Source organism: Ictalurus furcatus, chromosome 26, assembly GCF_023375685.1.
Source record: "Ictalurus furcatus strain D&B chromosome 26, Billie_1.0, whole genome shotgun sequence".
Taxonomy (NCBI): domain Eukaryota; kingdom Metazoa; phylum Chordata; class Actinopteri; order Siluriformes; family Ictaluridae; genus Ictalurus; species Ictalurus furcatus.
The window spans coordinates 1,304,292-1,374,176 of record NC_071280.1 but is presented as its reverse complement, the minus strand read 5'-3'; the positions used below and the strand labels follow the sequence as shown (position 1 = coordinate 1,374,176).

The window sequence follows — 69,885 nt, the reverse complement described above, 5'->3', positions numbered from 1 at the left end:
CTACAAATGTCCCTTTAATAATATACTAACAAACTAATTTTCAGTTATGTTTCTTTTTTGTTTAATTAAAGCCCGAGCACCAATGGTGTGAGGCCCTACTGGAACTGCTCCGTCTCTTCTTTTCTCAAATGAATCACATTTTAGAAGGCCTAAATATAACCAAAAACTCCCTAAACTTTGCAGACGCTTCAGAACCAGTGAAAATTTACATCTTATAGGGGTTCCAGAATCGAGTGTGGCAAAATAGCTCAAAAGCACCACCTACAAAATTTCAACAATGTGCACCTCAGACTATGTTTTACCAACATTTACAAAATTCAGTAAACATGAGTAATGTGCCATTACATTAAAAAAAATAATAATACTAAAAAAAAACTTTTTGATGTTTCTCTTAACTATTTTAGGCTAGATTTTGCCTTTTCCAGGCCTCGTACTTTAACAAACTCCTCCTAGAGATTTTATCGGATCAACATCATATTCGGTCCGTCTAATCTAAAGGCCTTGACAATGCTAAATTGCGAAGCTGTTTTTTGTTTGTTTCTGCTGCATGGCGTGGACATGGTTTGATATTTTGTTATAAAGTTTTTATAACTCAAACATACAATGTCCAATCTGCTCCAAACTACAAACTTTTGATAAACGTCTCAGCCTGAAGACATCTACATGCAAATGTTCAGTTATAGTCATAGCGCCACCTGCTGGCAACAGGAAGTGACATGTTTTACACTGATGTATTCCTAACAACATATAAAAATATGGCAGCAAATTCTAAACATGCCATCAATATGCATGAAACGTGGTAAAACATGCTAGCAACACTTATGATTTTGATTCACATAAACACAACTAATATAAAACATTTTAATATGTTTTGCTGCAGCAGGTAATCAAGGTCAGTGAGCATGATAAGTTCCTTGGTATCACTTAGCAGCTATTAACAGTCAATACCTTTTTTTATGTTAGTAAGACAAAAATAAAGCACATTGTCATGTTACCCATGTCACTGTCTTCATATCAGTCTTCAGTTAAAATCACACTGACTGTTAAAAAGTGCTGACCCTGGAGATTCCTTGCTTAAAGAAAACTTTGTCATGCGAACATTTTAACATTTTTAACAACTGAGGTGTAAAATACCAAAACTCTATACAAGACCAGAGTCAGGTAACTTGCCTCTGGTAGGATATCTTTGCACCTTGCCTGAGGGGTGTTTTCACCGGAAGCAGTATGCCATCCGGGTATTTCTTTCCTACTGTTTGTTACTATAGAAAAGGTGACGTATTAGAATGAGCATATTAATATAAACCTGTGATTTATCTACTAATGCTACTGTAAGAGCTCCTAGTATAGAAAATGAATTAATACCTTCTGACCAATCAGAAACAAGCATTCAGTACCACTGTGGTATAAATACTATTAACATTAAATTCTACAAACTGAATTGTTGATCATGGTACATCTCGTAGTATTTTTTTTTAATTGCAAATACTTTTTTTTTTTAAATAAAAGCTTATTTGCTGTATTTCTGCAAGAGAAATGTGAAATAAATCAGTAATTAATACTTGGCTAATTGTAAACTACTCCAATAACGGAAGGGATAGTTCACCATGGCCCCGGCCCACCACCAGAGGGAAACAGAGAGCTGCTCCTCAGTGATTAGTGAAAACCAGCACCACCTGTGACTCCCCTATTTAAGGGCTTCTTATAGGTTGCTTGAGCACTTAGTCTTGAGTTCTCCTTGTTGAGTGCTGTAGTCAGGATAAGCGGGTAATTTTTGTAAACACTCTTGAGTTTATCTCTCAGATTTCCCAATTTCTCTCAAACTTTGTCGCTGTGTCAGACCAAACTTCTTGGACCTTGTCTCTTGGGGTTTCTCTGGCTTTCTCCAGTTCCTTGCTTAAAAAAAAACTTGTTTACTTATTTCCTTTGTAAGTCGGTCCTCTCTGACCTTTTATTTTCCGTTTACTCCTCGTGAGCGTTTGGCTAGTCTCCATGGTCTGTTTGTGCAGGGTTGGTAGTTCACTGCGCTGCACGTTGGTCTCTCCATCCTCCAACCTCAGGTTCAAGTCCAGTGTGGCGTACCCCTTTGTTTCCCCCTCTTTGGAGGTGTTCTTCCTTAAGTTTATTTCCCGAGGCCTAGCCCTAATTACTGAGAGAGTAGTTAGTCAGAGTTCCTTGGTAGTTAATGAAAGAGGTTTCGTTCTTTGGATGTTTTAGTCCTGCATATTTATGTATGAACTATGAAACAGTATTGTACATTACTCGTGTTTGTGTGATTTGTATCTGTCAAAACATGTTTAGTGTAAAGGTAAAAATCTTAAAAATAAGTAGGTCCAAGCATCATTATAATACACTTTTATTTAATACAACATTTAATAAAACTTTTCAGTTGATTTATATTTATTAATTTAATAGCATAGAAGTTACTTAAGTCCAAAGTGCCGTAGGCAATACTTTGGTGACAATTCCAATAATCAAACACAAACCAGAAGAAAGAGATTTATAATAATAATAATAATAATAATAATAATATATACATTACACATGTTACAGACTAGCTATGACACAATGTTTCATGCTGTTTTATTCTTTCCACAAGCCGGACACTGCACTAGTGTACTGTAGGAGTGGGGAAAAAAGCCTTCATTCAGAGTTCTCACTAGGGTTTTGGTCTTGAGAGCATCATTGGCGAGATTCACGATCTGCTCGAGCGCCTTGAGGATCAGAACATCCACGTCATCATCCGTGTCCATCTCCTCGTGGTAGTTCTTCACAGGGAAGATGTGGCACAGTGGAATACCCAGCAGATTACTACACTCCTGCATCTAAATAAATAGATGTATCAAACCATTTATTTAACTGATGAATTAATAAGTTTACCACTACGCACCAGAAGCACTATTTTTAAAAAAAGAAAGAAAGAAAACACCAGGGCTGTTAGGAAAAAAGAAATCATTTTCATTCACAAACCATAAAAATAGCAGGTTGCAGACCAGAACTTTAACACCTCAACCAGATGCCCTGTGGAACTTTCTGTTGTGTTTTGCTGTTTATAGTTGATGGCATATAATACAGTAATAGTTTATTATTAGATTTCCTTTTTTTTTTTGGGGCGTGGGGGGGGTGTTAATTTCAAGAAATATCAGAAAATTCAACTGGACCTGCTATCAGAACCTACTACAAAGCGGAGAAACAGTGCTGCTGCGAGACAAACTGGGGTCCATTTTGTTTTAATACCTTTATGATTTCCAGGAAGGTTTCCTTTTAAAATGATTGAGCATGTTTATTTAGGAATGACCAAAAAAACCCATTTGCAATATACAAGGTAATATTCTTAAAATTGATTACATATGATAAAAAATCTATTTGATAAAAAGAGCCAAACACAGTAAATAAAGGTGCCTTCTATTCATATCAGTATTTACATTCATTGAGAACATATCTGTTCAATCCCAATATTGTAATCAGTTACAATCCTAATATACACCATTTTATTACACAATTACCTTTTCTTTGATCTTCTTGCTGGTGTAGACCTTTCTTGGGTCATCTTTAACCAGTGGACAGGCTTCATCCACTTTTGTCACGATGATAACTTGAGGCAAATCTGTACAATAGGATGAACAGTTTATTATCTACAATAAGACTAAAACAGGAATTCTAATATGATATGAAGATGATTTTCCTATAACAGCACGTCCTGCAGTGTTTAATTCTTATCACAGTCATTTATCACTGATTACAATTTTTATTAATTAAAGTTTTAAATTTAATTAATCAATTAACAGTTTCTCTTACGAGTCTCTCTCTTTATTTTCTCCCCTGATGTTAATAAGATAAAAATCACAGCTTGTCGTGTTCCTGAGAAACCACTAATCATAATCTCCTCTGTCCTGAAGATCAGAAAACTCTGTTGCAGCTTTACCTCTGACTGTTACAAAGTGTTGAAACTGGAGACTCCTTCCATAGAACAAATAAAAGTCCCTGTGTGAGTTGTTACTATAGAAACTATTAGAATGAACGGATTAATCTAAACTTGTGATTTGTTTTGCAGTCAGAACTACAGTCAGGGCTGCTGTTATAGAAAAACAATCAACACCTTCGGACCAAATCAAACACAGTGGTATGTTTTTGGGGAATAATTGTGCCAATATAAAAAAAATAAAATAAAAAAAAACATTTCGAGATGATTCTAAACTATAATAACAGTACTTACTATACTCTGAAGCCACCTCACAGATCGCTTTCATCTTTTGAATAAGCTTTTGGTCCATGAGTGACACTTTGTTTGCAGCTAGAATGTTGACCAGGCAGAAGGTTTGATCAGAAACTTTGGGATTTGTTTTGTACTTGGAGTTATTCTCAGATAATAGCAGGATTAAACTGCAAATTGGTGAAAGAATAAATATTACAGATGTTTTACTGTGCAAAAATCAGTGTAGGTTACTACAGAACTACAGCTGTACTATAAAGACTGACTACATGAACAGTATTCTAACGTCATATATATTAACATTATATACCGTAACAATGCTAAAAATAACTGTTTTGTCTCATACTGTGAGAGTAAAATGTTCCCCTCACTTTATATCCTTCCTCAAGAAACCCCTTTAAGGCTGTGATGATGTCCTTTACATGTGCTCCTTGTCCATCGGCAGGTTCAAGTAGCATGACGTCACTGAACACAAAAGGTAAACGGGTGATGACCTTCCCCTTGATATAATGGGTTTTGTACTGTAAAAAGACACAAATTGTATATGATTCTGACTCAGGATCAAATTCCATATTAAACACAATATTGAACTGTACAGTGCTGTGCCTCGTTAAAGGCATGGCACATGGCATTTAAAGGCATGTCATTGGAATACTCCAATATTCGGCTGAAGCGAGCCATAGACCGACTTTTTCAAGAGGACCAGGGATTGTATCTCTGAGACCAGTCCTGAGCTTGAAAACTTTTGTCTGGAAGTGTGAAAATGACCTTAGTTTAAATCAAACTGGTTTATCTGTCTGCATTAAGAAATCAAACCAGTGAATATGTTGAAGTTGTACTTACATTTTTTGTGAAACTGGTTCCAGATGTTGTATCAACAAGAGCCCCACTGGTGATTCGCTCTTGGAAAGCATTATTGACTGAATTTATAAATCTGGACTTTCCTGCTCCAACTTGACCAATGATCAGAAGCCTGACAAACTTTACATCAGAACTGCAGAGCTTAAAGTTCTTCAGTTTCTCTTCTAAACTGTCTTTGTTCCTATCAAAAACGCTCTCTGAATGCGGCCTCTGCAAGTTCCATCTCATTGTCAGTCGGACTTTGGAACTGTCAATCTGCTGTCAACAAGGCAGATTTCATTTCTGCATTTGCAAACCACTCCAATCTCAGCGTGCTGGCTCTGACTGAGACCTGGATCCATGCTGAGAACACTGCCACACCCGCTGCCCTGGCCTCCAACTTCAACTTCTCCCATACCTCACGCCCCAACAGACGAGGGGGTGGTACAGGTTTGCTTCTCTCCAAAACATGGAAATTTACCTGCCTTTCTCCCTCTTGCTCATACACGTCCTTTGAATTTCATGCTTTTACAGTCACTGACCCTGCCAAAATGCACTTTCTTGTTGTTTACCGTCCTCCAGGTCAACTGGGGAAGTTCATCGATGAATTTGACACGCTACTGTCCACCATCCCAGATGATGGAACTCCTCTTCTGGTCCTTGGTGATTTCAACATTCATCTAGACAAGCCACATGCAGCTGACTTTCTTGCTCTCCTTCCCACATTCGACCTCAAGCAGTTCACCACACCAGCACCCCACAAAGCCGGTAAACAGCTTGACCTCATCCTCACACGTAATTGCACCACACATAATCTTCTCATTACTCCTCTCCACACCTCTGACCATTTCTTTATCCAGTTCTCTATTTCTCTCCCCTCACCACCATCAATGTCTCCTCCCTCTATCTCTTTTCGTCGCAATCTTCGCTCCCTTTCCCCTTCACATTTCTCCTCCGTTGTCACAACCTTACTTCCCTCCGAAAGCCACCTTTCCTCACTTGACTTAAACACCGCAACCGACATGCTATATTCCACTCTAACATCTTCTCTTGACAGCATATGCCCCCTAACCTCCAGACCTGCTCGCACATCACCCTCTAGTCCTTGGCTCTCAGAAGCTCTGCGTAACAACCGGGCCAAACTAAGAGCATCTGAAAGGAAATGGCGCAAATCAAACAACCCAATTGACCTAACCAATTACCAGACACTTCTCTCTTCTTTTTCCAATAGCATCTCCATTGCTAAAGCCACATTCTACCAAGAGAAGATTCTTAGTTCTCCCAACACCCACATTCTTTTCAAAACCTTTTCCTCTCTACTTTGTCCCCCTCCTCCCCCTTCCCCTACTTCTCTCACTGCAGATGACTTTGCCACTTTCTTTACCAACAAGGTTACATCAATCAGGAACCTGTTCTCAGCCCCAGACATGCATAGACTGACTCCTCCTCCGGGTAACTCCCAACTGGCTTCCTTCTCTACCCTCTCAGAGACTGATGTCTCTAAACTCCTCCTCTCTAGCCACCCCACAACCTGTCCTCTTGACCCTATCCCTTCTCACCTTCTTCAGTCCATCTCTCCCACACTATTACCTGCACTCACACACATCTTTAACACATCGCTCTCTACTGGCACATACCCTACCTCATTTAAGCAAGCCCGGGTTACCCCACTGCTTAAAAAACCATCACTCAGCCCTGCTATAGTTGACAACTACAGACCTGTTTCCCTACTCCCCTTTCTTTCGAAAACACTTGAAAGAGCCGTTTTTAATCAACTCTCAAATTTTCTCACACAGAACAACCTCCTGGACACCAAGCAGTCTGGCTTCAAGAGCAACCACTCCACGGAGACTGCTCTGCTTTCCGTCACTGAAGCCTTACGACTAGCAAGAGCAACCTCTAGATCATCTGTCCTCATCCTACTTGACCTCTCTGCTGCTTTCGACACTGTGAACCATCAGATCCTCCTATCGACTCTCTCCAGCCTGAGCATCACTGGAACGGTTCTGCGCTGGGTGGAATCGTATCTCTCTGACAGATCCTTCAAGGTATCATGGAGGGGAGGTATTTCTGAAACTCAGCAACTCACAACTGGCGTTCCACAGGGGTCAGTTCTGGGTCCACTCCTCTTTTATATCTACAATACATCTCTAGGGCAGGTAATTGAGTCTCATGGCTTCTCATATCATTGCTATGCTGATGACACCCAGCTCCATTTGTCCTTCCAGCCTGACGATCCATCCGTCTCTGCACGCATCTCTGCTTGCCTTTCGGACATCTTGGTCTGGATGAAGGAAAACCATCTTAAGCTTAACCTGGCAAAATCTGAGCTTCTCGTGATCCCAGCCTGTCCCTCAATCAACCACAACCTCACTGTACAGCTCAGCTCACTCACACTCATGCCAACCAGGACGGCCAGGAACCTTGGGGTGATTCTTGATGACGGCTTGACCTTTACAGACCATATCTCAGCAACTGCAAGGTCCTGTAGGTTCATCCTTTACAACATCAAGAAAATCCGACCCTACATCACCAAACAGGCTACACAGATACTAGTCCAGGCTCTTGTAATCTCTAAAATGGACTACTGCAACTCACTGCTTTCAGGCCTCCCAGCCAGCTCCATCAAACCCCTTGAGATGATTCAGAATGCTGCAGCGTGCCTCGCCTTCAACCATTCCAAGAGAACCCATGTGACACCCCTCTTCATCTCCCTCCACTGGCTTCCTGTAGCTGCCCGCATCAAGTTCACGGCCTTGATGCTCACCTACAAGACCTTGTCAGGAACAGCACCCTTCTACCTCAACTCTCTCCTGAAGGCCTACGTTCCCTCTCGCAATCTGCGAATCGATTAACGACCGACGTTTAGCAGTTCCAACTCAGCGTGGCGCAAGGTCCCTTTCCAGAACCTTCACACTAACTGTTCCTCAGTGGTGGAATGCACTTCCAATCTCAATCCGGACCGCAGAATCTCTCACCGATATATTTCCATGTTTTAAAAAAATGGACCTGATTGCTAGACACATACACTTTTGTCTTTATACAAGGATTTTTACGACAGAGTAAGATAATAATGTGATTAAGGTGTTTACATGAGTCGCTTTTAGAATACTCCTGTCATGTTCCTGTTTTACATGTTATAGAAAATAGATCGATTAACGGCACACGTCATTACGTCCCCGCGCCACGCGGTCCGATGTTCCTTCCAGAATTTCACGTATCAACATACAGTTGGTCTTCGTTATGGGACCGTATACCATTTTGGGTGTTTTTAATTAAAATTTTTACTAACGCTTCAAGTGCAGTTAAATATTTGTCGTGCTATACGTGCAAATAGACGACTGGTTGAAACCGTGAGCTGCATCCAAAACCGTGTACTTTCCTTCTATATAGTAGCCGAGATACATGTATTTCACCTACTACAGGCCTGTAGTAGGTAAGTATGCGGTTTGGGACGTAGCCGTGCTCTGTTGTTTGCTGTAAAACAGTTGAGCACTGCCGTGTGTATGTGTCCTGTCACACAATGTGGTGAAAACTCTCACACGACGTTAATAGTGTGATTAAGGTGTGTACATGTCTGTAACACACGCCGATAATGCGACTAAAACAGGAGTACTCCACATGTCTTAATTCCATTTGTGTTACTTCGAGTATGACCTTAATCGGATTAAGGTAAGTAAAAATTGCTGTTTACATGCTAGTTTCTTAATCAGAGTTTCGTCTTAATCGGGTTAATATCGGATTATTGTTGTCCATGTAAACATACTGAATGAGGCGATGGAACTTTCATGAAATATTGTTTATAAAATGCGAACAAGTCAGTATTAGAACTCCTCCATATATTACCATCAAATTAACTCACCCCTTAGTTGGTTTAATCAACATTTTATTGGCTACCAGCTGCTATAAGAAACCATGGTCACGCTAACGTACTTCTCTGTTTTCCTCTGAAAGCAGGTAGCCAACTGGTTAGCACGTTATTCATTTTCAGTTTAAACCTAAAGCACCTGTTTCGTATTATCACCTGAGGAGTCCACCATCTGGACTTTGTCAGCATAAAATTTTACAGCAGCCTAAACTAAGTGTTTACGTATTTACAAATTCAATCATTTATCTCTCAAACACAGATCAGACAATTTGAGAAATTGTCTGTGAAATATCGCAATTAATTTTTTTTTGGTGTGTGTATAAATATCATCACGAAGAGGTTTAAAATGAAAGACAGAGAAGCGCACATGTGGGCAAACAATTGCCGTTAGTGACTGAACACAGTAGATTTTCTTTTCTCTTATTTAATGTTAAACCATTCTCTTTTAACCTCACTTTATCCATCCAGCCATCCATTTTCTATACGGCTTAAGCTACTGGGTCATGGGGAACCTGGAGCCTATCCCTGGATGGGGTGCCAATCCATTGCAGGGCACGATCACATTCACACCTACGGACATGTCAATACAGCCTACAATGCATGTCTTTGGGCTGGGAGATTAAACCCCAGCCTGGAGGGTTTCCCATTCTCCAGTATCTGGAGGAAACCCTCACAGCACAGGGAGAACATGGAAACGCTGCACACACAGGGCCGTGGCGGATATCGAACCCCGAACCCTGTAGGCGTGAGACGAACATGCTCTGGATTTTGTCCTTTTCAGCTACTTTGATGTTGTTATAGAAAGGCATGAGTCAAAATAACTTTTACTCCCTCTGAGATCTCTATTATTGCCATTTGCTCATCATTTTAACAGTGAGCTTGGCCTTTTATGGAGTTTCGTAGGCGTTACCAAATGCAAATTGGCGAGTAGGAAGAAAACCAGTGTTTCTGAAAGTGAAATATTGACTCGTCATGAGGCTTAAGCTTACCGTATCGTACGAGCCTATATGCCACAATGTACTGGGATGCCGGAGTTCCTGTCCTTCTGGATTGATCATTCATCTACATCACTACTCCATCTCTTTAAATGGTGCACAGATACCCATTGATAATCTTAAAGGTTACAACTGGCTGTTAAAGGTTACAACTGGCTTCAACAAAAGAAACAATAACTTCTAAATCATCACTTTCCTTTTATTTAACACATGAATGTTATATATAACATTTTTTCATAGTAATATTATCTTATAGTATTATTCTAAAATTTTAGACAGAATATTTGTATTTCTTTTTCAAACAATGGCCTTAAAACGCCAGCGTAGTCGGCAGAACAAACAAGACGACCAAGATTTCTTTGGAAATCTCACAATTGGTCAGTCTGGGCCTGCCCCTATACACTATATAAGAAATATGAGAAAGCGAAACTTTATTTAGCAGATGTGGGCATACTCTATACAGATTTGAAATCATCACGACCAGCTATAGTTAAACACAACGCTCAAGAGCAGCACGACCTTCCAAGGTAATTGAGTCTTTTTATTTTTTCCACAATATCAATATTGAACGAAAGGAACATATAATTATACATATAATTCACAAGTACACTTTCTGAGTAAAAGGTTGCTAAAATCTTGAACAATGTATTCTCAGTAGATGTGATTTACTTCAAACGGTCACATATTGATTGTTTTTCTTTTTATTTCGCCTATGTAGCCTTCCCATTACACAGAAATGGGAAATCGACAATCCACTCCATCTCCTTCCTCACAAGGTGAGTTTTATCTTTCAAATAAGATTGGGTTTTTAATTGTTTTTTGTTGTGACAAAGAATTTGAGTTCAAAAATAAAACTAAATACTAACACGGGGGATATGAGAGCAGAACGAAGTAGATCAATGTTTCACAAAACTGGTCCTGGAGCATGTTTCTGAAATCATACAAATCAAATCAAAATAAATTATGTTAACCATTTTTTAATTTTTTGTACAATTTTGACATTTAGTGCACTGGTACACAGTTTGGGATGTAGCCAGTTAGGGGAAATAAAGTGACCATTATTTCTGGTTTTCTGGTTTCAGATCTGTTTTTGCCAGTTCCTGAACCAACCGGTAAGACTCGCCAGGCGTGTTGTGTTGTGATGAGAAACACTTAGATTGGCAGAAGGGTTCATATTTAGCAATATACTTTTTTTTTTTTACAACATATCATTTATATACAATATATTGCAATATAGTTATCACAAGGGCTGGGAATCATTGTAGAAATCATAGAGCGTCATGTCTTTGTAGGTTATGAGCAGAGAAACCACCAAAAATTGCAGAAAGGGCGGTTGTACTTTAGGACCAGGATTGAGAAACACTGAAGTGCTTTTCTTCCCTTTTTTGTGTGTAATAATTTAATAATAAATTAAATAATAAGAAAAAAATGAGTCTATACTGTAAGCTATATAACTGGTCATAATGGGGTTTTTTTGTATGTTTTATGTGGGGTAATAATGAGTCATGAAGCTAATACTAATAAACATATCATCTCCGTATTATTATTAGTAATATTTTTCCTCGCATATTTGTATTCCCAAACGTTGCGCCCAGTGCCCCTGAATTAGGCTTGGGATACGATCCGGTGCAGAATGAATGAATGAATGTTTTTATTTATAATTCACCTTTCATTTAAATGTAAATCCTGTGCTTTAAAATATCATATTTAAAACAAAGGGTAAGCTCCATATTGTTTTAGCCAGGAGGATGAGGATACTGATCAAATCTATCATTCTGTGATCAAAAAAATATCTAACATTTATTACTGTTCTTGCTTTAAGTGCTCCCGGAGCCTTGGAGAAAAATGGACTGGTAAGAATCTGTGTTCAATTCGTTTCATTACATAAGCAATTACTTGGCCAGCCTATTATGTAAATATATATTTGAATGACTTTAGTCTTCTTACAAAACTCTTTCTGCTGACAGTGAAAGAGAGGAAATACTGCACGAAGTGAAAGAATTCAAGCCCAGCACCGAGGTCCTCAGAATTGTGCTGTATGGACCGACTGGAGTTGGGAAATCATCCTTCATCAACTCAGTCCAGAGGGTCCTCTCAGGCCGGAACGCCATGATTGCTCTGGAAAACTCCACACTTACAGGAAAAAGCTTCACAAAAAAAGTAAGTAACAACCAATTACGAGGTACAGAGATGTACACATGATACTAATATTTATAATAACCGTTGAATTAAGAATAATAGTTTGTTTCATTGTGGACACTGAAAAATGGCCAAGTCACTAGAATAAATAAGTTCCATCATTTCCACAGCTGCAAAACAGGGTTAAATTATTAAAAGTATATCCTATAAATGTCCTTCCACTTCAGCAGAGCTCATTCTGCTGAACAGATGGTTCTCCTGGGTCTCCCTCAACAGATCTTTCCTAGTCTGCATCATGTTCAGCCTTGTCCTCCATTTCAGACACCTCCTCTCCCACTCCTTCATGTCCGGTTATGTCTGGGCACATTTTTTCTTTATCAGAGTCCTAATCAGTATGTAAACAAAATCCGCAAAGGATTGTATTCAGAGCTGGGGACTTGAGTCTAAAAGGTGACCTACACCAGAGGTTGCCAGATTCTGTTGAGTAGAGATCTATCTATCTATCTAGTACACCGCCTTTAAACACAAGCTCTTGCTTTCAAGCAAAACATAAAATAAAATCAGAGATAATGTGAAAACCTTGTGGTTTTCATTGTTTTTTTGGTTGCTAGAACTCATTATTATGTTCTCATTATTCCTCATTATTATGTTCTCATTATTCTTGAGCATGCGTTAACTTAATATGAATTTGTCATTGTATATAGGTATAATGCTGACAAGTGTTTGCAGTAGGTTAGAATTTCACACACCTGCATCCTCCTCCTCACTCCTATAGTAATTGTTATGGCAATTAAAGGTTAAAGACGATTTGTCTAACCATGTTTAAACGTAATTTAGATGAACATACACAAGCTGAAGAAGGGCCGAGGTGAGCGTTATCCTCTGGAGATCGTTGACATCATGGGGATTGAATCGACAGATGGAGGAATAAAACATGAAGACATCATCAAGGCATTTTTGGGACACATTTCAGATGAGTACATCGTAAGTACGTATAGAGTACTGTGCAAAGAAATGCTGTAAAGTAAAGATGACTTAAAAAATAAGTAAATGAAATCTTTCTACTGCTCGCCTTGTGCCCGATGCTCCCTGGGATTGAATCCAGGATCCCCGCGACCTTGAGAAAGGAGTAAGCGGTAGAAGATGGATGGATGGATGGATCTTTCTACTGAGCACAACGTGCAAAATCTCGCTTGTGGTTAAACTGGTTTTAATTTAATCTTTATAATTCAAAATTAACTTTTTTTTTCATGTTGTAGTTTAATCCTGGGGCAGCCATAACCGATCACGACCCAAAATACAAAAAGAACCCAACTTTGCGTGATAAGGTTCACTGTCTGGTGTGCATTCTGTCTGCGGACTCTGTTTCAAGAATGGACGGCAAGGTCTTTGATGAATTGAGGCTCGTTCGAGAGAGTGCTAGCCTGTTGGGTAAAATATATGATTCATTATGATTTCAGTTTTTTTTCTGCTCTAGCTTTGCCCCGAACCCGTTACTGATTATTATTTTAACCCATATGTGTTACTAAAGCCAGCTGGAAATCTGTGTAGGGTAGTGGTCAACAGATATGGGTTTTTCATGGGCAATGGTGCCAATAAGACATTGATACCCCCCAGATAAAATAGAACATTATAACAATTAAAAACACCATATATATATATATATATATATATATATATATATATATATATATATATATATATATATATATAAAATTGTGTATATATATATTTACATTATGAAATACAATATCCAATATCAAAAAATGAAAGAACACATTAAACTTAAAAAAATAAAAACTGTTTAGAGAACATACATGAAACAAGTTAGTTCCTATTTTCACTTACATCATGGGAGCTATAAATAACCTGTTTTTCTTCTTCTTCTTTTTTTTTTTTAAGTCTTTTTCAATTAAATCGAGAGGAAAAATTAGAGGTTTTTCATGCTACCAAAAAATCTTAAATGTCAAATTTCTACCTACAACTTTATCTCTGGCTGTTGCAAAGTACTGAAACTGGACACTCCTTCCATAAAAGTCGACTAAACATCTGTAATGTTGCCACTCTAAGGAGCGAAGTTTGGTAGCAACATTCTCCTCGGAGGCAGAAGGGGAGCGACTTCCATCACAAGGCCAGAGGGGGGAGCGACGTTCTCCACAAAGCAAGAGAGGGTTGAGGCATCCTCTGAATAGCAAGAGATAATAGTAGTAATACATTTTAAATGAATAAATAATTAATCATGATAATTTAATAAGTAATAATAATAATTGCTTACATTTATATAGCACTTTTCTAGGCACTCAAAGCGCTTTACATAGTATGCAGGAATCTTCTCAGTAATCACCAGTGTGTAGCATCCACCTGGATGATGCAACGGCAGGCATAGTGTGCCAGAACGCCCACCACACACCAGCTATTAGTGGAGAGGAGAGTGATGTAGCCAATTCAGGGATGGAGATTAGTAGGGGGCCATGATAGATAAGGGCCAGTGGGGGAATGTGGGATTTTTAATGACCACAGAGAATCAGGACCTCAGTTTAACGTCTCATCCATCACTATACTGGGGCATTAGGCCCCACAAAGACCATCTGGCTCTGGGAGTAAAATACACTGCTAAGCAGAGAGGAGGAGCGATGTCCGCAGTGGAGCAGGGAAGCAGAGAGATGTCCTCAGTGGAGTAGGAAGGAGGAATGACATCTGAAGTGGAGTCAGGCATAGTGACGTCCGAGGCGGTGCAGGGAGATGGAGTGACATCCATAGCAAGACTGTGTTCTGTAGTGGTGTTTACTGCGGGACAGGGAGGCAGAGCGACGTCCTCAGCGGAGCAATGTCCTGTAACAGCCCTTAAATAAGGTGGAGGCAGTTGTCAGTAAATACAGAGAAGCAGCTGGCCAGGGCCGGTGTGGCCTGACCCTTACATTCTCCTTACAGGAAACTTCACCATATCAACAATTCCACAAATGTATCAATCCATTTATAAGTGGCTGTGAATTAGCACTTATTATTGAGACAATAACATTTTACAGTAACAATATGTCACTGTCTTTACCTATTTATAGTTACGTTTAATACTGTGGACCCTCTACAAATGAAGTTAGGTTATAGAAAAAAAAAACACTTGTTTCCTCGCCAGTGTCTGTTTTCCCAACTACAATTATCTTGGTAAGTGTTCAGGGTTTAGCTAGAGCAGAAAATAAAAGAAACCAAGCATGAACATTGTTTGAGTATTCAAGAATTTAATTTCGATTTTGTAGGAATCCCTCAAGTCATCGTCATGACCAAGGTGGATAAAGCCTGTGAGACGGTTAGCCAGGATTTAAATGAAATATACTACAGCAAGAAGATCAAAGAGAAGGTAATTAGTGTGTGTGTGTGTGTGTGTGTGTGTGTGTGTCTTGGCATGTTTTAGCACAAGCAATAGACCCCCATTTACAGCAACATTTCACACTTTGAACCCTTTGCCAGGTCCCCACAAGGTTCATGTTAGATTTAAGTGGTCATGACTTTATCTCATTCCCATATCTTAATGATCTCATTCCCATTCCTTACTAAATCATGTCTCCAGCAGTCTTCTGTATTTCTCCATATAATGCATGCTGATCTTTATTTCCTCAGGTGGATAAATGCAATGATAACATGGGCATCCCATTAAACGCCATCTACCCTGTGAAGAACTACTCTGAATCCATCACCCAAGATCTAGTAATCGACATGCTCCTCCTCACGGCATTGAGAGATATTCTAAATTTTGCCAATGACTATGTGGAATGTGAGATGGAAAAAGATGAGTAGTAATGAGCGATATAAAAATATACATTGAAATGTGGATTGAGGTCAACCTTAGTTTAGGTGTGTGCTGTACTTTATTCTTTAACTTCTCCCTTCTTCATACTCGTCTCGTTTGCATCATTCAAGTTGATCAAGTTGTACAAGTTGATCTTCATCTCATCTGTTCGTAGTATGTTGTTCTAGATGTGTTTTTAAAAAAGTTTTTGGCAAACCAGTGTTTAACATCTTGTGGTAAAACCTCGGTATTTAGTCTGGTGAAGTCTTCTCTTGATTGTTGACTTTGACACAGATATGCCTACATCCTTGAGGATATTCTTGATCTGGCCAACTGTTGTGAAGGAGTTTGTCTCCTTCACAAGGAGGGAAACTCCTTCTTTCAGCAGGGGAAGAATTCTTCTGTTATCCACCACAGTTGTTTTCCATGGTCTTTTGTGTTCCTGAGCTCACCAGTGCATTCTTCATTTTTAAGAAACTACCAAGTAATTGATTTGGCCACACCTACTGTTTCTGCTATCTCTCTGTTGGGTTTGTTTTCATTGTTTGTTTGTTTGTTTGTTTCAGCCTAATGATGTTATATTTCACTGCCAGTGACAACATTTTGGACTTCCCATTGAGAGCTAACAGCAACAGATTCCAAATGCGAATGCCACACTTGAAAGCAACAGTGTACTGTATTTAACAGCAATTTGCCGTTATTACAATTTCTTATGAATAAAAACCCAACATCATATTTTATCCATTTGTAGTTACGTTGAATTGTTTAATCGTGAGATGTCCACAAAACAAGTTATCATTCACATTATAGCAGTTGTAAACACTTGTTCCCATATTGGCCTCTCTTTTAATCTAAATAAATAACACATTTAAATGGGTTTGTTGTATAAATATGTAACTACCAGTGATACTGTATCTTGATAATTTAATATATGTAAACATTTTTTTCAGAATCACGAACACGCAGATATGTGGAAATGCTGACAAGACCAAGCACAATAAAGTTGAAATGTACAGCACATCTAGTCGAGGTATACGGAACATATATAGATAGGATATATAGATAGTATATATAGATATATAGATAAGATATATAGATAGGATACTGAATACTGGTCATAATAAGGTATTTGGACACTTAAGATTAACCTGGTTGACACAGTTAATCCATAGTTAATTTAATGAACTACTGCACACATTGTGGTTACCCTGCCAGGGGACCTGAATGAAATTGAAGGTAACTGACTACATATAGCCACTATAAATAACATTGGGACCAGCTGGTTAAAAGGAATTGCAAAAATGACTAAGAAGAAGAAAGTAAGTTTTGCGAAAGTTTCTAGCATCATCTGTGTGCACAAAGAAAGCCTCTCTATTTGGCAGATAAGGAAAACTTGTAAAGACAAAACAAAACAAAACAAAAAAAACCTAGCACTAACCCAAGGACTTGTGTAAAAAAGTAAGAAAGCTAGCATTTCATTTGAAAAAGAACACACACAAGACAGCAGTCCCTGGAGAACTGATTCATCTGATTATTTTCAGATGAATCAAAATCCAATACAAGTGACTTCCTGACTTTCTGTTGAGGCACAACCACACACAACCACACACACACACACACACACACACACACCCGCACACCCATACACACACACACACACACACACAAAGGATAAAATGATCATAAACATGATCTTGATTTTCTTAGTCTGTGTTAAAACATTTAAATAGCTAATTTAGCTAGTATGCTAATAAAATTACATTGATAAATGATGTTAGCTACCACTTTGTAGCCTAATCAATTAGATTTACGGGCAACCACAACATGGTACTGGACAGCATATTGGACCCTTCACTTGCTAAGAAGGCTAGATAAAAAAAAAAGATCTGTTCACACTTGATGTTTATACTAGTTGTTTAATTTGCGCAAGCTAAATATGAGCAAATAGCTGTTTGTACACACACAGTTTGAGGAGTACTGAGGTCTTTGTGGTCAGTACTGCTAGTAATGTGGTTAAGGATGTAAGTTAGCTATGAATAGCCTAGCCACAGGTCCGGTTAATTAGGAAGCAGTGAGATTGCAGACCTTAGCTAAAATACGGTGCGAGTCCCCTCTCATTGTGGATACAGATTAAAGACGCCTAATAATGATGATACTTAATCACTTCTATGAGCAGTTCCTGAAATTATCTTAAACATGTACTGGTTTCCCTAGCATGTTACCACGTTACATTATGGGATATTTATTATAAGCAAAAAGAACAATTACAGCAGTTTGTCCCAGATCGGTTTGAGGTTTGGTTTTTCAGGGCATCAATAGCAAGGCTCACAATCTGTTCAAGTGCCTTGAGGATCAGGACATCTATGTCATCATTCGTGTCCATCTCCTCGTGGTAGAGCTTCACAGGAAAGATGTGGTTAACTGGAATACCCAGCAGCTTACTACACTCTTGCATCTGAAAAAATGACCAAATAGACAATTTATTATAGTGATAAGTAATATTAAAATTGTGTGAGGGCTGTCAAACGTATTGCAGTCAAATGTTCACACAGAAGATGGCCTTGATAAGTGAAACAAGCATATGAATAATTTTTTGCTAATTAACCGGTTGTTAAATTAAAGTGTACTGCACCCTCGAATGATTCACGCTTGTGCTATAAAGATAAATAGCTTTATTTTTATTTTTCATTTTAATATTTAATTCAGAATGTACTGACTAGCATGTTCGCCTCACACCTCCAGGGTCAGGGGTTCCATTCCCACCGCTGCCCTGTGTGTGCACAGTTTGCATGTTTTCTCCCCGTGCTGTGAGGGTTCCTCCAGGTACTCCGGTTTCCTCCCCCCTTCCAAAGACATGCATAGCAGGCTGATTAGCATGTCCAAGGTGTCCATAGTGTATGAACGTGTGTGTGGGATTGTGCCCTGCAATGGATTGGCACCCTTTCCTTTCCCTTACACTTTGGGACTGTTGCTACTCTACCATGAATTGGACGCCCAGTCAAAATGACACCAAGAGCACATCGAAGATTGTTGATTCAGGATAAGAGGTAATCCTTTGCTATTGGCCGGGCATGCACTGCAATTTAAGCCGGTGAATCGTGTGTCCACCCCTTCCATTGATCAAGGTCTTCCTCAAAAGAATTGGTACCGACCTTGTCAGGCCATTATAATGCAGGAGGGCATCGCTTTCTGTTACTTCCAGCGGGTTAAGCAAATTGTGTCACCTACACTTTGTACGAATTATTAGAGATGCTCGGATTTGGGATAAGTGGTTTGCATTCAGAGAGGTCCCACAAGCCTCGATGGGGTACTTCCCATTTGAAAGACTATATATCCGCAAGCCTCATAATGTCATACGTCATTCAGACACGACCTTCACAGAGTAAAAATGACACTCAAGACACTCCTTATCTGACAGCTAAACTCCACACATTGGGTCAAATAACACAGGAGAATTTGCTACAGGATCTAGAACCTCAATCCTGGCTGTATATCAGGGATGCTTGTCTAAGTGAGTTATCACTGAGAGTGCATGTATTATTATCCACTTCCTCTTGAAAGGAATTTTTGTCTCACAGACCAAGAGCTTCTCTCAGGAGGCTTCTTTCTTCAACTCGATGTCTGGCAATGTAAACACGCTTGATGACTTACATGAAACGAGTCACTTATGTGCGCTGAGCTCTCCGGCTCGGGGGAAATCCCTGACATTACTGAATGTGAAGAGTCCACCACAAAAGTCTCTGTATTTTTGTTACTCTGTAAGTTGTTACTATAGAAATAGTGAAGAATTAGATTGAGTCTCATTAATATAAACTGGTGGTTTATCTTGTGGCTGGAACTACTGTCAGAGTTCCTGTTATAAAAGATTCATTAATACCTTCTGACCAATCGAACATTCAGTACCACTGTGGGGTAAATAATATTAACATTAAATTGTAGGTACTGGATTGTTGCCAGTGGAACATCTCATAGCAGATGTTTCAATTGTAAATACATTGTTTTATTAAATAAAAGTATATTTGTAGAATTTGTGCTGGTGACATGTAAAAAAAACCAACCAATTTTTGTTTGTCCCCTCAGTGATGAGTAGCAACCAGCTCCACCTGTGACTATCCTGAAGGGCTTGAAGGGCTTCTTACATGTTAATCAAATGTTTAGTCTTGAGTTCTCCTTGTTGAGTGCTGTATTGAGGATAAGCCGGTAATTTTGTAAACACTCTCGAGTTTATCTCTCAGGTTTCCCGTCTCTCTGAAGCTTTCTCGCTGTGTCAGACCAAACCTCTTGGACCTTGTCTCTTGGGGTTCCTCTGGTTTTCTCCAGTTCCTTGCTTTAAAAAAAACTTGTTTACTTATTTCCTTTGTAAGTCGGTCCTCTCTGACTTTATTTTTCAGTTTACTCCTCGTGAGCGTTTGGCTAGGCCCACTCCATGGTCTGTTTGTGCAGGGTTGGTAGTTCACTACGCTGCACGTTGGTCTCTCAATCCTCCAGCCTCAGGTTCAAGTCCAGTGTGGTGTAACCCTTTGTTTCCCCCTCTTTGGAGGTGTTCTTCCTTAAGTTTATTTCCCGAGGCCTAGCCCTAATTACTGAGAGAGTAGTTAGTCAGTGTTCCTTGGTAGTTAATGAAAGAGGATTCGTTCTTTGGATGTTTTAGTCCTGCATATTTATGTATGAACTATGAAACAGTATTGTACATTACTCGTGTTTGTGTTATTTGTATCTGTCAAAACATGTTTAGTGTAATGGTATAAATCTTAAAAAATAAGTAGGACCAAACATCATTATATTTATTAATTTAATGGAATATAAAAAGTCCAGAGTGCAGTAGGAACGTGACAGCGACAGAAACACAAACCAGTTATGATTACAGTAGAAGAAATTAGCTTTACTTTAATAATGTACTTTAGACACAATTTCATGTCTTTTCACTGTCAAATACTCTGCACTGGTGCAGGGGTGGAAAAGAACAAAAAAAAGCCTTCACTCAGATTTCTCACTAGGGTTTTGGTTTTCCAGAGCATCGTTGGCGAGATTCACGATCTGATCGAGCGCCTTGAGGATCAGAACATCCATGTCATCGTTCTTATCCACCTCCTCGTGGTAGTTCTTCACAGGGAAGATGTTGCTCAGTGGAATACCCAGCAGATTACTACACTCCTGCATCTGAAAATATATAGAAAAAACAATGAATCAAACAATTTATTTAACCGATAAATTGTAAAAATCGGTTTTTAAAAATTAAAAAAAGAGCCAAATAAATAGAAGTTCCTTCTATTCATATCAGTATTTACATTCATTGAGAACATATCTGTTCAATCCCAATATTGTAATCAGTTACAATCCTAATATACACCATTTTATTACACAATTACCTTTTCTTTGATCTTCTTGCTGGTGTAGACCTTTCTTAGGTCCTGTTTAACCAGTGGACAGGCTTCATCCACTTTTGTCATGATGATAACTTGAGGCAAATCTGTACAATAGGATGAACAGTTTATTATCTACAATAAGACTAAAACAGGAATTCTAATATGATATGAAGATGATTTTCCTATAACAGCACGTCCTGCAGTGTTTAATTCTTATCACAGTCATTTCTCACTGATTACAATTTTTATTAATTAAAGTTTTAACTTTAATAAATTAATTAACAGTTTCTCTTACGAGTCTCTCTCTTTATTTTCTCCCCTGATGTTAATAAGATAAAAATCACAGCTTGTCGTGTTACTGAGAAACCACTAATCATAATCTCCTCTGTCCTGAAGATCAGAAAACTCTGTTGCAGCTTTACCTCTGACTGTTACAAAGTGTTGAAACTGGAGACTCCTTCCAGAGAACAAATAAAAGTCCCTGTGTGAGTTGTTACTATAGAAACTATTAGAATGAACGGATTAATCTAAACTTGTGATTTGTTTTGCAGTCAGAACTACAGTCAGGGCTGCTGTTATAGAAAAACAATCAACACCTTCGGACCAAATCAGACACAGTGGTATGTTTTTGGGGAATAATTGGGCCAATATATATATATATATATAAAAAAAAAACATTTCGAGATGATTCTAAACTATAATAACAGGACACGCACACACACACACACGCACACACACACACCCACATACACACACACCCACACAGATGCGCGCACACACAGATGCGCGCACACACAGATGCGCGCACACACACACCCCTTTCTTGAAAGAGCATGATTTACTGTAAACTGAAACTGAAAGTTTTTACGGTTATTTTTACACCCTTAAACATGAGCTTACTCTTTACACGAAGTCCGGTGATTTCCGGGTGCACGCCCTGTGTGTTTACATCAGCTGCTGTTGTGCAGTTTTATAGTAGTGGTCTTATATTAATGTCTTATATTAATGTAGCGTTTTAACACCTCAGGTACAGTTTATTTATATAATACAGAAATTAATAATCATGCAAATAATGACAACGGCCTCAAAAGTAAACAATCTGTTGTTTCATTCAGACATCTCTAATACAATATTACATATTTTTAGATGTTATGTTTTGTGCTGCAAAAGGTTATTAAAATGCACTTAAATCTGTAATTAATGGCGACAGCACGAAAAGCAAGGCACCATTTCAAACCACAGACCAAAGAACTTGGCTAACATGATAATTCTGCTGATTTTCAAATCTGATTTATAAACAGCTGATCTGCTGGACTGAAGGACTGAGACTGAGACTGACATGTGAGACATCCTGGTCAGAGTCTTACATTTACGGTGTATTAACTCTGAAAGGGAGTGAAATCTTTGTCTTATACTAACTGTAACTAAAGTAACATAACATAATCGAATATATTCCATAAAGACAGAATATTACATTACTCTTATTTTAGCGATGCATACTTGGTACCCTTCTCCATTTAGGAATAACTGTAATCCTAATGTGTTTTTAATGCTTTGTAAAGCACTCTGTGTTGCACTAATGCCACTGAGGCGTTTGGGATCCGAGTCCTTACTCAGATTTTTCACCAGAGGTCAGAGATGTCTTTTTTCTCAGTGCGTCACAGGCGACGCTCACGATCTGATCCAGTGCTTTGAGAATCACAGCATCCATGTCATCGTCTGTGTCCATCTCCTCATGGTAGTTTTTAACAGGGAAGATGTGGTTCACTGGAATACCCAGCAGATTCCTGCACGTCTCCATCTACAAAAATACAAACATATAACGACTGATGCTGAAGACCATAAATATTATGAAAGAAATAAAACACAAGGGAAAAATGTAAAAGTCTCTGTATTTTGTTACTCTGTAAGTTGTTACTCTAGAAATAGTGAAGAATTAGAATGACTCTCATTAATATAAACCTGTGTTTTATCTTGTGGCTGGAACTACTGTCAGAGTTCCTGTTATAAAAGATTCATTAATACCTTCTGACCAATCGAGCATTCAGTACCACTGTGGGGTAAATAATATTAACATTAAATTGTAGATACTGGATTGTTGCCCGTGGAACATAGCATATCTCATAGCAGAAGTTTAAATTGTAAATACATTTAAAAAAAAATTAAAGATATTTGTAGTGCTGGTGACGTTAAAAAAAAAAAAAAAAATAGTTTGTTCTCCTCAGTGATTAGTGGCAACGTTAATCAAACGTTTAGTCTTGGAGTTCTCCTTGTTGAGTGCTCTACTGAGGCTAATCCGCTGTGTCAGACCAAACCTCTTGGACCTTGTCATTTGGGGTTCCTCTGATTTTCTCCAGTTCCTTGTGTCACGTTACCTTGCGAGGAGACAAGCGCGGGCAGGGCAGCAGCAGGGAGACGCAGAAATCATCGTGTGAGAAGTCCGTGATAACTTACAATGTCCAGCTCGAACTCGAGCGCAGGCGTGGACGGGAAGTGTAGTTCTTGTCGGCGGTGTAGCCGCGAATTCGCCGTGGCATAACACCTTGCTTAGAAAAAACAAAAACAAAAAAAGGCTTCAGTTTACTTATTTCCTTTGTAAGTCGGTCCTCTTATTTTTCAGTCCTTTTATTTCAGTTTACTCCTCGTGAGCGTTTGGCTAGGCCCACTCCATGGTCTGTTTGTGCAGGGTTGGTAGTTCACTGCGCTGCACGTTGGTCTCTCCATCCTCCAGCCTCAGGTTCAAGCCCAGTGTGGCGTAACCCTTTGTTTCCCCCTCTTTGGAGGTGTTCTTCCTTAAGTTTATTTCCCAAGGCCTAGCCTAACCTTGGTTTTTAATGAAAAATGATTCGTTCTTTGGATGTTTTAGTCCTGCATATTTATGTATGAACTATGAAACAGTATTGTACATTACTCGTGTTTGTGTTATTTGTATCTGTCAAAACATGTTTAGTGTAATGGTATAAATCTTAAAAAATAAGTAGGTCCAAACGTCATTATAATTATTAATTTAATGGAATATGAAAAGTCCAGAGTGCAGTAGGAACGTGACAGCGACAGAAACACAAACCAGATGATTCTAAACTATAATAACAGGACACACACACACACACACACACACACACACACAGATGCGCACACACACACACACACACACACCCCCTTTCTTGAAAGAGCATGATTTACTGTAAACTGAAACTGAAAGTTTTTACGGTTATTTTTACACCCTTAAACATGAGCTTACTCTTTACAGGAAGTCCGGTGATTTCCGGGTGCACGCCCTGTGTGTTTACATCAGCTGCTGTTGTGCAGTTTTATAGTAGTGGTCTTATATTAATGTCTTATATTAATGTAGAGTTTTAACACCTCAGGTACAGTTTATTTATATAATACAGAAATTAATAATCATGCAAATAATGACAACGGCCTCAAAAGTAAACAATCTGTTGTTTCATTCAGACATCTCTAATACAATATTACATATTTTTAGATGTTATGTTTTGTGCTGCAAAAGGTTATTAAAACGCACTTAAATCTGTAATTAATGGTGACAGCACGAAAAGCAAGGCACCATTTCAAACCACAGACAAAAGAACTTGGCTAACTTGCTAATTTTGCTGATTTTCAAATCTGATTAATAAACAGCTGATCTGCTGGACTGAAGGACTGAGGACTGAGACTGACATGTGAGACATCCTGGTCAGTGTTTTACATTTACGGTGTATTAACTCTGAAAGGGAGTGAAATCTTTGTCTTATTCTAACTGTAACTAAAGTAACATAACATAATCGAATATATTCCATAAAGACAGAATATTACATTACTCTTATTTTAGCGATGCATACTTGGTACCCTTCTCCATTTAGGAAGAACTGTAATCCTAATATGTGTTCTTCTGTTCAAGGTTCGTCTGTCCAAGATCCTAAAACAAAGCCTGTTTGAGCTGCCTCAAACTGCTTCTTATCGGTACACAGATTTATGTCATGCTCTGCGTTTCATATCTATAGTAGTGCTTTAGTACAAGCGCTTCAGAGCGCTCTCATTATTCTCTCCTGCTTTATTCTATCCTGTATTAACCATCTTTCTGTAAGAAACCTTTTTACCTTCAGAGGACGAGTCTGCGAGTGTTGTCTAATGTTCACGACAATTTGGCGTCTCCTGGCTGGGCTGCGTGAGTCCTTCAGGTTTTCTGGACAACAAGCAAACCGGAGGACGTTCGTGGAAAAGTTTCACCCTGAAGTAAGTGTTAACACACAGGCAATTTGCCCTTTAGTGCAGAGTGAAGACCAATGAAGCCTTACCACTGACCGGTAGGAATCTTCAAGAATTTAGAATTAGAATTAGAATTTTATGAAGTCATCGTGTATTGCTCTCTATGGAAGGGAGTGAATGATTTAGAATTAGAATTTTATGAAGTCATCGTGTATTGCTCTCTATGGAAGGGAGTGAATGATTTAGAATTAGAATTTTATGAAGTCATCGTGTATTGCTCTCTATGGATGGGAGTGAATGATTTAGAATTAGAATTATCTAAAGTCATTGTATATTGCTGTCTGTATGGAAGGGAGTCAATGATTTAAGAAATGTGTGTATTACATTGAGAGAAGTATTACATGGAGCAATTTCTTATAAGAAGTTCCAGGAACTTCGCCTCTGCGACGGCAGCGATATTGATGTTTCTTAGATCACAGCTTCAAAACTAAGATATATAACGACGGAGATCTCACAAAAGTGAGTACACCCCTCACATTTTTGTAAATATTTGATGATATCTTTTCATGTGACAACACTGAAGAAATGACACTGTGCTACAATGTGAAGTAGTGAGTGTACAGCTTGTGTAACAGTGTAAATTTGCTGTCCCCTCAAAATAACCCAACATACAGACATTAATGTCTAAACTGCTGGCGCCAAAAGTGAGTACACCCCTAAGTGAAAATGTCCAATTTGGGCCCAGTTAGCCATTTTCCCTCCCCGGTGTCATGTGACTTATTAGTGTTACAAGGTCGCATTTGTGAATGGGGAGCAGGTGTGTTAAATTTTGTCATCGCTCTCACTCCCTCATACTGGTCACTGGATTATTCTCAAGTGGCATGCCCCATTGACTCATTTCATCATTTCAGTGGTACATGATACATTTGGCAAGTTTAATAAAATCCCTAGTGTTGAATTGACACCCAGAGTGTTTGAGTCCAATGGACTCATATAAACACTGTAGGGTGTGAATTCAACACTGTGGGTGTTTAATCAACATTGGTGATTTTGCTGTGCATATAGCCTTCTAGCTCCATTGTAGTCAGTTTGCTCTTTGAGCAGAATTAGCAGCCTTTGGACTGTGGATAGTTCTATGAGAGAGATAAAAGTAGTAGACGCAGAGTGTTTCTTTTTTGTCTATATTGCTCATTTCGTTCAGTGCTTTAATGTCTATAAAACCTGCAAAGATGTTGAGTATGAGATTTGTATTGTAAACTACACCGGATTTTAGTTACTATTGTTATACTTCAAGTTAGTCATTTCTCCTGGTTTAAAATTCTGTATTCTACTGGAGAAAATGTAACTGGAGCAACGTCATTTTAAAATGATTGTCAACTTAAAAACTTGTGTTCAGAATTATGGTAATTAAGTACACAACACTTAAAATCCTGTTAAATAATGTGGAAAAATGTGTCATATTTTTGGTTGGATGTGTACGGAAATTCATTATTTGCTTATTTTTTCCACCACCACGCCATGTGTTTGTGTGTGTGATATTTTTGGTTGGATGTGTACGGAAATTCATTATTAACCCTCTTACCCCTTAGTTCCCACGGTATTATGTCCTACAACCCTATATTCCCCATAGAAACAGCATGCCAACCCTGAGTTCCCGGGCCAAAATTGGCCCCAAAATCAACATTTTAATTTTAACATTTTTAGGCCTTGAAACAACTTATAATAATGTATTTATTTTTATTTTTTATTTTATTTATTATTATATTACATTGAAATTGAAGAAGTTCAGTGTTTTTACTCCACTTGGAGCACAATTCTTAACTAGAGAAATGACAAAAAATGCTCACTAAAATCCTTATACTCATTTAGAAGTACCATACGAGCATTTTTAGTTAACTTCTACTATTACACCATAAGTTCATCAACTACATTCACGCTTATTCAGCGTAATCTTCAGCATAATGACGTCATCAACCTTCCGGGTCCAAAAATAATAATTAAATAAGTAAGGTATCACAGCAGAGTAATGCCGGTATACTGGCCTTACGGGGATAACGTTTACACTGTAAAGCCGCTATATCGGCCTTACGGGTACTTGGCATAGATGACCAAGCCGGTATATCGTCCTTACCGGAATAGGTCAAAGACTGTCAAGTCGGGTTTTCGGCCTTACGGGGTTAGTGGGTTAATCATTTGCTAATTTTTCATCAGCCTTATATATATAAAAAATGTGAGTGTGTGTCATATTTTTGGTTGGATGGTTGATTTATTTGTTGTCGTATTCTCATTATTACAGAAATGTAATGAGAATAATATCATGTGCACACCACTGTATCAGCTCTTATTGTTTTTGTGCAGCTCTCTCCAGCAGATGTCACTTCCTCTGTTTGACTACAATTCTTCCTTTGAATACGCTCTCCGTGGAGTTTATAAAGCAGGATCTCCCAGCCCCAACGGGTCCATGAAGCAGGATTCTGAAATGGCTGATTCCTGGATAGTTAAGCTGAAATCCACTTAACTCAGATTTCAAGAGTTCCTTTGCATTGTTTGGGACAAATAAGTTGACAGTTTAACTGAAACACAGGCAAAAACGCAACTTTCTGAGGGCCACATTGAATTGTTTCAGCATATTTGGGTTAATTAAAAGACGAAATGACATCAACAACCAGTGAAATGTTTGTAGACCATCATGCTAATTATTTTTTAGATTTTCTACCATTTCCTTTTAATTAATAATGAAGACATTAACACTATGAACTAATCGGAGCTATTTTATACACAGATCAGACATAATGTTTAAACCGTGGGCAGGTAAAGTGAATAACATTGTTTATCTTGTATGGCACCTGTTGAGGGGCGGGATATATTAGGCCGTGTGTGAGCAGTCACTTCTTGAAGTTGATATGTTGGAAGCAGGATAAATGGGCAAGCGTAAGGATCTGAGTGAGTTTTACAAGGGCCAAATTGTGATGGCTATGCAGTGGTTAGTACCTACCAAAAGTGGTCCAAGGAAGAACAACCGGTGAACCGGTGACAGGGTCATGGGTGATGAGCAGAGTTGGATTTCTACCAAACATAGCACTTTGCACCAGGAAAAAGGAGACTCGAACCTTGCTTTCCATCATTTGTTATGGGGAATGTAAGATCACTGGCCAACAAGTCAGATGAGATTGAAGCACTGACGAGTAGCCAGCGCGAGTACAAGGAGGCCAGTTTGTTGTGCTTCACGGAGACATGGCTAACAGGGAACATTCCTGATTCTTTGGTCGAGCTAGCTGGCCTCACACTAGTGTGAGCAGACAGAGGAAAACATAGTGGTAAAAAGAAGGGAGGAGGTATATCCATCTTTGTCACCTCAAAATGGTGCAATGCTGGGCACATAACAGTGAAGGAGAGCATGTGTACTCCAGATCTAAAGCTACTGGCTGTAGGACTGAGACCATAGAACTTGCCCAGGCAGTTCTCTCATGCCATTATTGTGACTGTGTACATTCCACCATTGGCAGTAGCAGCACGCACCTGTGACATCATCCACTCCACCACTGCAAAACGTCAGACACACCCAAACTCACTCATGATAATTAACGGGGCCTTAATTTGCTTGTATTTTCTCATTTGTAAATTGCTTTGGATAAAAGTGTCTGCTAAATTAATAAATGTAAATGTGCTTCAACCATGTCGCCCTCTCTAAAACCCTTACAAACTTCACACAGTATGTAAAATGCAAAACAAGGGAAAATGTAATCTTGGACCAGCTGTATGCCAATGTGAAGGGAACATACAGCTCCACCGCCCTTCCCCCTCTGGGCAGATCAGACCACAACTTGATCACTTCCGGTTCTGGTGACAGGGTATGCTGGCGCATGTTGCTGCCGCTTCTATTACTGTTTTTTTTTTTGTTTGTTTGTTTGTTATTTTAAGTCATAGTGTTTTAAATAACTGCGAGTTTTTTAAGTTACATTGTTTTTAGTGCCATTATGATTGCGATGTGGTGGTGCCATTTTATATACTTTGGACTATTGTTTTTATTTCTGTGTCCCACCTGGAATAACCTGCAGCGTGCAATGGGGAATCAATGCCTCGGTTTGGCTGCGTGTATGTATTATACGACTTTGTGCTCACAGTGCACTTCAGAGTTTCAACGCCTTGGCCTTGTGAGTGTGCACTCAATGACCATGGCCTTAAGGTACACTACACTCCAGATTCTGAAGTTAAAACAGAGCTTTTATTGCCTAGCCAAAGACTCTTACAGAATCTGTCGAGACTCTGGATTGCTACATCCTAAACCATATATCCATCGTTGTTTGAGGCACGGTTTTGCTGTCTCATCCTCTCCTAACATCTTTGTCCCTACCTGTCGACGTAAGACCAACAAACTGTTTCATACTGGTGTTGATCACAGTAATTTAATATCGGTTCCCCGCGTGGAGATTAAACCACCGTCGTCTCCGCTTCAGAGCCAGGCTTACGCCGCATTATTCAGTGCGAGGTCCGTGAATAACAAGGCACTGCTTTTATCGGATTTTCTTACAGATAAAAAGCTGGACTTGTTGCTTTTAACTGAAATCTGGCATAAAGAAAATGATGGGCTCCTGTTTAACCAGATCACTCCAGCGGGCTTTGGAGTATTTGACCTCCCGAGGCTATCTGGCAGAGGCGGAGGCATTATTGTGGTTTACAACCTGAAGTTCAACACAAGCTCTGTGTCCGTTCCCCAGTTTTCATCATGTGAATGCCTGGTCTTGAGTATTTCTGCTCCTATATCCACCGTCATCGCTACAGTCTATAAGCCACGTAAGGCTAATACACATGCAGCTTTTATGTCAGACTTTGCTGACTTCCTGTCAATGTTGAGAATGAAGTTTGACAGAATTGTAATTGTGGGAGATCTTAACATTCATGTGGACTGTAGTGACTCTGGGGAGGTCAAGGAATTTCTGTCGCTATTTGATTGTTTTAGCTTCACACAGTTTGTAACTGACCCGACTCATAACAAGGGCCACACCCTGGATCTCGTGATCGCAATCGGCTCGTTTGTATCGCAGTTTTCATCTGATGACATTGGACTGTCTGATCATTCAGCGGTCTTTTTTAATCTGGAACTGTATCATCCAAGTGAGCCGACCATCCGAACAGTAACCTTGGTGGAAGTCTATTGATCAGACTTCTCAGACTTCTCCAGTCTATTGATCAGACTTCTCCAGTCTATTGATCAGACTTCTCAGACTCACCCAGTCTACTGATCAGACTTCTCAGACTTCTCCAGTCTATTGATCAGACTTCTCAGACTTCTCCAGTCTATTGATCAGACTTCTCCAGTCTATTGATCAGACAGTTTTCTCCAATTCTGTTGTTTCCACCTTAACCGATCTGCATCCCTCATCGCTGGAAGAGAAAGTTCTGCAGATAAATTCTGCTCTTGCTGCTAATCTAGACTCTTTTGCTCCCCTAAGGTCACATTCTCCCGCTCTGCTCCCTGGTATAATTACAACCTGCACTCTAGAAAGGCTGCTTGTCGGAAAATGGAGCATAAATGGCGCCTTACTGGACTGAATGTCTACTATCAAGCGTGGACGGATCTTCTTGGTGATTGCCGAGCATTAATCGAGACGGAAAGATCATCTTACTTCTCTCAGGCTATTGTAAATAATCAAAATAATCCCTGACACTTGTTCCAAACCATAAACAGATTGCTTCAAGTTAATGCTGTTACCACCTTTCCTGTTTCTCAGCAGCTCTGTGATTCTTTTCTACAGTTTTTTAATTCTAAGATTGATAATGTTTGCAAAGAAATTCCTGTCACACCTGACTCTGGGTTCACTGGTGTTTCTTTCACTCATTTCTCACTGCTTGATTCCGAGGCTCTCACAAGGGAGGTGTCCAGCATGAAATCTACCACTTGCTTGATGGATCCAATTCCCACAAACCTATTTAAATCGTGCATCGATGTTTGGTATCCTGCTATCCTCAGCATTATAAATGAATCACTGGAGACTGGGGTTGTTCCAGCAGTACTAAAGACTGCTGCTGTTATACCTGTGCCAAAGAAAGAAAATGCGGCCGTGGATGATTTTAACAATTTTCAAATATTTAACATCTCAAATCTTCCGTTTTTGGCAAAAATACTTGAGCGTGTTGTTGCCTCTCGACTATGTAATCATCTTGCAATTAATAACCTCTTTGAACCCCTTCAGTGAGGTGTTCGTAAATTTCACAGCACTGAAACGTCGTTGGTCAAAGTTACCAATGACTTGTTGATGGCCTCTGATTCTGGAGCTACTTCCATTCTTATTCTTCTTGATCTTGGAGCTGCTTTCGATACTGTGGATCATGGTCTTTTACTTACCTGCCTTGAAAGTGTTTTTGGTGTGTCCGGGATAGTTTTAAGCTGGTTGAGTCCTATTTTACTGACCGCTCCCAGTTTATTTCTATGGGTGGTTACAGGTCTAACTCTAGCTCTGTGCTCACTGGTGTTCCTCAGGGTTCAGTTTTAGGCCCTTTACTTTTCAATATCTATCTATCTCCATTTGGGCATCTGCTGTGATCGCTCGGCCTCCATTATCACTTTTATGCTGACGATACCCAAATCTACATTCACTCAAAATTTGGTGAAAACCTTGATGTTTGTTTTTCTTTCTGAATGTATTTCTGAGATAAAAACATGGATGAATAATAACTTTCTGTGCCTGAACAGCGGGAAAACCGAAGTTATGCTTATAGGCTCCCGTCGTCAAATTCTCGAAGCTGGTCCACTGTCTGTTTGTTGATGGCTCTGTTCTAGAGACCCAAAGTAAGATGAGGAACCTTGGAGTAATTTTCAATACCAGCCTCACATTTGATTCTTTTGTTCAGAGCACTGTTAAAACATCCTTTTTTCACCTGAGAAATTTAGCTAGATTGCAAACAATGCTAAACTTCTCTGTCGCTGAAAAGCTGCTACTCATTTGTTGTCACTCGGCTGGATCACTGTAATGCCGTTTTAGCCGGTGCTTCTAAATCCACAAACTGCAATATGTATAAAACTCTGCTGCCAGGATCCTGACGGGAACCAGGAAATTTGAACATATTACTCCTGTTCTGGAGTCCTTGCACTGGCTCCCGGTCAGGTTCTGTGTCCATTTTAAGATCATGAGGTTGACATACAAGGCATTACATGGCTTGGCTCCTCAGTACTTACCTAGTTTATTAATCCCTTTGTTACGGCCCAGTCTAGGTTAGGCCGCACAGAATAACCAGCTTGAGATTCAATTGGGTTGATCTTTAAATAAGGGAAGACAGGAATAACAACACAAACAAGGTTGTGTGAAAAAGGTTGTGGTATATTGTAACAGACAATATATACATATAATTGTACAAATTAACCAAACCAGGCATATCTTCGGGCTGGTCAAGGCCAAAATAATAAACAAAAGGATTCTATTATTAGGTAGTTAGCTTACCTAAAAGGAAAGGAAAGAAAAATACAAGAATACTTCCCTAACTACCTAAGCAAAGAAACAGAGACAAAAGGAACCCTCTCCCAAAAGAAATGGCAGCCACACCCCTACTGCCAGTGAACCAAGTGAACATATATACAAAAGTGAAGAGAATGCACAATAACCGATTTAGGGACAACCAAAGTCGAAGTCAAACACCAAAACAGCAGTCAGAAAATAGCATACAATCAACCACAATCTCCAAACACATAAAACCACCTCCAACATCCTACACATTCTCACTCCGTCTTCCTCTTTAAAAATGGCCGCCAATCAGTGAGGTCATCCTGGGAGGCGGGAGCAAGGCAGGCTAGGGCAAGCTGGAAAGTCTGGGAGGGAGTTTGAACCTGCACACAAAATGTCACAGCACACAAAAACTTCCCGTCCCAAGATAGCGGGTTGTAACACCTTACACGCCAAATCCCAGACTACGCTCCTCAGAGTGTAATTTGTTAACTATTCCACAAACACGCTTAAAATCTATGGGTGACAGGGCTTTTTCTGTTTATGCTCCTTAACTTTGGAACTTCCCTGAACCCAGGGAAGCTCAGACCTTTGGCATTTTTAAAGCTCAACTTAAGACACACGTTTTTAAACTTGCATTTGACTGCTGATGCCGCCTTCTATTATTGTTGTTGTTGTAATTATTATTATTATTATTATTATTATTATATGAAAATGGCTAATTGGGCCCAATTTGGACATTTTCACTTAGGGGTGTACTCACTTTTGTTGCCAGCGGTTTAGACACTAATGGCTGTGTGTTCAGTTATTTTGAGGGGACAGCAAATTTACACTGTTACACAAGCTGTACACTCACTACTTTACATTGTAGTAAAGTGTCATTTCTTCAGTGTTGTCACATGAAAAGATATCATCAAATATTTACAAAAATGTGAGGGGTGTACTCACTTTTGTGGGATACTGTAAGTGGTGATGTACATTATGCTTCCCATCTTCAACTGAACACTGGTAAGCAAGTGTCGTGTTTTCTTCCTAAGGGATAAAGACCAAACTATACTGACCTTGTTATCTATACACACACTTCAGGTGGCTGCTGTGCTACAGAACAAATCCTGAAGCTCACCTCATCTTGAGCATCACTATGTTGCAACACGATGGATACCAACAACAACCACAAGTTGTACAGAGACTAAAAGCGTTGGGTGAGGGGACTAGGATCCTGTTGCTCACTTAGTCTTCCTTAGTTAAGTTTTGAATAATTCCCCTACAAGGTGGTTGTACATAGCCTTCCACCACACATACTTGGTACCCTTCTCCATTTAGAAATAACTGTAATCCTTTGTGTTTTTAATGCTTTGTAAAGCACTCTGTGTTGCACTAATGCCACTGAGGCGTTTGGGATCCGAGACCTTACTCAGATTTTTCACCAGAGGTCAGAGATGTTTTTTTTTCTCAGTGCGTCACAGGCGATGCTCACAATCTGATCCAGTGCTTTGAGAATCAGAGCATCCATGTCATCGTCTGTGTCCATCTCCTCATGGTAGTTTTTAACAGGGAAGATGTGGTTCACTGGAATACCCAGCAGATTCCTGCACATCTCCGTCTACAAAAATACAAACATATAATGACTGATGCTGAAGGCCAGTGAGGGCTTTCTATGATTATTTCACTTTTTTTCTGTGATCAGTTCTCGGCTAGTAGCCATTGGAGGACTATCTGACTGGGAGTATGAAATGTCAGGACATCGGATTTAACAAAACCCTGTCTATTTCCACGCTGTCTACAGCAACATGATAAAGAAAACTGGTCCCAAGGCCCCAAAATATATGAATTCATTGTAACACAAACGCCAACAAAAAAGTCCCTCTCTTCTTATTTTGTTACTCTGTAAGTTGTTACTCTAGAAATAGTGAAGAATTAGAATGAGTCTCATTAATATAAACCTGTGGTTTATCTTGTGGCTGGAACTACTGTGAGAGTTCCTGTTATAAAAGATTCATTGATACCTTCTGACCAATCGAGCATTCAGTACCACTGTGGTGTAAATAATATTAACATTAAATTGTAGGTACTGGATTGTTGCCAGTGGAACATCTCATAGCAGATGTCCATCCATCCATCCATCTTCTACCGCTTACTCCTTTTCAGGGTCGCAGGGGAACCTGGAGTCTATCCCAGGGAGCATCAGGCACAAGGCGGGGTACACCCGGGACAGGGTGCCAGTCCATTGCAGGGCACAATCACATACACATTCACACACCCATTCATACACTACGGACACTGTAGACACGCCAATCAGCCTACCATGCATGTCTTTGGACTGGGGGAGGAAACCGGAGTACCCGGAGGAAACCCCCGCAGCACGGGGAGAACATGCAAACTCCACACACACAGGGCCCCGGCTCATAGCAGAAGTTTCAACTGTAAATACATTGTTTTATTAAATAAAAGTATATTTGTAGAATTTGTGCTGGTGACATGTAAAAAAAAACAACAACCAATTTTTGTTTGTCCCCTCAGTGATGAGTAGCAACCAGCTCCACCTGTGACTGTACTGAAAGGCTTGAAGGGCTTCTTACATGTTAAATGGCGTCAAGCAGGGTTGTGTCCTGGGGCCAACCCTGTTCAGCCTCATGTTCTCCGCAATGCTGACTGACGCCTTTGGAGACGGTGATGCTGGGATAGGCATCAAGTACCGCACAGATGGTAATCTGTACAACCTCAGGAGGCTCCAAGCGAAAACCAAGGTTTCGACAGACATCATCAGGGACTTCCTCTTTGCTGATGACCGTGCCCTTAACAATAGCACAGAAACGGACATGCAACGCAGCGTTAACAGGTTTTCTAGTGCCTGCACAAACTTCGGTCTCACCATCAGCACCAAGAAGACTGAGGTCATGCATCAGCCAGCCCAGGGAAGCCCTATACAGAGTCCAACATCACTGTCAATGGTCAGAGACTGAAAACAGTGACCAAGTTCACCTCGGCAGCACGTTGTCACAAAATGCCACAATAGATGACGAAGTTAACGTCCGCATTGCGAGAGCCAGTTCAGCTTTCGGGAGATTGTATGCCATGGTTTGGAACCGAAGAGGCATCACCATCCAGACCGAGCTGAAAGTGTACAGGGCAGTTGTGCTCCCCACACTGCTGTATGCATGCGAAACGTGGACAGGGTACCAACGTCATGCCAGGAAACTGAACCATTTTCACACCAGCAGTCTCAGGAAAATCCTTGCAATCAAGTGGCAGAACAAAGTCCCAGACACTGTGGTTCTCAATCAAGCAGGCCTCCTAAGCATCTTCACCATCTTGATGATGACCCAGCTATGCTGGGCAGGACGTGTGATACGCATGACAGACCAACGTCTACCAAAAAGACTTCTCTATGGCAAGCTCCAGCAAGGTCAGCGTTGCCAAGAAGGCCAAAAGAAACGCTTCAAAGATACCCTCAATGCCTCAATGAAAGCATTTAACATCAATCCTGCCTCCTGGGTTACAGACTGCATTGGATCGTGACACCTGGCGATCCTCCATCCATAAGGGGTCTTTGCTGTGTGAGATAAATTGGACAGATGTAGCCGAACGAAAGAGGCCAGCCAGAAAAACCCGTGCCAGCAACCTTCCCGGAGACGTGCACCCCATCCCCTGTCCCACCTGCCATAGGACTTTCCGTGCAGAGATTGGTCTGACCAGCCATCTACGCATGCATCATCTCTGATGGCAAAATGGTCTTCGTCGCCACGACGGACAACTAAGAAGAACTAGGAAGTTCTCCTTGTTTAGTGCTGTATTGAGGCAAAGCCGGTAATTTTGTAAACACTCTCGAGTTTATCTCTTAGGTTTCCCGTCTCTCTGAAGCTTTCTCGCTGTGTCAGTCCAAACCTCTTGGACCTTGTCTCTTGGGGTTCCTCTGGTTTTCTCCAGTTCCTTGCTTTAAAAAAAACTTGTTTACTTATTTCCTTTGTAAGTCGGTCCTCTCTGACCTTATTTTTTTCAGTTTACTCCTCTTGAGCATTTGGCTAGGCCCACTCCAAGGTCTGTTTGGGCAGGGTTGGTAGTTCACTGTGCTGCATGTTGGTCTCTCCATCCTCCAGCCTCAGGTTCAAGCCCAGTGTGGCGTAACCCTTTGTTTCCCCCTCTTTGGAGGTGTTCTGCCTTAAGTTTATTTCCCGAGGCCTAGCCCTAATTACTGAGAGAGTAGTTAGTCAGTGTTCCTTGGTAGTTAATGAAAGAGGATTTGTTCTTTGGATGTTTTAGTCCTGCATATTTATGTATGAACTATGAAACAGTATTGTACATTACTTGTGTTTGTGTTATTTGTATCTGTCAAAACATGTTTAGTGTAATGGTATAAATCTTAAAAAATAAGTAGGACCAAACATCATTATATTTATTAATTTAATGGAATATAAAAAGTCCAGAGTGCAGTAGGAACGTGACGGCGACAGAAACACAAACCAGTTGTGATTACAGTAGAATAAATTAGCTTTACTTTAATAATGTACTTTAGACACAATTTCATGTTTTTTCACTGTCCTAAATACTCTGCACTGGTGTAGGGGTGGAAAAGAACAAAAAAAAAGCCTTCACTCAGAGTTCTCACTAGGGTTTTGGTTTTCCAGAGCATCGTTGGCGAGATTCACGATCTGATCGAGCGCCTTGAGGATCAGAACATCCATGTCATCGTTCGTATCCACCTCCTCGTGGTAGTTCTTCACAGGGAAGATGTTGCTCAGTGGAATACCCAGCAGATTACTACACTCCTGCATCTGAAAATATATAGAAAAAAACAATGAATCAAACAATTTATTTAACCGATAAATTGTAAAAATATACCACAATTATAACAAATCACAAGTTGCAGAACGGAACTTTAACTCCTTAACCAGATGCACTGACAAGCTTTTTGCTGTTTATAGTTGACAGCAACATCTAATAATATTTAATAATTAGATTTACTTCAGTTTTTGGGGTTTGTTACTTTCCAGAAGTTCACTAGACTCGTTATCAGAACCTACTGCGAAGCGGAGAAACAGTGCTGCTGTGAGATCAATCTGGGATCCATTTCATTTTAATGCCTTTATGACTTCCAGGAAGATTTACTTTTACTTTGTGCTGTGTGAAAGTAAATATTCTAATATGGTGATATTGAGCTCTATTTGATTAAAAAAAGAGCCAAATAAACAGAAGTGCCTTCTATTCATATCAGTATTTACATTCATTGAGAACATATCTGTTCAATCCCAATTTTGTCATCAGTTACAATCCTAATATACACCATTTAATTACACAATTACCTTTTCTTTGATCTTCTTGCTGGTGTAGACCTTTCTTAGGTCATCTTTAACCAGAGGGCAGGTTTCATCCACTTTTGTCATGATGATAACTTGAGGCAAATCTGTACAATAGGATGAACAGTTTATTATCTACAATAAGACTAAAACAGGAATTCTAATATGATATGAAGATGATTTTCCTATAACAGCACGTCCTGCAGTGTTTAATTCTTATCACAGTAATTTCTCACTGATTACAATTTTTATTAATTAAAGTTTTAACTTTAATTAATTAATTAACAGTTTCTCTTACGAGCCTCTCTCTTTATTTTCTCCCCTGATGTTAATAAGATAAAAATCACAGCTTGTCGTGTTCCTGAGAAACCACTAATCATAATCTCCTCTGTCCTGAAGATCAGAAAACTCTGTTGCAGCTTTACCTCTGACTGTTACAAAGTGTTGAAACTGGAGACTCCTTCCATAGAACAAATAAAAGTCCCTGTGCGAGTTGTTACTATAGAAACTATTAGAATGAACGGATTAATCTAAACTTGTGATTTGCTTTGCAGTCAGAACTACAGTCAGGGCTGCTGTTATAGAAAAACAATCAACACCTTCGGACCAAATCAAACACAATGGTATGTTTTTGGGGAATAATTGTGCCAATATAAAAAAAAAAAAAAAATTTCGAGATGATTCTAAACTATAATAACAGTACTTACTATACTCTGAAGCCACCTCACAGATCGCTTTCATCTTTTGAATAAGCTTTTGGTCCATGAGTGACACTTTGTTTGCAGCTAGAATGTTGACCAGGCAGAAGGTTTGATCAGAAACTTTGGGATTTGTTTTGTAGTTGGAGTTATTCTCAGATAATAGCAGGATTAAACTGCAAATTGGTGAAAGAATAAATATTACAGATGTTTTACTGTGCAAAAATCAGTGTAGGTTACTACAGAACTACAGCTGTACTATAAAGACTGACTACATGAACAGTATTCTAACGTCATATATATTAACATTATATACCGTAACAATGCTAAAAATAACTGTTTTGTCTCATACTGTGAGAGTAAAATGTGCCCCTCACTTTATATCCTTCCTCAAGAAACCCCTTTAAGGCTGTGATGATGTCCTTTACATGTGCTCCTTGTCCATCGGCAGGTTCAAGTAGCATGTCGTCACTGAACACAAAAGGTAAACGGGTGATGACCTTCCCCTTGATATAATGGGTTTTGTACTGTAAAAAGACACAAATTGTATATGATTCTGACTCAGGATCAAATTCCATATTAAACACAATATTGAACTGTACAGTGCTGTGCCTCGTTAAAGGCATGGCACATGGCATTTAAAGGCATGTCATTGGAATACTCCAATATTCGGCTGAAGCGAGCCATAGACCGACTTTTTCAAGAGGACCAGGGATTGTATCTCTGAGACCAGTCCTGAGCTTGAAAACTTTTGTCTGGAAGTGTGAAAATGACCTTAGTTTAAATCAAACTGGTTTATCTGTCTGCATTAAGAAATCAAACCAGTGAATATGTTGAAGTTGTACTTACATTTTTTGTGAAACTGGTTCCAGATGTTGTATCAACAAGAGCCGCACTGGTGATTCGTTCTTGGAAAGCATTATTGACTGAATTTATAAATCTGGACTTTCCTGCTCCAACTTGACCAATGATCAGAAGCCTGACAAACTTAACATCAGAACTGCAGAGCTTAAAGTTCTTCAGTTTCTCTTCTAAACTGTCTTTGTTCCTATCAAAAACGCTCTCTGAATGCGGCCTCTGCAGGTTCCATCTCATTGTCAGTCGGACTTTGGAACTGTCAATCTGCTGTCAACAAGGCAGATTTCATTTCTGCATTTGCAAACCACTCCAATCTCAGCGTGCTGGCTCTGACTGAGACCTGGATCCATGCTGAGAACGCTGCCACACCCGCTGCCCTGGCCTCCAACTTCAACTTCTCCCATACCTCACGCCCCAACAGACGAGGGGGTGGTACAGGTTTGCTTCTCTCCAAAACATGGAAATTTACCTGCCTTTCTCCCTCTTGCTCATACACGTCCTTTGAATTTCATGCTTTTACAGTCACTGACCCTGCCAAAATGCACTTTCTTGTTGTTTACCGTCCTCCAGGTCAACTGGGGAAGTTCATCGATGAATTTGACACGCTACTGTCCACCATCCCAGATGATGGAACTCCTCTTCTGGTCCTTGGTGATTTCAACATTCATCTAGACAAGCCACATGCAGCTGACTTTCTTGCTCTCCTTCCCACATTCGACCTCAAGCAGTTCACCACACCAGCACCCCACAAAGCCGGTAAACAGCTTGACCTCATCCTCACACGTAATTGCACCACACATAATCTTCTCATTACTCCTCTCCACACTTCTGACCATTTCTTTATCCAGTTCTCTATTTCTCTCCCCTCACCACCATCAATGTCTCCTCCCTCTATCTCTTTTCGTCGCAATCTTCGCTCCCTTTCCCCTTCACATTTCTCCTCCGTTGTCACAACCTTACTTCCCTCCGAAAGCCACCTTTCCTCACTTGACTTAAACACCGCAACCGACATGCTATGTTCCACTCTAACATCTTCTCTTGACAGCATATGCCCCCTAACCTCCAGACCTGCTCGCACATCACCCTCTAGTCCTTGGCTCTCAGAAGCTCTGCGTAACAACCGGGCCAAACTAAGAGCATCTGAAAGGAAATGGCGCAAATCAAACAACCCAATTGACCTAACCAATTACCAGACACTTCTCTCTTCTTTTTCCAATAGCATCTCCATTGCTAAAGCCACATTCTACCAAGAGAAGATTCTTAGTTCTCCCAACACCCACATTCTTTTCAAAACCTTTTCCTCTCTACTTTGTCCCCCTCCTCCCCCTTCCCCTACTTCTCTCACTGCAGATGACTTTGCCACTTTCTTTACCAACAAGGTTACATCAATCAGGAACCTGTTCTCAGCCCCAGACATGCATAGACTGACTCCTCCGCCGGGTAACTCCCAACTGACTTCCTTCTCTCCCCTCTCAGAGACTGATGTCTCTAAACTCCTCCTCTCTAGGCATCCCACAACCTGTCCTCTTGACCCTATCCCTTCTCACCTTCTTCAGTCCATCTCTCCCACACTATTACCTGCACTCACACACATCTTTAACACATCGCTCTCTACTGGCACATACCCTATCTCATTTAAGCAAGCCCGGGTTACCCCACTGCTTAAAAAACCATCACTCAACCCTGCTATGGTTGACAACTACAAACCGGTTTCCCTACTCCCTTTTCTTTCGAAAACACTTGAAAGAGCCGTTTTTAATCAACTCTCAAATTTTCTCACACAGAACAACCTCCTGAACACCAAGCAGTCTGGCTTCAAGAGCAACCACTCCACGGAGACTGCTCTGCTTTCCGTCACTGAAGCCTTACGACTAGCAAGAGCAACCTCTAGATCATCTGTCCTCATCCTACTTGACCTCTCTGCTGCTTTTGACACTGTGAACCATCAGATCCTCCTGTCGACTCTCTCCAGCCTGGGCATCACTGGAACGGTTCTGCGCTGGGTGGAATCCTATCTCTGTGACAGATCCTTCAAGGTATCATGGAGGGGAGGTATTTCTGAAACTCAGCAACTCACAACTGGCGTTCCACAGGGGTCAGTTCTGGGTCCACTCCTCTTTTATATCTACACTACATCTCTAGGGCAGGTGATTGAGTCTCATGGCTTCTCATATCATTGCTATGCTGATGACACCCAGCTCCATTTGTCCTTCCAGCCTGACGATCCATCCGTCTCTGCACGCATCTCTGCTTGCCTTTCGGACATCTCGGTCTGGATGAAGGAAAACCATCTTAAGCTTAACCTGGCAAAATCTGAGCTTCTCGTGATCCCAGCCTGTCCCTCAATCAACCACAACCTCACTGTACAGCTCGGCTCACTCACACTCATGCCAACCAGGACGGCCAGGAACCTTGGGGTGATTCTTGATGACGGCTTGACCTTTACAGACCATATCTCAGCAACTGCAAGGTCCTGTAGGTTCATCCTTTACAACATCAAGAAAATCCGACCCTACATCACCAAACAGGCTACACAGATACTAGTCCAGGCTCTTGTTATCTCTAAACTGGACTACTGCAACTCACTGCTTTCAGGCCTCCCAGCCAGCTCCATCAAACCCCTTGAGATGATTCAGAAAGCTGCAGCGCCTCGTCTTCAACCAGTCCAAGAGAACCCATGTGACACCCCTCTTCATCTCCCTCCACTGGCTTCCTGTAGCTGCCCGCATCAAGTTCCCGGCCTTGATGCTCACCTACAAGACCTTGTCAGGAACAGCACCCTCCTACCTCAACTCTCTCCTGAAGGCCTACGTTCCCTCTCGCAATCTGCGATCGATTAGCGACCGGCGTTTAGCAGTTCCAACTCAGCGTGGCGCAAGGTCCCTTTCCAGAACCTTCACACTAACTGTTCCTCAGTGGTGGAATGCACTTCCAATCTCAATCCGGACCGCAGAATCTCTCACCAATATATTTCCATGTTTTAAAAAAATGGACCTGATTGCTAGACACATACACTTTTGTCTTTATAAAAGGATTTTTACGACAGAGTAAGATAATATTGTGATTAAGGTGTTTACATGAGTCGCTTTTAGCATACTCCTGTCATGTTCCTGTTTTACATGTTATAGAACATAGATCGATTAACGGCACACGTCATTACGTCCCCGCGCCACGCGGTCTGACGTTCCTTCCAGAATTTCACGTATCAACATACAGTTCGTCTTCGTTATGGGACCGTATACCATTTTGGGTGTTTTTGATTAAAATTTTTACTAACGCTTCAAGTGCGGTTAATTATTTGTCATGCTGTACGTGCAAATAGACGACTGCTTGAAACCGTGGGCTGCGTCCCAAACCACGTACTTACCTACTATATAGTAGCCGAGATACATGTATTTCACCTACTATAGGCCTGTAGTAGGTAAGTATGCGGTTTGGGACGTAGCCGTGCTCTGTTGTTTGCTGTAAAACAGTTGAGCGCTGCCGTGTGTATGTGTCCTGTCGCACAATGCGGTGAAAACTCTCACACGACGTTAATAGTGTGATTAAGGTGTGTACATGTCTGTAACACACGCCGATAATGCGACTACAACAGGAATACTCCACATGTCTTAATTCCTTTTGTGTTTACTTCGAGTATGACCTTAATCGGATTAAAGTAATTAAAAATTGCTGTTTACATGCTAGTTTCTTAATCAGAGTATCGTCTTAATCGGGTTAATATCGGATTATTGTTGTCCATGTAAACATACTGAATGAGGCGATGGAACTTTCATGAAATATTGTTTATAAAATGCGAACAAGTCAGTATTAGAACTCCTCCATATATTACCATCAAATTAACTCGCCCCTTAGTTGGTTTAATCAACATTTTATTGGCTACCAGCTGCTATAAGAAACCATGGTCACGCTAACGTACTTCTCTGTTTTCCTCTGAAAGCAGGTAGCCAACTGGTTAGCACGTTATTCATTTTCAGTTTAAACCTAAAGCACCTGTTTCGTATTATCACCTGAGGAGTCCACCATCTGGACTTTGTCAGCATAAAATTTTACAGCAGCCTAAACTAAGTGTTTACGTATTTACAAATTCAATCATTTATCTCTCAAACACAGATCAGACAATTTGAGAAATTGTCTGTGAAATATCGCAGTTAATTTTTTTTTGGTGTGTGTAAATATGATCAAGAAGAGGTTTAAAATGAAAGACAGAGAAGCGCACATGTGGGAAAACAATCGCCGTTAGTGACTGAACACAGTAGATTTTCTTTTCTCTTATTTAATGTTAAACCGTTCTCTTTTAACCTCACTTTATCCATCCAGCCATCCATTTTCTATACGGCTTAAGCTACTGGGTCATGGGGAACCTGGAGCCTATCCCTGGATGGGGTGCCAATCCATTGCAGGGCACGATCACATTCACACCTACGGACATGTCAATACAGCCTACAATGCATGTCTTTGGGCTGGGAGATTAAACCCCAGCCTGGAGGGTTTCCCATTCTCCAGTATCTGGAGGAAACCCTCACAGCACAGGGAGAACATGGAAACGCTGCACACACAGGGCCGTGGCGGATATCGAACCCCCGACCCTGTAGGCGTGAGACGAACATGCTCTGGATTTTGTCCTTTTCAGCTGCTTTGATGTTGTTATAGAAAGGCATGAGTCAAAATAACTTTTACTCCCTCTGAGATCTCTATTATTGCCATTTGCTCGTCATTTTAACTGTGAGCTTGGCCTTTTATGGAGTTTTGTAGGCGTTACCAAATGCAAATTGGCGAGTAGGAAGAAAACCAGTGTTTCTGAAAGTGAAATATTGACTCGTCATGAGGCTTAAGCTTACCGTATTATACGAGCCTATATGCCACAATGTACTGGGATGCCGGAATTCCTGTCCTTCTGGATTGATCATTCATCTACATCACTACTCCATCTCTTTAAATGGTGCGCAGATGTAACCTTAAAGGTTACAACTGGCTGTGATTTTTCCTTCAACAAAAGAAACAATAACTTCTAAATCCTCACATGTCCCTTTATTTAACACATGAATGTTATATATACCACTTTTTCATAGTAATATTATCTCATAGTATTATTCTTAAAATTTTAGACAGAATATTTGTATTTCTTTTTCAAACAATGGCCTTAAAACGCCAGCGAAGTTTGCAGAACAAACAAGACGACCAAGATTTCTTTGGAAATCTCATGATTGGTCAGTCTGGGCCTGCCCCTATACACTATATAAGAAATATGAGACCACGAGAAAGCGAAACTATTTAGCAAATGTGGGCATACTCTATGCAGATTTGATATCTTCGCGACCAGCTATAGTTAAACACAACGCTCAAGAGCAGCACAACCATCCAAGGTAATTGAGTCTTTTTATTTTTTCCACAATGTCAATATTGAACGAAAGGTACATATAATTATACATATAATTCACAAGTACACTTTCTGAACAAAAGGTTGCTAAAATCTTGAACAATGTATTCTCAGTAGATGTGATTTACTTCAAACGGTCACATATTGATTGTTTTTCTTTTTCTTTCGTCTATGTAGCCTTCCCATTACACAGAAATGGGAAATCGACAATCCACTCCATCTCCTTCCTCACAAGGTGAGTTTTATCTTTCAAATAAGATTGAGTTTTTAATTGTGTTTTTTTGTGACGAAGAATTTGAGTTCAAAAATAAAACTAAACACTAACACGGGGGATATGAGAGCAGAACGAAGTAGATCAATGTTTCACAAAACTGGTCCTGGAGCATGTTTCTGAAATCATACGTAACTTTGTAAGCTTTTCTCAACTGATCAAATTATGTTAACCATTTTTAAATTTTTTGTACAATTTTGACATTTAGTGCACTGGTACACAGTTTGGGATGTAGCCAGTTACGGGAAATAAAGTGACTGTTATTTCTGGTTTTCTGGTTCAAGATCTGTTTTTGCCAGTTCCTGAACAAACCGGTAAGACTCGCCAGGCGTGTTATGCTGTGATGAGAAACAGATTGGCAGAAGGGTTCATATTTAGCAATATACTTTTTTTTTTTTTTTACAACATATCATTTATATACAATATATTGCAATATAGTTATCACAAGGGCTGGGAAATCATTGTAGAAATCATAGAGCGTCATGCCTTTGTAGGTTATGAGCAGAGAAACCACCAAAAATTGCAGAAAGGGCGGTTGTACTTTAGGACCAGGATTGAGAAACACTGAAGTGCTTTTCTCCCCTTTTTTGTGTGTAATAATTTAATAATAAATTAAATAATAAGAAAAAAATGAGTCTATACTGTAAGCTATATAACTGGTCATAATGGGGTTTTTTTTGTGTGTTTTATGTGGGGTAATAATGAGTCATGAATCTAATACTAATAAACATATCATCTCCGTATTATTATTAGTAATATTTTTCCTCGCATATTTGTATTCCCAAACGTTGCGCCCAGTGCCCCTGAATTAGGCTTGGGATACGATCCCGTGCAGAATGAATGAATTAATGTTTTTATTTATAATTCACCTTTCATTTAAATGTAAATCCTGTGCTTTAAAATATCATATTTAAAACAAAGGGTAAGCTCCATATTGTTTTAGCCAGGAGGATGAGGATACTGATCAAATCTATCATTCTGTGATTCTGAGAAAAATGGACTGGTAAGAATCTGTGTTCAATTCGTTTCATTACATAAGCAATTACTTAGCCAGCCTATTATGTAAATATATATTTGAATGACTTTAGTCTTCTTACAAAACTCTTTCTGCTGACAGTGGAAGAGAGGAAATACTGCACGAAGTGAAAGAATTCAAGCCCAGCACCGAGGTCCTCAGAATTATGCTGTATGGACCGACTGGAGTTGGGAAATCATCCTTCATCAACTCAGTCCAGAGGGTCCTCTCAGGCCGGAACGCCATGATTGCTCTGGAAAACTCCACACTTACAGGAAAAAGCTTCACAAAAAAAGTAAGTAACAACCAATTACGAGGTACAGAGATGTACACATGATACTAATATTTATAATAACCGTTGAATTAAGAATAATAGTTTGTTTCATTGTGGACACTGAAAAATGGCCAAGTCACTAGAATAAATAAGTTCCATCATTTCCACAGCTGCAAAACAGGGTTAAATTATTAAAAGTATATCCTATAAATGTCCTTCCACTTCAGCAGAGCTCATTCTGCTGAACAGATGGTTCTCCTGAGTCTCCCTCAACAGATCTTTCCTAGTCTGCATCATGTTCAGCCTTGTCCTCCATTTCAGACACCTCCTCTCCCACTCCTTCATGTCCGGTTATGTCTGGGCACATTTTTTCTTTATCAGAGTCCTAATCAGTATGTAAACAAAATCCGCAAAGGATTGTATTCAGAGCTGGGGACTTGAGTCTAAAAGGTGACCTACACCAGAGGTTGCCAGATTCTGTTGAGTAGAGATCTATCTATCTATCTAGTACACCGCCTTTAAACACAAGCTCTTGCTTTCAAGCAAAACATAAAATAAAATCAGAGATAATGTGAAAACCTTGTGGTTTTCATTGTTTTTTTGGTTGCTAGAACTCATTATTATGTTCTCATTATTCCTCATTATTATGTTCTCATTATTCTTGAGCATGCGTTAACTTAATATGAATTTGTCATTGTATATAGGTATAATGCTGACAAGTGTTTGCAGTAGGTTAGAATTTCACACACCTGCATCCTCCTCCTCACTCCTATAGTAATTGTTATGGTAATTAAAGGTTAAAGACGATTTGCCTAACCATGTTTAAACGTAATTTAGATGAACATACACAAGCTGAAGAAGGGCCGAGGTGAGCGTTATCCTCTGGAGATCGTTGACATCATGGGGATTGAATCGACAGATGGAGGAATAAAACATGAAGACATCATCAAGGCATTTTTGGGACACATTTCAGATGAGTACATCGTAAGTACGTATAGAGTACTGTGCAAAGAAATGCTGTAAAGTAAAGATGACTTAAAAAATAAGTAAATGAAATCTTTCTACTGCTCGCCTTGTGCCCGATGCTCCCTGGGATTGAATCCAGGATCCCCGCGACCCTGAGAAAGGAGTAAGCGGTAGAAGATGGATGGATGGATGGATGGATCTTTCTACTGAGCACAACATGCAAAATCTTGCTTGTGGTTAAACTGGTTTTAATTTAATCTTTATAATTCAAAATTAACTTTTTTTTTCATGTTGTAGTTTAATCCTGGGGCAGCCATAACCGATCACGACCCAAAATACAAAAAGAACCCAACTTTGCGTGATAAGGTTCACTGTCTGGTGTGCATTCTGTCTGCGGACTCTGTTTCAAGAATGGACGACAAGGTCTTTGGTGAAATGAGGCTCGTTCGAGAGAGTGCTAGCCTGTTGGGTAAAATATATGATTCATTTTGCTTTGGTTTTTTTTCTGCTCTAGCTTTGTCCCAAACCCGTTACTGATTATTATTTTAACCCATATGTGTTACTAAAGCCAGCTGGAAATCTGTGTAGGGTAGTGGTCAACAGATATGGGTTTTTCATGGGCAATGGTGCCAATAAGACATTGATACCCCCCAGATAAAATAGAACATTATAACAATTAAAAACACCATATATATATATGGCCAGAGGGGGGAGCGACGTTCGCCACAAAGCAAGAGAGGGTTGAGGCATCCTCTGAATAGCAAGAGATAATAGTAGTAATACATTTTAAATGAATAAATAATTAATCATGATAATTTAATAAGTAATAATAATAATTGCTTACATTTATATAGCACTTTTCTAGGCACTCAAAGCGCTTTACATAGTATGCAGGAATCTTCTCAGTAATCACCAGTGTGTAGCATCCACCTGGATGATGCAACGGCAGGCATAGTGTGCCAGAACGCCCACCACACACCAGCTATTAGTGGAGAGGAGAGTGATGTAGCCAATTCAGGGATGGAGATTAGTAGGGGGCCATGATAGATAAGGGCCAGTGGGGGAATGTGGGATTTTTAATGACCACAGAGAGTCAGGACCTCGGTTTAACGTCTCCTCCATCACTATACTGGGGCATTAGGCCCCACAAAGACCATCTGGCTCTGGGAGTAAAGTACACTGCTAAGCAGAGAGGAGGAGCGATGTCCGCAGTGGAGCAGGGAAGCAGAGAGATGTCCTCAGTGGAGTAGGAAGGAGGAATGACATCCGAAGTGGAGTAAGGCATAGTGACGTCCGAGGCGGTGCAGGGAGATGGAGTGACATCCATAGCAAGACTGTGTTCTGTAGTGGTGTTTACTGCGGGACAGGGAGGCAGAGCGACGTCCTCAGCGGAGCAATGTCCTGTAACAGCCCTTAAATAAGGTGGAGGCAGTTGTCAGTAAATACAGAGAAGCAGCTGGCCAGGGCCGGTGTGGCCTGACCCTTACATTCTCCTTACAGGAAACTTCACCATATCAACAATTCCACAAATGTATCAATCCATTTATAAGTGGCTGTGAATTAGCATTTATTATTGAGACAACAACATTTTACAGTAACAATATGTCACTGTCTTTACCTATTTATAGTTACGTTTAATACTGTGGACCCTCTACAAATGAAGTTAAGTTATATAAAAAAAAAAAAACACTTGTTTCCTCGCCAGTGTCTGTTTTCCCAACTACAATTATCTTGGTAAGTGTTCAGGGTTTAGCTAGAGCAGAAAATAAAAGAAACCAAGCATGAACATTGTTTGAGTATTCAAGAATTTAATTTCGATTTTGTAGGAATCCCTCAAGTCATCGTCATGACCAAGGTGGATAAAGCCTGTGAGACGGTTAGCCAGGATTTAAATGAAATATACTACAGCAAGAAGATCAAAGAGAAGGTAATTAGTGTGTGTGTGTGTGTGTGTGTGTGTGTCTTGGCATGTTTTAGCACAAGCAATAGACCCCCATTTACAGCAACATTTCACACTTTAAACCCTTTGCCAGGTCCCCACAAGGTTCATGTTAGATTTAAGTGGTCATGACTTTATCTCATTCCCATATCTTAATGATCTCATTCCCATTCCTTACTAAATCATGTCTCCAGCAGTCTTCTGTATTTCTCCATATAATGCATGCTGATCTTTATTTCCTCAGGTGGATAAATGCAATGATAACATGGGCATCCCATTAAACGCCATCTACCCTGTGAAGAACTACTCTGAATCCATCACCCAAGATCTAGTAATCGACATGCTCCTCCTCACGGCATTGAGAGATATTCTAAATTTTGCCAATGACTATGTGGAACGTGAGATGGAAAAAGATGAGTAGTAATGAGCGATATAAAAATATACATTGAAATGTGGATTGAGGTCAACCTTAGTTTAGGTGTGTGCTGTACTTTATTCTTTAACTTCTCCCTTCTTCATACTCGTCTCGTTTGCATCATTCAAGTTGATCAAGTTGTACAAGTTGATCTTCATCTCATCTGTTCGTAGTATGTTGTTCTAGATGTGTTTTTAAAAAAGTTTTTGGCAAACCAGTGTTTAACATCTTGTGGTAAAACCTCGGTATTTAGTCTGGTGAAGTCTTCTCTTGATTGTTGACTTTGACACAGATATGCCTACATCCTTGAGGATATTCTTGATCTGGCCAACTGTTGTGAAGGAGTTTGTCTCCTTCACAAGGAGGGAAACTCCTTCTTTCAGCAGGGGAAGAATTCTTCTGTTATCCACCACAGTGGTTTCCCATGGTCATTTGTGTTCCTGAGCTCACCAGTGCATTCTTTATTTTTAAGAAACTACCAAGTAATTGATTTGGCCACACCTACTGTTTCTGCTATCTCTCTGTTGGGTTTGTTTTCATTGTTTGTTTGTTTGTTTGTTTCAGCCTAATGATGTTATATTTCACTGCCAGTGACAACATTTTGGACTTCCCATTGAGAGCTAACAGCAACAGATTCCAAATGCGAATGCCACACTTGAAAGCAACAGTGTACTGTATTTAACAGCAATTTGCCGTTATTACAATTTCTTATGAATAAAAACCCAACATCATATTTTATCCATTTGTAGTTACGTTGAATTGTCTAATCGTGAGATGTCCACAAAACAAGTTATCATTCACATTATAGCAGTTGTAAACACTTGTTCCCATATTGGCCTCTCTTTTAATCTAAATAAATAACACATTTAAATGGGTTTGTTGTATAAATATGTAACTACCAGTGATACTGTATCTTGATAATTTAATATATGTAAACATTTTTTTCAGAATCACGAACACGCAGATATGTGGAAATGCTGACAAGACCAAGCACAATAAAGTTGAAATGTACAGCACATCTAGTCGAGGTATACGGAACATATATAGATAGGATATATAGATAGTATATATAGATATATAGATAAGATATATAGATAGGATACTGAATACTGGTCATAATAAGTTATTTGGACACTTAAGATTAACCTGGTTGACACAGTTAAGCCATAGTTAATTTAATGAACTACTGCACACATTGTGGTTACCCTGCCAGGGGACCTGAATGAAATTGAAGGTAACTGACTACATATAGCCACTATAAATAACATTGGGACCAGCTGGTTAAAAGGAATTGCAAAAATGACTAAGAAGAAGAAAGTAAGTTTTGCGAAAGTTTCTAGCATCATCTGTGTGCACAAAGAAAGCCTCTCTATTTGGCAGATAAGGAAAACTTGTAAAGACAAAACAAAACAAAAACCTAACACTAACACTAACCCAAGGACTTGTGTAAAAAAGTAAGAAAGCTAGCATTTCATTTGAAAAAGAACACACACAAGACAGCAGTCCCTGGAGAACTGATTCATCTGATTATTTTCAGATGAATCAAAGTCCAATACAAGTGACTTCCTGACTTTCTGTTGAGGCACAACCACACACAACCACACACACACACACACAAAGGATAAAATGATCATAAACATGATCTTGATTTTCTTAGTCTGTGTTAAAACATTTAAATAGCTAATTTAGCTAGTATGCTAATAAAATTACATTGATAAATGATGTTAGCTACCACTTTGTAGCCTAATCAATTAGATTTACGGGCAACCACAACATGGTCCTGGACAGCATATTGGACCCTTCACTTGCTAAGAAGGCTAGATAAAAAAAAAAGATTTGTTCACACTTGATGTTTACACTAGTTGTTTAATTTGCCCAAGCTAAATATGGGCAAATAGCTGTTTGTACACACACAGTTTGAGGAGTACTGAGGTCTTTGTGGTCAGTACTGCTAGTAATGTGGTTAAGGATGTAAGTTAGCTATGAATAGCCTAGCCACAGGTCCGGTTAATTAGGAAGCAGTGAGATTGCAGACCTTAGCTAAAATACGGTGCGAGTCCCCTCTCATTGTGGATACAGATTAAAGACGCCTAATAATGATGATACTTAATCACTTCTATGAGCAGTTCCTGAAATTATCTTAAACATGTACTGGTTTCCCTAGCATGTTACCACGTTACATTATGGGATATTTATTATAAGCAAAAAGAACAATTACAGCAGTTTGTCCCAGATCGGTTTGAGGTTTGGTTTTTCAGGGCATCAATAGCAAGGCTCACAATCTGTTCAAGTGCCTTGAGGATCAGGACATCTATGTCATCATTCGTGTCCATCTCCTCGTGGTAGAGCTTCACAGGAAAGATGTGGTTAACTGGAATACCCAGCAGCTTACTACACTCTTGCATCTGAAAAAAAATGACCAAATAGACAATTTATTATAGTGATAAGTAATATTAAAATTGTGTGAGGGCTGTCAAACGTATTGCAGTCAAATGTTCACACAGAAGATGGCCTTGATAAGTGAAACAAGCATATGAATAATTTTTTGCTAATTAACCGGTTGTTAAATTAAAGTGTACTGCACCCTCGAATGATTGACGCTTGTGCTATAAAGATAAATAGCTTTATTTTTATTTTTCATTTTAATATTTAATTCAGAATGTACTGACTAGCATGTTCGCCTCACACCTCCAGGGTCAGGGGTTCCATTCCCACCGCTGCCCTGTGTGTGCACAGTTTGCATGTTCTCCCCGTGCTGTGAGGGTTCCTCCAGGTACTCCGGTTTCCTCCCCCCTTCCAAAGACATGCATAGCAGGCTGATTAGCATGTCCAAGGTGTCCATAGTGAATGAACGTGTGTGTGGGATTGTGCCCTGCAATGGATTGGCACCCTTTCCTTTCCCTTACACTTTGGGACTGTTGCTACTCTACCATGAATTGGACGCCCAGTCAAAATGACACCAAGAGCACATCGAAGATTGTTGATTCAGGATAAGAGGTAATCCTTTGCTATTGGCCGGGCATGCACTGCAATTTAAGCCGGTGAATCGTGTGTCCACCCCTTCCATTGATCAAGGTCTTCCTCAAAAGAATTGACATCGACCTTGTCAGGCCATTATAATGCAGGAGGGCATCGCTTTCTGTTACTTCCAGCGGGTTAAGCAAATTGTGTCACCTACACTTTGTACGAATTATTAGAGATGCTCGGATTTGGGATAAGTGGTTTGCATTCAGAGAGGTCCCACAAGCCTCGCTGGGGTACTTCCCATTTATATGGTATATAGTACTATTTACTATATATCCGCAAGCCTCATAATGTCATACGTCATTCAGACACGACCTTCACAGAGTAAAAATGACACTCAAGACACTCCTTATCTGACAGCTAAACTCCACACATTGGGTCAAATAACACAGGAGAATTTGCTACAGGATCTAGAACCTCAATCCTGGCTGTATATCAGGGATGCTTGACTCTGAGAGTGCGTGTATTATTATCCACTTCCTCTTGAAAGGAATTTTTGTCTCACAGACCAAGAGCTTCTCTCAGGAGGCTTCTTTCTTCAACTCGATGTCTGGCAATGTAAACACGCTTGATGACTTACATGAAACGAGTCACTTATGTGCGCTGAGCTCTCCGGCTCGGGGGAAATCCCTGACATTACTGAATGTGAAGAGTCCACCACAAAAGTCTCTGTATTTTTGTTACTCTGTAAGTTGTTACTATAGAAATAGTGAAGAATTAGAATGAGTCTCATTAATATAAACCTGTGGTTTATCTTGTGTCTGTAACTACTGTCAGAGTTCCTGTTATAAAAGATTCATTAATATCTTCTGACCAGCAACCAGGTCCACCTGAAGGGCTTGAAGGGCTTCTTACATGTTAATCAAATGTTTAGTCTTGAGTTCTCCTTGTTGAGTGCTGTATTGAGGATAAGCCGGTAATTTTGTAAACACTCTCGAGTTTATCTCTCAGGTTTCCCGTCTCTCTGAAGCTTTCTCGCTGTGTCAGACCAAACCTCTTGGACCTTGTCTCTTGGGGTTCCTCTGGTTTTCTCCAGTTCCTTGCTTTAAAAAAAAAACTTGCTTACTTATTTCCTTTGTAAGTCGGTCCTCTCTGACTTTATTTTTTTCAGTTTACTCCTCGTGAGCGTTTGGCTAGGCCCACTCCATGGTCTGTTTGTGCAGGGTTGGTAGTTCACTGCGCTGCACGTTGGTCTCTCCATCCTCCAGCCTCAGGTTGAAGCCCAGTGTGGTGTAACCCTTTGTTTCCCCCTCTTTAGAGGTGTTCTTCCTTAAGTTTATTTCCCGAGGCCTAGCCCTAATTACTGAGAGAGTAGTTAGTCAGTGTTCCTTGGTAGTTAATGAAAAATGATTCGTTCTTTGGATGTTTTAGTCCTGCATATTTATGTATGAACTATGAAACAGTATTGTACATTACTTGTGTTTGTGTTATTTGTATCTGTCAAAACATGTTTAGTGTAATGGTATAAATCTTAAAAAAGAAGTAGGACCAAACATCATTATATTTATTAATTTAATGGAATATAAAAAGTCCAGAGTGCAGTAGGAACGTGACAGCGACAGAAACACAAACCAGTTATGATTACAGTAGAAGAAATTAGCTTTACTTTAATAATGTACTTTAGACACAATTTCATGTTTTTTCACTGTCCTAAATACTCTGCACTGGTGTAGGGGTGGAAAAGAACAACAACAACAACAAAAAAGCCTTCACTCAGATTTCTCACTAGGGTTTTGGTTTTCCAGAGCATCGTTGGCGAGATTCACGATCTGATCGAGCGCCTTGAGGATCAGAACATCCATGTCATCGTTCGTATCCACCTCCTCGTGGTAGTTCTTCACAGGGAAGATGTTGCTCAGTGGAATACCCAGCAGATTACTACACTCCTGCATCTGAAAATATATAGGAAAAAACAATGAATCAAACAATTTATTTAACCGATAAATTGTAAAAATATACCACAGTTATAACCAATCACAAGTTGCAGAACGGAACTTTATTTAACTCCTTAACCAGATGCACTGACAAGCTTTTTGCTGTTTATAGTTGACAACATCATCTAATAATATTTAATAATTAGATTTACTTCAGTTTTTGGGGTTTGTTACTTTCCAGAAGTTCACTAGACTCGTTATCAGAACCTACTGCGAAGCGGAGAAACAGTGCTGCTGTGAGATCAATCTGGGATCCATTTCATTTTAATGCCTTTATGACTTCCAGGAAGATTTACTTTTACTTTGTGCTGTGTGAAAGTGAATATTCTAATATGGTGATATTGAGCTCTATTTGATTAAAAAAAGAGCCAAATAAATAGAACTGCCTTCTATTCATATCAGTATTTACATTCATTGAGAACATATCTGTTCAATCCCAATATTGTAATCAGTTACAATCCTAATATACACCATTTTATTACACAATTACCTTTTCTTTGATCTTCTTGCTGGTGTAGACCTTTCTTAGGTCCTCTTTAACCAGTGGACAGGCTTCATCCACTTTTGTCATGATGATAACTTGAGGCAAATCTGTACAATAGGATGAACAGTTTATTATCTACAATAAGAATAAAACAGGAATTCTAATATGATATGAAGATGATTTTCCTATAACAGCACGTCCTGCAGTGTTTAATTCTTATTACAGTCATTTATCACTGATTACAGTTTTTATTAATTAAAGTTTTAACTTTAATTAATTAATTAACAGTTTCTCTTACGAGTCTCTCTCTTTATTTTCTCCCCTGATGTTAATAAGATAAAAATCACAGCTTGTCGTGTTCCTGAGAAACCACGAATCATAATCTCCTCTGTCCTGAAGATCAGAAAACTCTGTTGCAGCTTTACCTCTGACTGTTACAAAGTGTTGAAACTGGAGACTCCTTCCATAGAATAAATAAAAGTCCCTGTGTGAGTTGTTACTATAGAAACTATTAGAATGAACGGATTAATCTAAACTTGTGATTTGTTTTGCAGTCAGAACTACAGTCAGGGCTGCTGTTATAGAAAAACAATCAACACCTTCGGACCAAATCACACACAGTGGTATGTTTTTGGGGAATAATTGTGCCAATATAAAAAAACAACATTTTGAGATGATTCTAAACTATAATAACAGGACTTACTATACTCTGTAGCCTCCTCACGGATCCGTTTCATCTTTTGAATAAGCTTTTGGTTCATGAATGACACTGTGCTTGCAGCTATAACATTGACCAGGCAGAAGGTTTGATCAGAAACTTTGGGATTTGTTCTGTAGTTGGAGTCCTTCTCAGACACGTGATTAGCAGGATTAAACTGCAAATTGGTGAAAGAATAAATATTACAGATATTTTACTGTGCAAAAATCAGTGTAGGTTACTACAGAACTACAGCTGTACTATAAAGACTGACTACATGAACAGTATTCTAACGTCATATATATTAACATTATATACCGTAACAATGCTAAAAATAACGGTTTTGTGTCATATTGTGAGAGTAAAATGTTCCCCTCACTTTATATCCTTCCTCAAGAAACCCCTTTAAGGCTGAGATGATGTCCTGTACATGTGCGCCTCGTCCATCGTCAGGTTCAAGTCCCATGATGTCATTGAACACAAAAGGTAAACGGGAGTCGTCCTTCCCCTTGATATGATGGGTTTTGTACTGTAAGAAAAAGACACAGATTGTATATGATTCTGACTCAGGATCAAATTCCATATTAAACACAATATTGAACTGTTCAGTGCTGTGCCTCGTTAAGAGCTGAGGTCCACACACTAAGGCTTTTAGGGTGTTTTAAAAAAAAAAAAACATTTTAAAGGCATGTCATTGGACCACTCCAATGTTCGGCTGAAGCGAGCCATAGACCGACTTTTTCAAGAGGACCAGGGATTGTATCTCTGAACCAGTCCTGAGCTTGAAAACTTTTGTCTGGAAGTGTGAAAATGACCTTAGTTTAAATCAAACTGGTTTATCTGTCTGCATTAAGAAATCAAACCAGTGAATATGTTGAAGTTGTACTTACATTTTTTGTGAAACTGGTTCCAGATGTTGCATCAACAAGAGCCCCACAGGTGATTCGCTCTTGGAAAACATTATTGACTGAATTTATAAAGCTGGACTTTCCTGCTCCAACTTCACCAACGATCAGAAGCCTGACAAACTTAACATCAGAACTGCAGAGCTTAAAGTTGCTCAGTTTCTCTCCTAAACTGTCTTTGTTCCTATCAAAAACACAAAACGTCACAGAAGGATCGTACCATCCTGACACTTAATTTCCTGGCAGTTAGTGACTGAAGAAGAACTTTAATTAAGAAGAAGTCAATAATCGTCAATAATAAAAGAAAATCAGAATATGTCACACTGATACAGTATGTGAGCAGAAATGGACAGTTTTGTCAAAATCTAACAGGTTTTGAGGCTGAAATATGAACATTTCTTTATGGAAGTTAATACAACTCACCCCCAAGGCATTATCCTCCATGGCTTATCAAATTCTTAAAAACAAACAAAAAAATAATGTTACCCTGGTTACAGTTTTGCATTTATATGTGAAATACAGTTAACATGTAAGTTTCTAAGTCAATGAACATGCAGAGTGTTCAATATATTTCCATGTTTAAAAAAAATGGACCTGATTGCTAGACACATACACTTTTGTCTTTATACAAGGATTTTTACAACAGAGACACTGCAACAAGTTTACTCCTGTGTTTACATTAGTTGTTGTTTTTATTGTTATAAATGGATAATTTTTCATCCCAGAAATTCTAATCTATCTAGAAAGCATGAGAAACGCATCAGTGTTAAACCTGTTCCAAATAATGTTCATTTTATGCTGTGCTCCATGATTTTAGTCGAGTCACATCACGTACTCGTGCATTACACATTCTCACTCCTAGATTAACTCCCATAATTGGGAAAATAAATTCATTAATAACTAGTGTGGCGTAACCCTTTGTTTCCCCCTCTTTGGAGGTGTTCTTCCTTAAGTTTATTTCCCAAGGCCTAGCCTAACCTTGGTTTTTAATGAAAAATGATTCGTTCTTTGGGTGTTTTAGTCCTGCATATTTATGTATGAACTATGAAACAGTATTGTACATTACTTGTGTTTGTGTTATTTGTATCTGTCAAAACATGTTTAGTGTAATGGTATAAATCTTAAAAAAGAAGTAGGACCAAACATCATTATATTTATTAATTTAATGGAATATAAAAAGTCCAGAGTGCAGTAGGAACGTGACAGCGACAGAAACACAAACCGGTTATGATTACAGTAGAAGAAATTAGCTTTACTTTAATAATGTACTTCAGACACAATTTCATGTTTTTTCACTGTCCTAAATACTCTGCACTGGTGTAGGGGTGGAAAAGAACAAAAAAAAAGCCTTCACTCAGAGTTCTCACTAGGGTTTTGGTTTTCCAGAGCATCACTGGCGAGATTCACGATCTGATCGAGCGCCTGGAGGATCAGAACATCCATGTCATCGTTCGTATCCACCTCCTCATGGTAGTTCTTCACAGGGAAGATGTTGCTCAGTGGAATACCCAGCAGATTACTACACTCCTGCATCTGAAAATATATATTAAAAAAACAAACAAACAAAAAAAAACAACAATGAATCAAGCAATTTATTTAACTGATAAATTATCAAATCTACCACAATTATAACAAATCACAAGTTGCAGAACGGAACTTTATTTAACTCCTTAACCAGATGCACTGACCAGCTTTTTGCTGTTTATAGTTGACAGCAACATCTAATATTTAATAATTAGATTTACTTCGGTTTTGGGGGTTTGTTACTTTCCAGAAGTTCACTAGACTCGTTATCAGAACCTACTGCGAAGCGGAGAAACAGTGCTGCTGTGAGATCAATCTGGGATCCATTTCATTTCAATGCCTTTATGACTTCCAGGAAGATTTACTTTTACTTTGTGCTGTGTGAAAGTAAATATTCTAATATGGTGATATTGAGCTCTATTTGATTAAAAAAAAGAGCCAAATAAATAGAACTGCCTTCTATTCATATCAGTATTTACATTCATTGAGAACATATCTGTTCAATCCCAATATTGTAATCAGTTACAATCCTAATATACACCATTTTATTACACAATTACCTTTTCTTTGATCTTCTTGCTGGTGTAGACCTTTCTTAGGTCCTCTTTAACCAGTGGACAGGCTTCATCCACTTTTGTCATGATGATTACTTGAGGCAAATCTGTACAATAGGATGAACAGTTTATTATCTACAATAAGACTAAAATAGGAATTCTAATATGATATGAAGATGATTTTCCTATAACAGCACGTCCTGCAGTGTTTAATTCTTATTACAGTCATTTATCACTGATTACAATTTTTATTAATTAAAGTTTTAACTTTAATTAATTAATTAACAGTTTCTCTTACGAGTCTCTCTCTTTATTTTCTCCCCTGATGTTAAGATAAAAATCACAGCTTGTCGTGTTACTGAGAAACCACTAATCATAAACTCCTCTAGCCTGAAGATCAGAAAACTCTGTTGCAGCTTTACCTCTGACTGTTACAAAGTGTTGAAACTGGAGACTCCTTCCATAGAATAAATAAAAGTCCCTGTGTGAGTTGTTACTATAGAAACTATTAGAATGAACGGATTAATCTAAACTTGTGATTTGTTTTGCAGTCAGAACTACAGTCAGGGCTGCTGTTATAGAAAAACAATCAACACCTTCGGACCTAATCAAATACAGTGGTATGTTTTTGGGGAATAATTGTGCCACTATAAAAAAACATTTCGAGATGATTCTAAACTATAATAACAGGACTTACTATACTCTGAAGCCTCCTCACGGATCTCTTTCATCTTTTGAATAAGCTTTTGGTCCATGAGTGACACTGTGTTTGCAGCTAGAATGTTGACCAGGCAGAAGGTTTGATCAGAAACTTTGGGATTTGTTTTGTAGTTGGAGTCCTTCTCAGACACGGGATTAGCAGGATTAAACTGCAAATTGGTGAAAGAATAAATATTACAGATGTTTTACTGTGCAAAAATCAGTGTAGGTTACTACAGAACTCCAGCTGTACTATAAAGACTGACTACATGAACAGTATTCTAACGTCATATATATTAACATTATATACCATAACAATGCTAAAAATAACTGTTTTGTGTCATATTGTGAGAGTAAAATGTTCCCCTCACTTTATATCCTTCCTCAAGAAACCCCTTTAAGGCTGAGATGATGTCCTGTACATGTGCGCCTCGTCCATCGGCAGAGTCAAGTCCCATGACGTCACTGAACACAAAAGGTAAACGGGAGCCGTCCTTCCCCTTGATATGATGGGTTTTATACTGTAAGAAAAAGACACAGATTGTATATGATTCTGACTCAGGATCAAATTCCATATTAAACACAATATTGAACTGTTCAGTGCTGTGCCTCGTTAAGAGCTGAGGTCCACACACTAAGGCTTTTAGGGTGTTTTAAAAAAAAAAAAAACATTTTAAAGGCATGTCATTGGACCACTCCAATGTTCGGCTGAAGCGAGCCATAGACCGACTTTTTCAAGAGGACCAGGGATTGTATCTCTGAACCAGTCCTGAGCTTGAAAACTTTTGTCTGGAAGTGTGAAAATGACCTTAGTTTAAATCAAACTGGTTTATCTGTCTGCATTAAGAAATCAGACCAGTGAATATGTTGAAGTTGTACTTACATTTTTTGTGAAACTGGTTCCAGATGTTGCATCAACAAGAGCCCCACAGGTGATTCGCTCTTGGAAAACATTATTGACTGAATTTATAAAGCTGGACTTTCCTGCTCCAACTTCACCAACGATCAGAATCCTGACAAACTTAACATCAGAACTGCAGAGCTTAAAGTTGCTCAGTTTCTCTCCTAAAGTGTCTTTGTTCCTATCAAAAACACAAAACGTCACAGAAGGATCGTACCATCCTGACACTTAATTTCCTGGCAGTTAGTGACTGAAGAAGAACTTTAATTAAGAAGAAGTCAATAATCGTCAATAATAAAAGAAAATCAGAATATGTCACACTGATACAGTAAGTGAGCAGAAATGGACAGTTTTGTCAAAATCTAACAGGTTTTGAGGCTGAAATATGAACATTTCTTTATGGAAGTTAATACAACTCACCCCCAAGGCATTATCCTCCATGGCCTATCAAATTCTTAAAAACAAACAAAAAAATAATGTTACCCTGGTTACAGTTTTGCATTTATATGTGAAATACAGTTAACATGTAAGTTTCTAAGTCAATGAACATGCAGAGTGTTCAATATATTTCCATGTTTAAAAAAAATGGACCTGATTGCTAGACACATACACTTTTGTCTTTATACAAGGATTTTTACAACAGAGACACTGCAACAAGTTCACTCCTGTGTTTACATTAGTTGTTGTTTTTATTGTTATAAATGGATAATTTTTCATCCCAGAAATTCTAATCTATCTAGAAAGCATGAGAAACGCATCAGTGTTAAACCTGTTCCAAATAATGTTCATTTTATGCTGTGCTCCATGATTTTAGTCGAGTCACATCACGTACTCGTGCATTACACATTCTCACTCCTAGATTAACTCCCATAATTGGGAAAATAAATTCATTAATAACTAGGCTAAATCGGGAGTAAATAATAAACAGTATCAGTATGTAATATTAAGGTTGACATATTGATCATCATCCGATAAATATTATAAGACTAAGACTCACCTGGAGCCGGTGGAGGTGGTCGAGGCGTTTGAGGTCGTTGAGGTGTTTGAGGTCGTTGAGGTGTAAACAAACCCTATAATTTTATTCAGTGCATGAAACATATCCACGAATCCAGATGAACAATGCTGATGACAAAAGCAGATTTTGTAATGTAAGAAAAGGTTTTTAATGTTCCAGCAAAAAATTAATTAATAAATAAAATAATAATAAAAAAGTTTTATATACATAGAAAATATGTGTTTGTGTGTGTGTGTGTGTGTAGTCATACAAATAAAAATAACTCCAAATTCAATGCTACAGAGTTTAATTTTGCTTGTTAATTAAGATTTGTAAAGATGTACTCACAGCTTCTGACTGGGTCGACTGGTAGAGCAGCTTCCCCAGTCCCCACTTTTATACCTTCAGTTTTTGAACCCTATTCTACTTTCACTTTCTGTCTACACACACACGCGCGCACACACAGACGCGCGCGCACACACACAGACGCGCGCGCACACACACAGACGCGCGCGCACACACACAGACGCGCGCGCACACACACAGACGCGCGCGCACACACACAGACGCGCGCACACACACAGACGCGCACACACACACAGACGCGCACACACACACAGATGCGCACACACACACACACACACACACAGATGCGCACACACACACACAGATGCACACACACACACACAGATGCACACACACACCCTTCTTGAAAGAGCATGATTTACTGTAAACTGAAAGTTTTTACGGTTATTTTTACACCCTTAAACATGATCTTACTCTTTACAGGAAGTCCGGTGATTTCCGGGTGCACGCCCTGTGTGTTTACATCAGCTGCTGTTGTGCAGTTTTGTAGTAGTGGTCTTATATTAATGTCTTATATTAATGAAGCGTTTTAACACCTCAGGTACAGTTTATTTATATAATACAGAAATTAATAATCATGCAAATAATGACAACGGCCTCAAAAGTAAACAATCTGTTGTTTCATTCAGACATCTCTAATACAATATTACATATTTTTAGATGTTATGTTTTGTGCTGCAAAAGGTTATTAAAATGCACTTAAATCTATTCTAACTGTAACTAAAGTAACATAACATAATCGAATATATTCCATAAAGACAGAATATTACATTACTCTTATTTTAGCGATGCATACTTGGTACCCTTCTCCATTTAGGAATAACTAATCCTAATGTGTTTTTAATGCTTTGTAAAGCACTCTGTGTTGCACTAATGGCACTGAGGCGTTTGGGATCCGAGTCCTTACTCAGATTTTTCACCAGAGGTCAGAGATGTTTTTTTTTCTCAGTGCGTCACAGGCGACGCTCACGATCTGATCCAGTGCTTTGAGAATCACAGCATCCATGTCATCGTCTGTGTCCATCTCCTCATGGTAGTTTTTAACAGGGAAGATGTGGTTCACTGGAATACCCAGCAGATTCCTGCACGTCTCCATCTACAAAAATACAAACATATAACGTCTGATGCTGAAGACCATAAATATTATGAAAGAAATAAAACACAAGGGAAAAATGTAAAAGTCTCTGTATTTTGTTACTCTGTAAGTTGTTACTCTAGAAATAGTGAAGAATTAGATTGAGACTCATTAATATAAACCTGTGTTTTATCTTGTGTCTGGAACTACTGTCAGAGTTCCTGTTATAAAAGATTCATTAATACCTTCTGACCAATCGAGCATTCAGTACCACTGTGGGGTAAATAATATTAACATTAAATTGTAGATACTGGATTGTTGCCCGTGGAACATAGCATATCTCATAGCAGAAGTTTAAATTGTAAATACATTTTTTTTAAAAATTAAAAGATATTTGTAGTGCTGGTGACATTAAAAAAAAAAAAAAAAAATGTAACCGTATGACTTCCTGATTAGCCCGTTCTGCCTGTCCGTTGGCCTGGGTGTGAGAACCGGACGTGAGGTTAACGGTGACTCCCATTTTCTCCATAAAACTGGCCCATAATCGAGATGTGAATTGCGGCCCCCTGTCACTCACAATCTCCTCCGGGATGCCAAAGTAGCGGAAAACATGTTGGAACAGTAATTCGGCTGTGGCAAAGGCCGATGGAAGCTCAGGAAGTGGAATCAGGTGTAGCGATTTGGAAAACCAATCCACGACCACCAGTATCACCCTGTTACCTTGAGACTGTTACCTTGTGATGAAGTCCAGAGCCAGATGCGACCATGAGCGTACTGGTATGGGAAGCAGTACCAGATTTCCGGCCGATAGGGCCCGCGGCACCTTCGACTGAGCACAGGTGGAACATGAGGACACGATAAGTGCGACGAGCTCCCGGATGCCCTGTTGCAAGTGTCGTATGGGCCCAGGTGACAAGTTCCAAACGGTAGCGTGTGGGCACGAATTGTCTCCCGGGAGGACAGGCTGTCCGGACTCATGATTTGGGGAAGCGAGCTAAGGCCTGATCTAGAACCCACTCTATGCTGCCAACAACACTGGAGGGGGGCATGATATACTCTTCATGGTTTGCTCGACATTCAGGAGAGTGGGTAATGGTGGACAGTGTACCACTGGACGTTAGCAGCGGGGGGGGGGACGCGGTTTGCCCCCCGGAAGCGCCTAGGCGCTACAATCTCTGGGTCAATTCTACTACCTGAGCCTGCTGTGCATTTATCGCGCGGTTTTGCTAGGCGCTTTGCCAGTCTGAGCTACCCACTGCCTCCATAGACGGCGAAGTAATCTGTCACATTACCTTGCGAGGAGACAAGCGCGGGCAGGGCAGCAGCAGGGAAACGCAGAAATCGTCGGCATGTTCAGTCAACGTAGCGTAAACAATCCGAAAGGGGTAATCCAGAGAATCGTGGTCAGGTACGAGAAAGGAATCCGTGAACCAGGGAAATCCGAAACGTAAACAAAGGCTTGGTAGAACGGCAGTGTTGAAGATACTGAGCGTTTACTTCACACCGAGCTGTCGTTAAGGAGGTCTTATATAACCTTGGGCGAAGCGCAGGTGTTCGCACTCAGTACTCTGGCGAACTCGAGCGCAGGCGTGGACGGGAAGTGTAGTTCTTGTCGGCGGTGTAGCCGCGAATTCGCCGTGGCATAACACCTTGCTTAGAAAAAACAAAAACAAAAAAAGGCTTCAGTTTACTTATTTCCTTTGTAAGTCGGTCCTCTTATTTTTCAGTCCTTTTATTTCAGTTTACTCCTTGTGAGCGTTTGGCTAGGCCCACTCCAAGGTCTGTTTGTGCAGGGTTGGTAGTTCACTGCGCTGCACGTTGGTCTCTCCATCCTCCAGCCTCAGGTTCAAGCCCAGTGTGGCGTAACCCTTTGTTTCCCCCTCTTTGGAGGTGTTCTTCCTTAAGTTTATTTCCCAAGGCCTAGCCTAACCTTGGTTTTTAATGAAAGAGGATTCGTTCTTTGGATGTTTTAGTCCTGCATATTTATGTATGAACTATGAAACAGTATTGTACATTACTCGTGTTTGTGTTATTTGTATCTGTCAAAACATGTTTTGTGTAATGGCATAAATCTTAAAAAAGAAGTAGGACCAAACATCATTATATTTATTAATTTAATGGAATATAAAAAGTCCAGAGTGCAGTAGGAACGTGACAGCGACAGAAACACAAACCAGTTATGATTACAGTAGAAGAAATTAGCTTTACTTTAATAATGTACTTTAGACACAATTTCATGCTTTTTCACTGTCCTAAATACTCTGCACTGGTGTAGGGGTGGAAAAGAACAACAAAAAAGCCTTCACTCAGATTTCTCACTAGGGTTTTGGTTTTCCAGAGCATCATTGGCGAGATTCACGATCTGATCGAGCGCCTTGAGGATCAGAACATCCACGTCGTCGTTCGTGTCCACCTCCATGTGGTAGTTCTTCACAGGGAAGATGTTGCTCAGTGGAATACCCAGCAGATTACTACACTCCTGCATCTGAAAATATTTATTAAAAAAACAAACAAAAAAAAAAAACAACAACAATGAATCAAGCAATTTATTTAACTGGTAAATTATCAAATCTACCACAATTATAACAAATCACAAGTTGCAGAACGGAACTTTATTTAACTCCTTAACCAGATGCACTGACAAGCTTTTTGCTGTTTATAGTTGACAACAACATCTAATAATATTTAATAATTAGATTTACTTCAGTTTTTGGGGTTTGTTACTTTCCAGAAGTTCACTAGACTCGTTATCAGAACCTACTGCGAAGCGGAGAAACAGTGCTGCTGTGAGATCAATCTGGGATCCATTTCATTTCAATGCCTTTATGACTTCCAGGAAGATTTACTTTTACTTTGTGCTGTGTGAAAGTGAATATTCTAATATGGTGATATTGAGCTCTATTTGATTAAAAAAAAGAGCCAAATAAATAGAAGTGCCTTCTATTCATATCAGTATTTACATTCATTGAGAACATATCTGTTCAATCCCAATATTGTAATCAGTTACAATCCTAATATACACCATTTAATTACACAATTACCTTTTCTTTGATCTTCTTGCTGGTGTAGACCTTTCTTAGGTTACCTTTAACCAGAGGGCAGGTTTCATCCACTTTTGTCATGATGATTACTTGAGGCAAATCTGTACAATAGGATGAACAGTTTATTATCTACAATAAGACTAAAACAGGAATTCTAATATGATATGAAGATGATTTTCCTATAACAGCACGTCCTGCAGTGTTTAATTCTTATTACAGTCATTTATCACTGATTACAATTTTTATTAATTAAAGTTTTATTAATTAGATGCATTCAGTGTTGTGGAACATCCATGATAGAAGTTATCTTCTGTTATCGCTTCTGCTCTCGCAGCTATAAACAGTTTCATTTTCTCCCCTGATGTTAATAAGATAAAAATCACAGCTTGTCGTGTTACTGAGAAACCACTAATCATAAACTCCTCTAGCCTGAAGATCAGAAAACTCTGTTGCAGCTCTACCTCTGACTGTTACAAAGTGTTGAAACTGGAGACTCCTTCCATAGAACAAATAAAAGTCCCTGTGCGAGTTGTTACTATAGAAACTATTAGAATGAATGGATTAATCTAAACTTGTGATTTGCTTTGCAGTCAGAACTACAGTCAGGGCTGCTGTTATAGAAAAACAATCAACACCTTTGGACCAAATCAAACACAATAGTATGTTTTTGGGGAATAATTGTGCCAATATAAAAAAAAAAAAAAACATTTCGAGATGATTCTAAACTATAATAACAGGACTTACTATACTCTGAAGCCACCTCACGGATCTCTTTCATCTTTTCAATAAACTTTTGGTCTATGAGTGACACTTTGTTTGCAGCTAGAACGTTGACCAGGCAGAAGGTTTGATCAGAAACTTTGGGATTTGTTTTGTAGTTGGAGTTATTCTCAGATAATAGCAGGATTAAACTGCTAATTGGTGAAAGAATAAATATTACAGATGTTTTACTGTGCAAAAATCAGTGTAGGTTACTACAGAACTACAGCTGTACTATAAAGACTGACTACATGAACAGTATTCTAACGTCATATATATTAACATTATATATCGTAACAATGCTAAAAATAACTGTTTTGTTTCATACTGTGAGAGTAAAATGTTCCCCTCACTTTATATCCTTCCTCAAGAAACCCCTTTAAGGCTGTGATGATGTCCTTTACATGTGCACCTTGTCCATCGTCAGGTTCAAGTCCCATGATGTCATTGAACACAAAAGGTAAACGGGAGCCGTCCTTCCCCTTGATATAATGGGTTTTGTATTGTAAAAAGACACAAATTGTATATGATTCTGACTCAGGATCAAATTCCATATTAAACACAATATTGAACTGTACAGTGCTGTGCCTCGTTAAAGGCATGTCATTGGACCACTCCAATATTCGGCTGAAGCGAGCCATAGACCGACTTTTTCAAGAGGACCAGGGATTATATCTCTGAGACCAGTCCTGAGCTTGAAAACTTTTGTCTGGAAGTGTGAAAATGACCTTAGTTTAAATCAAACTGGTTTATCTGTCTGCATTAAGAAATCAAACCAGTGAATATGTTGAAGTTGTACTTACAATTTTTGTGAAACTGGTTCCAGATGTTGCATCAACAAGAGCCCCACAGGTGATTCGCTCTTGGAAAGCATTATTGACTGAATTTATAAATCTGGACTTTCCTGCTCCAACCTGACCAACAATCAGAAGCCTGACAAACTTAACATCAGAACTGCAGAGCTTAAAGTTCTTCAGTTTCTCTTCTAAACTGTCTTTGTTCCTATCAAAAATGCTCTCTGAATGCGGCCTCTGCAGGTTCCATCTCATTGTCAGTCGGACTTTGGAACTGCCAATCTGCTGTCAACAAGGCAGATTTCATTTCTGCATTTGCAAATCACTCCAATCTCAGCGTGCTGGCTCTGACTGAGACCTGGATCCATGCTGAGAACACTGCCACACCCGCTGCCCTGGCCTCCAACTTCAACTTCTCCCATACCTCACGCCCCAACAGACGAGGGGGTGGTACAGGTTTGCTTCTCTCCAAAACATGGAAATTTACCTGCCTTTCTCCCTCTTGCTCATACACGTCCTTTGAATTTCATGCTGTTACAGTCTCTGACCCTGCCAAAATGCACTTTCTTGTTGTTTACCGTCCTCCAGGTCAACTGGGGAAGTTCATCGATGAATTTGACACGCTACTGTCCACCATCCCAGATGATGGAACTCCTCTTCTGGTCCTTGGTGATTTCAACATTCATCTAGACAAGCCACATGTAGCTGACTTTCTTGCTCTCCTTCCCACATTTGACCTCAAACAGTTCATCACACCAGCAACCCACAAAGCCGGTAAACAGCTTGACCTCATCCTCACATGTAATTGCACCACACATAATCTTCTCATTACTCCTCTCCACACCTCTGACCATTTCTTTATCCAGTTCTCTATTTCTCTCCCCTCACCACCATCAATGTCTCCTCCCTCTATCTCTTTTCGTCGCAATCTTCGCTCCCTTCCCCCTCACATTTCTCCTCCGTTGTCACAACCTTACTTCCCTCCGAAAGCCACCTCTCCTCACTGGACTTAAACACCGCAACGGACATGCTATGTTCCACTCTAACAACTTCTCTTGACAGCATATGCCCCCTAACCTCCAGACCTGCTCGCACATCACCCTCTAGTCCTTGGCTCTCAGAAGCTCTGCGTAACAACCGGGCCAAACTAAGAGCATCTGAAAGGAAATGGCGCAAATCAAACAACCCAATTGACCTAACCAATTACCAGACACTTCTCTCTTCTTTTTCCAATAGCATCTCCATTGCTAAAGCCACATTCTACCAAGAGAAGATTCTTAGTTCTCCCAACACCCACATTCTTTTCAAAACCTTTTCCTCTCTACTTTGTCCCCCTCCTCCCCCTTCCCCTACTTCTCTCACTGCAGATGACTTTGCCACTTTCTTTACCAACAAGGTTACATCAATCAGGAACCTGTTCTCAGCCCCAGACATGCATAGACTGACTCCTCCTCCGGGTAACTCCCAACTGACTTCCTTCTCTCCCCTCTCAGAGACTGATGTCTCTAAACTCCTCCTCTCTAGCCATCCCACAACCTGTCCTCTTGACCCTATCCCTTCTCACCTTCTTCAGTCCATCTCTCCCACACTATTACCTGCACTCACACACATCTTTAACACATTGCTCTCTACTGGCACATACCCTACCTCATTTAAGCAAGCCCGGGTTACCCCACTGCTTAAAAAACCACCACTCAACCCTGCTATAGTTGACAACTACAGACCTGTTTCCCTACTCCCCTTTCTTTCGAAAACACTTGAAAGAGCCGTTTTTAATCAACTCTCAAATTTTCTCACACAGAACAACCTCCTGGACACCAAGCAGTCTGGCTTCAAGGGCAACCACTCCACGGAGACTGCTCTGCTTTCCATCACTGAAGCCTTACGACTAGCAAGAGCAACCTCTAGATCATCTGTCCTCATCCTACTTGACCTCTCTGCTGCTTTCGACACTGTGAACCATCAGATCCTCCTGTCGACTCTCTCCAGCCTGAGCATCACTGGAACGGTTCTGCGCTGGGTGGAATCGTATCTCTCTGACAGATCCTTCAAGGTATCATGGAGGGGAGGTATTTCTGAAACTCAGCAACTCACAACTGGCATTCCACAGGGGTCAGTTCTGGGTCCACTCCTCTTTTCTATCTACACTACATCTCTAGGGCAGGTAATTGAGT

The 69,885-nt window shown here is 39.7% G+C and overlaps 7 protein-coding genes across 18 annotated transcripts; 4 read left to right on the top strand and 3 right to left on the bottom strand.

The window, feature by feature from the left end:
- The first annotated feature begins 9,724 nt into the window (after positions 1-9,724).
- Positions 9,725-15,844, top strand: LOC128602364 (interferon-induced protein 44-like). Its single transcript, XM_053616122.1, has 8 exons — positions 9,725-10,689; positions 10,996-11,025; positions 11,736-11,766; positions 11,881-12,073; positions 12,890-13,036; positions 13,312-13,483; positions 15,307-15,407; positions 15,668-15,844. The coding sequence occupies exons 1-8, from the start codon at positions 10,650-10,652 to the stop codon at positions 15,842-15,844; spliced, it is 891 nt and encodes a 296-aa protein (XP_053472097.1). The 5' UTR covers positions 9,725-10,649.
- Positions 15,845-20,611: 4,767 nt separating this feature from the next.
- On the bottom strand, positions 20,612-25,709 carry LOC128602424 (interferon-induced protein 44-like). 9 transcript variants are annotated; one of them, XR_008384834.1, is made up of 5 exons: positions 25,303-25,709; positions 23,578-23,748; positions 22,816-23,003; positions 21,206-21,306; positions 20,612-20,996 (listed from the first exon to the last, which is right to left on the bottom strand). XR_008384834.1 is itself a non-coding variant. In XM_053616199.1 (5 exons), the coding sequence occupies exons 3-5, from the start codon at positions 23,001-23,003 to the stop codon at positions 20,814-20,816; spliced, it is 459 nt and encodes a 152-aa protein (XP_053472174.1). In that variant the 5' UTR covers positions 23,165-23,748; positions 25,303-25,706; the 3' UTR covers positions 20,612-20,813. The 9 variants fall into 9 exon arrangements, 8 of the variants coding, with proteins under 8 accessions (XP_053472174.1, XP_053472177.1, XP_053472179.1 ...); XM_053616199.1 differs by having other exon boundaries at positions 22,829-23,003; positions 23,165-23,748; positions 25,303-25,706; XM_053616202.1 differs by having other exon boundaries at positions 22,829-23,003; positions 23,518-23,748; positions 25,303-25,706.
- An 8,047-nt stretch (positions 25,710-33,756) lies between these two features.
- LOC128602231 (uncharacterized) lies at positions 33,757-36,692 on the top strand. The gene is made up of 2 exons (XM_053615904.1): positions 33,757-33,858; positions 35,371-36,692. The coding sequence occupies exon 2, from the start codon at positions 35,554-35,556 to the stop codon at positions 36,367-36,369; it is 816 nt and encodes a 271-aa protein (XP_053471879.1). The 5' UTR covers positions 33,757-33,858; positions 35,371-35,553; the 3' UTR covers positions 36,370-36,692.
- A 653-nt stretch (positions 36,693-37,345) lies between these two features.
- Positions 37,346-38,934, bottom strand: LOC128602155 (interferon-induced protein 44-like). The gene is made up of 3 exons (XM_053615740.1): positions 38,852-38,934; positions 38,151-38,251; positions 37,346-37,622 (listed from the first exon to the last, which is right to left on the bottom strand). Exons 1-3 carry the CDS (start codon positions 38,907-38,909, stop codon positions 37,440-37,442), a joined length of 342 nt encoding a protein of 113 aa, XP_053471715.1. The 5' UTR covers positions 38,910-38,934; the 3' UTR covers positions 37,346-37,439.
- Positions 38,483-42,029, top strand: LOC128602153 (uncharacterized). Of its 3 annotated transcripts, XM_053615738.1 has the most exons (6): positions 38,483-38,767; positions 39,238-39,326; positions 39,926-40,138; positions 40,271-40,456; positions 41,485-41,795; positions 41,917-42,029. In XM_053615738.1, the coding sequence occupies exons 2-5, from the start codon at positions 39,257-39,259 to the stop codon at positions 41,559-41,561; spliced, it is 546 nt and encodes a 181-aa protein (XP_053471713.1). In that variant the 5' UTR covers positions 38,483-38,767; positions 39,238-39,256; the 3' UTR covers positions 41,562-41,795; positions 41,917-42,029. The 3 variants fall into 3 exon arrangements, with proteins under 3 accessions (XP_053471713.1, XP_053471711.1, XP_053471712.1); XM_053615736.1 differs by having other exon boundaries at positions 39,926-40,456; XM_053615737.1 differs by having other exon boundaries at positions 39,926-40,456; positions 41,485-41,752; positions 41,917-41,949.
- A 4,559-nt stretch (positions 42,030-46,588) lies between these two features.
- Positions 46,589-50,356, top strand: LOC128602154 (interferon-induced protein 44-like). Its single transcript, XM_053615739.1, has 5 exons — positions 46,589-46,661; positions 47,478-47,624; positions 47,904-48,075; positions 49,433-49,533; positions 49,790-50,356. The coding sequence occupies exons 1-5, from the start codon at positions 46,611-46,613 to the stop codon at positions 49,964-49,966; spliced, it is 648 nt and encodes a 215-aa protein (XP_053471714.1). The 5' UTR covers positions 46,589-46,610; the 3' UTR covers positions 49,967-50,356.
- A 4,064-nt stretch (positions 50,357-54,420) lies between these two features.
- Positions 54,421-67,586, bottom strand: LOC128602152 (interferon-induced protein 44-like). 2 transcript variants are annotated; one of them, XM_053615734.1, is made up of 17 exons: positions 66,159-66,586; positions 65,437-65,602; positions 62,950-63,138; positions 62,025-62,112; positions 61,680-61,804; positions 61,103-61,136; positions 60,665-60,863; positions 60,153-60,302; positions 59,780-59,951; positions 59,089-59,189; positions 58,372-58,537; positions 57,428-57,461; positions 56,990-57,188; positions 56,479-56,628; positions 56,106-56,277; positions 55,409-55,509; positions 54,421-54,876 (listed from the first exon to the last, which is right to left on the bottom strand). In XM_053615734.1, exons 6-17 carry the CDS (start codon positions 61,111-61,113, stop codon positions 54,694-54,696), a joined length of 1,638 nt encoding a protein of 545 aa, XP_053471709.1. In that variant the 5' UTR covers positions 61,114-61,136; positions 61,680-61,804; positions 62,025-62,112; positions 62,950-63,138; positions 65,437-65,602; positions 66,159-66,586; the 3' UTR covers positions 54,421-54,693. The 2 variants fall into 2 exon arrangements, with proteins under 2 accessions (XP_053471709.1, XP_053471710.1); XM_053615735.1 differs by lacking the exons at positions 60,153-60,302; positions 60,665-60,863; positions 61,103-61,136; ... (3 more) ...; positions 65,437-65,602; positions 66,159-66,586 and adding an exon at positions 67,271-67,586.
- Between the last annotated feature and the right edge of the window lie 2,299 nt (positions 67,587-69,885).

Excerpts from the sequence above, each read along its gene's own strand:
- LOC128602364 (XM_053616122.1), top strand. The coding sequence starts at position 10,650 with ATGGGAAATCGACAATCCACTCCATCTCCTTCCTCACAAG. Across the intron at positions 10,690-10,995 it reads TCCATCTCCTTCCTCACAAG|ATCTGTTTTTGCCAGTTCCT; the intron begins GTGAGTTTTATC and ends TTCTGGTTTCAG. Across the intron at positions 11,026-11,735 it reads GCCAGTTCCTGAACCAACCG|TGCTCCCGGAGCCTTGGAGA; the intron begins GTAAGACTCGCC and ends TCTTGCTTTAAG.
- LOC128602153 (XM_053615736.1), top strand. The coding sequence starts at position 39,257 with ATGATGTCCTTTACATGTGCTCCTTGTCCATCGGCAGGTTCAAGTAGC. Across the intron at positions 39,327-39,925 it reads GTCGTCACTGAACACAAAAG|GTTCCATCTCATTGTCAGTC; the intron begins GTAAACGGGTGA and ends CGGCCTCTGCAG. Across the intron at positions 40,457-41,484 it reads ACCAGCACCCCACAAAGCCG|AACAACCTCCTGAACACCAA; the intron begins GTAAACAGCTTG and ends TTTCTCACACAG.
- LOC128602424 (XM_053616199.1), bottom strand. The coding sequence starts at position 23,003 with ATGGAGACGTGCAGGAATCTGCTGGGTATTCCAGTGAACCACATCTTC. Across the intron at positions 21,307-22,828 it reads AAAGACATCTCTGACCTCTG|ATTTGCCTCAAGTTATCATC; the intron begins GTGAAAAATCTG and ends CCTATTGTACAG. Across the intron at positions 20,997-21,205 it reads GCAAGAAGATCAAAGAAAAG|ATGCAGGAGTGTAGTAATCT; the intron begins GTAATTGTGTAA and ends ATATATTTTCAG.
- LOC128602154 (XM_053615739.1), top strand. The coding sequence starts at position 46,611 with ATGATTGCTCTGGAAAACTCCACACTTACAGGAAAAAGCTTCACAAAA. Across the intron at positions 46,662-47,477 it reads GAAAAAGCTTCACAAAAAAA|ATGAACATACACAAGCTGAA; the intron begins GTAAGTAACAAC and ends AACGTAATTTAG. Across the intron at positions 49,534-49,789 it reads GCAAGAAGATCAAAGAGAAG|GTGGATAAATGCAATGATAA; the intron begins GTAATTAGTGTG and ends TTATTTCCTCAG.
- LOC128602155 (XM_053615740.1), bottom strand. The coding sequence starts at position 38,909 with ATGGACCAAAAGCTTATTCAAAAGATGAAAGCGATCTGTGAGGTGGCT. Across the intron at positions 38,252-38,851 it reads TGAGGTGGCTTCAGAGTATA|ATTTGCCTCAAGTTATCATC; the intron begins GTAAGTACTGTT and ends CCTATTGTACAG. Across the intron at positions 37,623-38,150 it reads GCAAGAAGATCAAAGAAAAG|ATGCAGGAGTGTAGTAATCT; the intron begins GTAATTGTGTAA and ends ATATATTTTCAG.
- LOC128602231 (XM_053615904.1), top strand. The coding sequence starts at position 35,554 with ATGGTAATCTGTACAACCTCAGGAGGCTCCAAGCGAAAACCAAGGTTT.
- LOC128602152 (XM_053615734.1), bottom strand. Across the intron at positions 59,190-59,779 it reads TGAGGAGGCTTCAGAGTATA|ATTTGCCTCAAGTAATCATC; the intron begins GTAAGTCCTGTT and ends CCTATTGTACAG. Across the intron at positions 57,189-57,427 it reads TGGAGGATAATGCCTTGGGG|GAACAAAGACAGTTTAGGAG; the intron begins GTGAGTTGTATT and ends TGTTTTTGATAG.